The sequence below is a fragment of the Mercenaria mercenaria genome, unplaced genomic scaffold (assembly GCF_021730395.1).
Source record: "Mercenaria mercenaria strain notata unplaced genomic scaffold, MADL_Memer_1 contig_3574, whole genome shotgun sequence".
NCBI classification, from domain to species: domain Eukaryota; kingdom Metazoa; phylum Mollusca; class Bivalvia; order Venerida; family Veneridae; genus Mercenaria; species Mercenaria mercenaria.
In genome coordinates this window covers 8002-71632 of record NW_026461726.1, presented here as the reverse complement: position 1 = coordinate 71632, position 63631 = coordinate 8002, and the positions used below count along the sequence as shown (strand labels likewise).

At 33.3% G+C, this 63631-nt stretch overlaps 2 protein-coding genes and 1 long non-coding RNA gene across 3 annotated transcripts in view; all 3 read left to right on the top strand.

The window, feature by feature from the left end:
- The first annotated feature begins 3027 nt into the window (after positions 1 to 3027).
- LOC123541670 (titin-like) lies at positions 3028 to 8949 on the top strand. Its single transcript, XM_053534307.1, has 4 exons — positions 3028 to 3116; positions 5923 to 6553; positions 8145 to 8420; positions 8761 to 8949. The coding sequence occupies exons 1-4, from the start codon at positions 3108 to 3110 to the stop codon at positions 8763 to 8765; spliced, it is 921 nt and encodes a 306-aa protein (XP_053390282.1). The 5' UTR covers positions 3028 to 3107; the 3' UTR covers positions 8766 to 8949.
- LOC128553188 (uncharacterized) lies at positions 8772 to 26823 on the top strand. The gene is made up of 9 exons (XM_053534306.1): positions 8772 to 9027; positions 9370 to 9911; positions 10218 to 10391; positions 10789 to 10893; positions 11831 to 11870; positions 12356 to 12433; positions 12802 to 13245; positions 13552 to 13681; positions 25905 to 26823. Exons 1-9 carry the CDS (start codon positions 8772 to 8774, stop codon positions 26746 to 26748), a joined length of 2613 nt encoding a protein of 870 aa, XP_053390281.1. The 3' UTR covers positions 26749 to 26823.
- Positions 26824 to 50698: 23875 nt separating this feature from the next.
- Positions 50699 to 63631, top strand: part of LOC123541669 (uncharacterized) — a 20928-nt gene continuing 7995 nt past the window's right edge. The window contains exon 1 of the long non-coding RNA XR_008369289.1: positions 50699 to 50986. This is a non-coding gene — a long non-coding RNA (uncharacterized LOC123541669). The remainder of the gene's footprint in view (positions 50987 to 63631) is intronic.

Genomic DNA, 63631 nt, shown 5'->3' with positions numbered 1-63631 from the left:
GATCTCGAGTTTACATTGAATATATAGAGATTGTTTGCATTAAGGGATATATATATATATATATATATATATATATATATATATATATATATATATATATATATTAGATTTGCATCGAGAAATATGCTCTTGTTCTGATATTGCCGCTGAAGAACTCGTGCATATTAGAAATCTAATAGCCTATAAATATCCAAACAAACATCGGATTGGACAGGTATGACTCTAAACTTGATAGTTTTAATGGAGATGTTAAGTATATTAATCTTTTTACGGATAAAGAAATGTAAAGGTTTTTCTGGGACACTCTATTCGGGCAGTAATTTCTGTACCACTTGCATATGAAAAAAAGGCGTTCAATATTTCAAAGCAAAGTCTAAATCGTAGTATGTTTTTGTGGCAATAAATGTTTATGTACAGAATTAGGATCGAATACTACGTTTCAATTTCATTTTTGAAAAGAGCTCTACACATAATGTTTCAGAATTGTCAAAGATAGTTTGTATAAAAGATCAGCCTGGAAGTGTAAGCTTCGAAAATAAGATAGAGAAATGACACTAACAAAAACGTATCAAACTGTAAGGTCACTTAATTTTGGTGCAGGTTATAATGATTATTTTGAAACCGGCATTAGAAAAAAATACACAGGGCAATTACAGACTGGACGAGCCACAAGATACACTACGACCGTTTACACAATGTTTCATTATAATTATAAAAAATTATAAACTAAAAACAAAAAGTCCGGAAGGATTAAATTCAAAACTGCTATTTACAATAGATTAAATTCATGAATATTATGCATGTGCAGTTGTGCATTTACACATATACTCTGGGTACTATTCCGTTTTTTCCTATCGCCGCTTTTTTATGTAATCTTACTATAGGAAATTTCTGGTATTTTCATATCCGGGATAGTACCTTGTACTAATTATATGTATATGATTATATGTATTTGCATTTTGATATTTTGATTAACGTTTTCCCGCCATTTGACGTTACGTTATCAGTTTTACGTCACGTCCGTTGTTTATATTTGTATGTGTATTATCCTGATGAAGGCGTTAGCCGAAATGTTGATGAGATATAAAAAAAACTATACATAATACGTGTTGTTGTTGAAATACCTATCTCATTATAATTATAAAATATATTCTATAGTGACAATGAAGCATAACTGTCAGAAAGGTCAGTAAACGGGTGAGCTATAAAGCCAGACTAGTTGTGCAATTATATTCAAAATGTACATCCCGTAAATTAACTTTGTATCGTTAATTGATAGTTTGTATGTCATATGTGTCATGGTGAACACTCGATTTTACTATAATAGACGGTATTAAGCTGGTTATAGGGGCGTGAAGGTGTTTCCTCTCATGCAGAGACTCGGCCGAACTGAGTCAGCCATTGTTTTGTTTGGTTGCGTTGTATTCTTCCATTATATCTTCTTACAGATTCGATTGCTATTTTAACCTATGTAAATATTTATTTTTCTATATTCACCTACAGTTATTTTTAATGTGCTATTTTGATTTACGTAAATATTTACTTTCCTATTTGGCCCCTCAGATTTGACCTACATTTTTTACCTATAATAACCTACTGAGATATATTCTTTTCAACTTTATTGTCATATAACATTCCAAACTTTTTGAGCGTTTGAGCAAGTTAATTTCAACGCTATCAATATTTCTACCCAAACACAGAAATTAAAGACACTGATTCTGGTATGCAAGGTATGTGGCCTATGGTCTGCGTATTGGCGGTAAGAGCCAGTATACAATACTAGACGATTGATAGACTTGCTTCTGTTTATCCTATTAAGCTATAAAAAGATCATTTAATTAATAATTGAAAAAAAATGCTTGTTGTTTCTGTTATTGGGTTTAAAAATGATAATTTCATTTTTCATTAAACAAGGGTGAGAGTTTTCTAAAATGGTTAGAATTGTCTTGATGCAAGAATAATAATTTAATTGGTCAGGACATTACTCAACAAGAGTGAGCAATTACAATCAGTATATTATCAATTAAAATAATTTTGGGTATAATCTAAAAAAGCTGAATTTGAAGTGTATAGCACTGGAAATAACCAATTATCTGTACATATTAATGAAATTTATGATCCTCTGACATGGACTACATGTCAAGTCTACAGGGGTTTTATGGACCCTTATCAGACTGAACCAGACAGGATCCTGTTTATTGGGGATTAAAATGTCTGGCTTTTAAGGGGTGGGGGGTGGTTTCACTTATATAGGAGATTTTCTTTGCCTTTAAACAATTAGTTCATATCTTTTTCGGTGTCTTAGCTTACCAAGCCATATAAGAATCAAATTAATTTTACCACGTAATATATTAGACCGAATACTTAATTGATGTTTGCTGACCACCGACCGTTTTAAACAAGTTCATACTATGTAAAGTGTCATTTTAGGGAATTCTACTTTCCATTACTAAAATATTGACCAGTTTTCGCAGGATGTCGCTATATACATTGACTGCAAATACATGTTAGACTGTATTAAAATAATTTCTTTTTCGTTGAATATATGAATAGTTCGTAATATATCCAACTCAAAGTTATTCGAAGGTTATGTTTTGGGTTCTTTCAACTCGTAATGTACCGTTAATCACAATTTTGACAACCAAATGAGCGATAAGAAATACTTCATTGTCCCGTATCAGCTACTTATTCTAATGTCCTCTCTTGATAACGATACATAATCAGATGTACCTTATTAGTTATAAACATTTGTCTTTATTGAGATGGATATTTTTTGTAATCCACAATCTGGAGAAATTAGTAAGTAATAGCATATTTTGTTTAACTCGAATCTATTTCTTTATCAGCAATGATTTATTTCAATTTAGAATTGCATGTATAAAATAAATTTCACTTGTTACTGAATTCAGAAAAAAAATTCTTCATAACAATTGAAGGTTGTCTTAAAATGAGTAAAATTTTTATATATTTTGTTTATATGTTTGAAATTGTTATGTATTTTGTTTACTTTTTAGATTATCTTTTAAGTAACCTAGTGTATCAAGTTGTTGTTATATCTACACAAGAAGAAACAAACAAATGAAAAGTCAAGTAGTCGAATACAACGAATGGCGACGGTAAAGTAGACATTTTGTGTTATATGTATAAAATATATCATTATCTAAAAACTTTAAGTTATAACGTCAATTGGAGAAAAGGATACACATGAGGTTCTACTTAGCCATGAAATGCCTTGTAAACTTACTGTTTCGTCCGCCTCTTTAGTTTAAAAGAGTGGTAGTGGGACATTTTATTAATTTTTAAAATATCTTTAACAATATTTATCTTATGGCAAAAAATATATTTCCCTATAGTATAAATTTGGTAAAACAATTTATTTTAGTTTATAACAATCTATTCACAGATAAAGTCAATATCGAGGTTTATGAAATATCTTTTTTTGTCAAAACTTGGTGAGATTTAATATGAAAAATATTCCATCAACTTCGTTATTGGCAATCAATTTAAAAGTAGTCAAGATTTTTTTGTAAATTTTACAACTTCATATTACCACGGTCGGAATTCTTTAAAATGATATGCATATTCAATGGTATTGTCTAATATTTAAATAGAAGGAATGATCTTGTGAAAGAAAATGTGGTTCAATCATTAGCTAGTGGGTTGGACAAAAAACCCACTACTTTTATGCAAGAGATTTGTTATCAGCATATTTGACAAGAATTGCTTAATGTTTTTGATATGCTCCTGCAGTGACGTAATGTAGATACACTGATTTCGAGGAAACTGAGTATGCGTTGTCTCCATTTTGGGAATAAATCCCTAGAATTGTGAATTGTTTTCATTTATAATGAATTTTATTTGAAAGTGTTAACATTCTAACTAAATCTCAATGAATTTATCAGTCTTCTTTACACATAAAATCACTGTTACTGTATAATATAAAGAGTCTAGCACACAAAATGACGCTTAAAGTGATTTGCAAAAGCAGAAACTGCCTTTTTGTAAAGGATTAAACATAAAATGGCGTTTTCCAACTTTTTACATGTACATCTTGCAAACAGTTCATGATCTTGCGTTTATCACAACCTCAGTCGATAACATATATTGATAAAAGTCAAAGTGTCCTTTTCAATATTTGTTCAAAAATTTAAGGGACATGTTAGGAGCCAGGTAAACAGACTGAGATACCCAGTATCTATTTATGATTAAACTATACTGAACAGCAAAAGAAACTATTCAGATGTATAACTGGTATATTTTGAAATAAAAAATTAATTGTTTCTTCATACCAAAATTACAATTGAATATCTTCACGTGATAAATGTTTAAATCAATCAACCGTGAAGTCAGAAGTCCCACAATAGCCGTTTGAAAGGCTATATCTTCTGCACGTCAGTTGCATTTTACAGTCGTTCATATGACTGAAAAATGTTGAGAAAGACGTTTAACCCGAACACACACACACACACACACACACACACACGCACGCACGCACGCACGCACGCACACCCCCCCCCCACACACACACAGAGTTGTATTTTAACATGCCAATTGCGCGCTCGCGTTAAATTTGATTTAGTCGTGCGGTGCAACCAACAAAATCTTTTAAAACGTTATGCTGTTTTTCGAGTTAACCAATTATCAATATTTCCAACGATAATGAAATTTCACAAAGAGAAGTGCTAATTACAAGTGCACGTGAATTTCGTGTAAAACCGCTATTGTGAGACTACTGACTTCACGGCTGATTGATTTTTTAAAATTTTACAAGTGAAGTTCTTGAATTGCAATGTGATATGAAAAACACAAGTTATTTATCAATTGAAGTTTTTAAATAAAAAATATCCCAGTTATAAAACTGAATACATGTAGTTTCTTTTGCTGTTCAGTAGTTTGTTAGATTTTACGACCAGCTAAAACAGTTATCTGACAGGTGCGGATGGCTGCTCGAATTAGTTCTCGGGTCCCGAGGATATGGACACGATATAAAAAGTAGTCTACGAATTCTGAAATCGGACGAAACCATTGTTGCAAAAACAGTCTTATTTCTAAAAATTTGTTTCAAAATATTTGCACGGAAACGTTGCTTTGGTTCTAGCTATGTTATTCTAATATACATAAACGTTCATTGATAAATTTGTAAAGCTTTTTGGTGTAAAAAATGAATAAAATTTAAAATGGAAAAAAAAAAAATCTATTAAGCTCATTTTTGACGATACATTCTTAAGTAGTCGATACATTTTGGATATTAAACAGACGAAAGTAAAACAAACGTTCATGTGTTATTTTTCTAATTCCGATATTAAATTAAGTTTATTATGATAGTTCCTACAGTAACGTAAATTGACTGTATTTACTTCTATTCCTGAACTCATGTAAAAAAAAAGTCATTTATCACTTTCCGTTTAGCATCAACACTTCTCAATCTTGCTGGCAATGAAAAGCAACGTTTCTGATTAGACGTAGCTGAAGCCAAATACAAACTATGTGTGCTTGTGCGTGTGCGAGCGCATGCGCGTGCATTTATTCAAGTTAAGCGTTTTCTTGAAATTCTTTCAGTTTAATATAAACGACGGTGTTTACTTGTAGCTGAGATTACAATACCAAAAGTTATAATGCTGCCTCAATGGAATGTCACGTCGCAGACACGTGACAATATACTCAACCCAGTAATATCGTACTGACACCTGGCAGACCAAAGAGTGAACCCACGACCTCCCGCACTCGGAGCAGGCACATTACTACTAGGCTACAGAGGTTGTTCCAAATACAAACTTATTTAATATTGAAAATCAATAGCATCAAAGCGATAATATCTATGTTTTTTTAATATTTTGCAGCGACACACTTTAGCAGTTTTCTTTACAGTTTAATTGTTTAACTGCAACTTTGAGTTTAAAGTAAAGTCTGATTTTTTTACAGAAGGACGAGATATTTACACGGGGTCATGAGCTGTATATGAGACATATTTCGCTTTTGGGTAAAGCTGTACCGTTAGCTTTAAAGTCTGTGATAAGAAAGATAGAAGCAAAACACGGAAAGACACTTGATTCTATTCTTAAAGAAAAGAAAGATACTATCAAAATATTTTACTACGACTTGTTTAAAGCATTGTTTAAAGAAGATGAAGACAGTGTTAATACTCAGATAGAGTCATGGGAGTTGTCTACACTTTGCTGTGTGATTTCTTTCGTTTTATCAGAAAACTCAAAACTCGACTGCGTCAACTGCATTTCTGACCAACTAAGAGATGTAGAAAAGTACACTCATTTTGCCTCATTAGAATACAGTACATATAAGCAGAAATGGGAGTCGCTTCGTGAATCTTTGCTTGAGCTTGTCAAGGGAAGTGAAGCCGAATATGAATGCAAACGGTTAATTCATTCGTACGATGAGTCGGAAGCGATCATAGTTAGTAATGAGGTCATCAAAGAGCTTAAACGAACGGAGGATGTCAATAAGCATATACATGTAGCCATAAATAGCGAATTTGCTTTAGATGGTCAGAACGAAACGAAAGATGATCCGACAGGGGGCAAGTTAGAATACAATGGTATGTAGCTATGCTAACCAATTATTTTATATTTTTATGTATCAGTAAGATAATAAATATAAATGTTAATGGATAAATGTATAGAGATAATCTGAATACATAAACAACTAACATACTGTATGTACAGATAAAACTGTTTACTTTGTAGACGGCTTTATCTAAAGCAGCGAATATTTGATATTTACATGTCTTGTACAATTTATTATCTATTGCCATAATAAATAAGAGATGAATGTATTACTGCCCTTTAATGACATTTGTATCATATACATTGTTATATAATTATGATATCGACACGCCGTCGTTCCGTCTGGGACCGAATGTAACAGAAATTTGTTAATTGGCACACTGTGAAATATTGCCTGAGTGCGTAAACTGGTGTAATCTTAACGTAAATACTATTGTTTAATTAACAAATAATCAAGGCCTTCGAGTTGTTTATCGTCTGATTTACCACGGTTCAGAGTTCAGATGCGTAGGAATTGAACCACGAGGGCGTTAGCCCGAGTGGTTAAATACTGAAACATCTGAACGATGAACCGTGGTAAATTAGACGATAAATAACAAGAAGGCCTTGATTGTTTTCATTCTGACATGCTCATTGATATATTTTAATTGATATTATACTGGACTTCGTTTACCTGAGGAGTAATGTATCGAACGTCATGCGGCAATATGACGTCATAATTGACGTCATAATGCTCTCTTACCGGTCCGCGCGTCAACCGTTGTTTATCGCAGAATATATAGAGCTTGATTTTTTTCTTTGTTTAACTGGAAAACAAATCGAACCACGTTAGAATCTATTGTTTACAGTAAATGTGAATAAATGTATATCATTAACGTCCAAATGCAAATTCGTTTTAAAATTTGCTTCCTCAGAACCCAATGTTATTGCGTTATATGTTTATACATGTATATACATACTATGGTTTATGGAAGTTTATAATATCCCTTATGTAATTAAAGTGTCTAAAATGACATAATATCTAAACTTAATGCATCACTTCTGTCAACAGTCCAAAAGAATTCGGAGGTCCTTTTCTTTTCCCTTTTCTTAATGTGGTACTTTTCTCTTCGCTTAATGTATTTTTATAACAAAGAGCAGGTTAATTAGAAGGCAATTGCATTCAAATGATCTAAAAATTTCTAATTTACGAAGTAAGCGTATCACACTTATTGATATTGTTTTCTTTTTTGGTAAACATACTGCATCAGGTATTTATTTATACTTACAGATATGCGTGAGTTCCGCAGTGGAAATGTTGCGCGACTTTAGGAGCTCAGTATATTCCTCAAAAGAACGAGTGCATATTTCTCGATGCAAATCTAATAATCTTTTTAAAACATACACAAAATTTTGCACTTAAAATAATTACATAAATGATACTCTTATCAAGCCTGAATGAAATTGAAAATGTTGCCGTTAAATAACTTTTTAACGCAACAACATATATACAACTGACGTCACAAATTACGTCGCACACTCGATATGAAATTTGAACGTCAATATGGGAAAATATTGACATTTCAGGTTCCATGTTAAAATTTAACTGAGTTTTTAGATGAAAATGTAATAATCTCTTTATAGATATAGCAGAACAGAAAACAAAGTTCATCCAGCCACTATCCGACATATTTGTGCATGAAGAAGAATCATTAGTTCTCTCTTGTGAGTTAAACATAGCTGGAAGTCAAGCTGAGTGGCGGAAAAATGGTGAACCGCTTCTTGAAACGAAAACTGTCAAGGTTCTTGCAGATAAAGGCCATCAATGGTTGGTGTTTGCAAGAGCAATTCCAGAAGATACTGGCAAATACTCATGTATCTGCAATAATGTTTCGACGTCAGCTTTCATTAAAGTCTCAAGTATGCAAGATTATCTTAATACTTTTTAATACTTAATATTATTTCGAATTTTGACACCGATACACACAAAAGCACAGAATGTTAACTATGGCATGTCCTAACAAACCGTCAGAACATGGCTCTATTTGAAATTATTGACCAGAGTATCACTAAATCAAACGTTCATTTTTCTTAATACAAAGATGTGTATACACATCTTTGTATTAATCACTTAAGCATTTGAAGTAAATTTGAAAAAGAAAAACATTCAGGGACATGAAAAGATGAGCTTACAAACTAATTTTCGATTTGTTGTTATGTTCGAAATTATAGAACTAATTGCATATTTATATTAAAACAGAATAAGAGTTTATGGTGGAAAAGGCTTTACATATAGATGTTGACGGACAGATCAAGGAAAATATGGATATATCTCTTGTTTGCACTGTTAACGCACACACTAAGAAGCCACAGTGGTTCCATAACAACAATGAAATCACACAATCGTCTCGAGTAGTTGCCGTTTCACAAGGTCTGGAGCATAAACTTATCATTCAGTTTGAAGATGACGGATTCTACGTAGTAGCATTTGATAGAGTTACATCATGTACAACAATGACAGTAAAGGGTAAGATATTCAAAACCGGTGATAAACCGACTTTGGTTGTGCATTTATTTACAAAATTAATTTGCTCAGAGGTAATATTACACGGGGAAAGTATAACTGTTTCTTTCAAAATTGAACGACATTGTCAAGAGATAATTATACATAAGAAAAAATGGCTACTATTAAGTATTTTCTTTAGACAATATTTTAAATAGTAAACTACATTATATATAATAAAATTATTGGGACAATGAAATGCTCGCAAGTTTTATACCTAAAATGAAAGTAAAAAAAAAATTGCCATGGTGTTCTATATTGCTTATATTGCTAACAAAAGTCTTCTTTACAAATTTAAATTCACAGGCGAAGCTGATCTATCAGTAAAACTTCAACTGTCGGAAAGGCTTTACACTAACTGGGTAAGAAGTGTTCTTGGTCTTAAGTACCTTAAGCTTGGTCTAGAAGGTATAGCAGAGAAAGAAGTTAAATGCCGCCATACTGAGATGTTGAAGATTCTGCCTAATTTAAACCTACCATGTACACAATGTAGTACAGACAGTATTTATCCCTTGCACAATAAGAAACAATGTTACAGAAAACAAAACAAGAATAAGTGTCTATGTTCAGATTATCAACAAAATAGGCGGCCGTGTCCTAATAGGGGATACTGCAGTCTGTTTTATGACCAAATAGTTTCCGATCATCGGTTCGAGCATCCTGAACTGGAGAACACACAGCTTGATCGATGGAGTTACGACCCATGGAGTGTTGCAACTTGCTATATAAATACCAAAGGCTACAAAGAGAAGGGTTCTTCTAAAGAAATTGACTGCGCAGGACTGCTGAGTTTGTTCATAAACAACAAGAGATATCTAACAGATGTCAATTATGGTGTTTTTGATATGGTAATATCTTAATTTTGTTAAGATTAGTTTACTTTTAACATGATGCATCGCATTTGCACATTCGTAAATGTTTTTTCTTACTGCTGCAGGTACACATATAAAATTGTGGATCATTAGACATTCCGTAAGTAACACAAACAATGTATAACATGTGTATCAAATGCGTTATTGTTTACGTAATTTTACATACAAATATAACTTTTACACAGTCAAGCTTTTATTTGTGTTCATGCGGTATCAAATTTCATCCGACAAAATATATATTTATACACCTTATTCTATAGATATAAATAAATATTCTTTTAGGCGAGAACCACTCGCAATGAGATACTGCACAATGCGAATTATGAACTGTCAGACGACCAACTTCATGAATATTTCGATAACTTCAAAGATGTACTTGAAGTCAAGAACAATGCTAATAAGATGGTATTTGCAAAGGATGAAAGCGTAAAAGAAGCATTGAAAAATATTGACAAGGTGTCGTTTAATATATTACCATTTACGCATTTTGTCGTCGTAGTTAATTGTATTCATTAAAAAACCTCTCACGTAGAAATATTATTGTTGAGGTTAATGATTTTATGAGGGTTTTAGCCAAAATAACAAAAGAATATCATGCCCTCTGAAAGCATTCTCATTGATGCCTGTTTGCTACTCCTGCTTTTTATTTCATAATTTATTTCATCCTCAGATACACATTATCGTTTGAACATTGATAATTTAAGGTGTTTAATCGAACCTGTATTCTATAATTATTATAACTCTGATCTAAAACGTTTGTGACAATACAGTTTTATTTGCTATCTTTATTATCAATATTATTTGTCCTTATGTCAGATAAAGTAATATGTACATTATGTATTTTCTTTGATAGTTAAAACAGCATCAAATTAATATTGTTACGTTAGAAGAAATCCAAAACTTGAAAGACCACGCAATGAAGGAAGCTGCTGATATGTTTAAAGAAGCTCAGAAACAAGTACTCATGCTTTTTACTTTTTCGTTTTTTTCCCCTAAAATATACATGTGCACGGTGAATTTGATCTGATAATTTTAAACTTCTTTTAAAATAGTTAATTGTATTCGTTAAAAAACTGGACCTCTTTTTATATCCTGTATCCTGATTTAGTAGTGACTAATTCATTTTGACCTGTAATGTTTCAAATCGGTTTACTTCGATTTAGCATCCAGCTCATCATAAGGTATGAACAAGGTTGATTTCAATAATTAGAAGTGTCCGCAGATTCTTAAAGTTCAATTTATAATTTTAGTTAGAATGGTGACTAAAAATCTGAGAAAGTCACATACATAAAAGAGCTAATTCGAGAAAGTCATATACATATAACAGCTTTTTCGTCACAATGCTGCTTCAGAAGAAAGAGGAAATAATTTGATTAACACCAGTCGAAATGCAACAGATACGTGTGTAGTACATAACGTATCATATTATCATGTCTGAAAGTTAAACAAACATGTTTTATTTGAAGTTTTACTCATTTTTGTTCGAGGAAAATAATGTTGCTTTTAACGAAAGCCTGGCTACCGCATCTCCACTTATTCCTTCAATCTATAGCAGTTCGACTGTGTACTTAGAATGGGCTAACATTGGCCAAAGATTCACCAATAATGACATGAGTTATATAATACTTCATGTAATGGCAGTTGCACGTTAGATTTGATTAAGAGTATATTCCATACAAATGTTCTGCTATTTTTTGACAGCAGGGGTTTTGTAACAGATCGATACTTTACCATTGTTAAATCTATCAAAACAAAGTGCTTCTTTGCACAATGTCAGTCACAGATTCAACTCATTTCAACTACATGTTCAGTTGTTTGTGTGTAATTGTTATTGCTTTATTTAAAGGTCCACATGTTTACGAGCCCCCAGTTGACTCCATGTATTTTATTTTCAGAGAGACCAAGAAGTTCAACACTTGAATGAAAAATTGAAAAGTTTGTATAAAAGCAGATTTACACATCATTTAACACAATGCTTCGTCAATGATCTGATTAATGTAAAATTCTGTCAAAACTAGTTCTCAATTTTTTACCAGGTATTTTTCTCCAGCATTTTGCTTTAATCTTTAATTTTAATGTTCATGAAAATTATAGCTCTGATGTAATTTAGAAGTTCATTAGCGAAAGACAGATAACTGTGGGAGTACTCATGAAACAGAAACCTATAGTTAATCCTTTTCCACAGCCACAAAGACTGGTTTTGTTCCAAACTGTTTGCAGCAGGTGTATGTCCATCTTGAGACACAATATTTAGGAAAATGTCACCGTAAACTTTGCTGTTTAGGTAAGGTTCAGTGCGATTGAAACTCCGCCCCCACCCCATTGCACATGCAAAATTAATCATATATTTTCTTTCATGTAAAAATATACAGATACATTAAACATGTTTATATATTGCTTGAGAAATGTTTTTATTTTAGAGGCGGAAGAGGAACTACAAGTAATACGACAGCTGAGATCAGCTTTTGAGAGGGACAGCCGTTTGGAGGAAAAAGAAGGTTATTATTTCTACCGTGGTACATCTACAATATAATCATGATGGCCGGCTTTGATTACATTTTAGTTTACATTAAGATTGAAAAAATAATCAGCTGTTTTGTTTTGCAAAATAGAAAAGAGAACAGAGTATCATGCACTTCGTATGTTTTAACAGACGCCTGTTTTGATCTGAATTATTTTTGTTCAGCGTCAATTGATAGTGAATACAGTTTACGTTTTGAAAGTTATTACACATATGTCTTATGAACAAAGTTAACATAGTTCCATAAAATCTAAGAATACCATGCTTTATTGTGTGTTTTAAAGTTTACAACTTCATTATGCGTTTTTAAGTTTACAAGACAATATTATCTGATCTCTTTTGTAGAGTTACTTGTACTCGTGTTGCGATTAGGTATTCGTGTTGTGACGCCAGTAGGAGAGTCAGCAAGTGAAATTATTCAGCGTGTACTTTGGTTTATACAATATGCAGCAAAAAACAACAGAATCTTGAGAGAGGATTCTATCCCACCTATTTTTCACACCTTCAAGAAAACTTATAAATCAGTCCAGCAGATACTTGGAAAGATATTCGTCTCTCAGGATACTCCAGTCGAAGTGATGCAAGACCAGTCAGATGTGTCCTTCAAAATAAACTGCATTTCCTCAAAAGACTTGGAAACACGTCTTACCATATACCATGGAGTTGATTTCCAGGAAGCCATAGCAGATTTACAAAAGAGTTTAGAGACTGAAGACGAGCGGAAAAGGAAATATGATGTTGACACATGTTGTTCCTCTCAAAATTTGAAAAATATCACAAAACAGCTATGTAAGTCAGAATGTTCTAAGTTAAAAGTTGTCTTAAAATGAACATCTTATAAATAACTGTAGAAGACTTGTGAAATTAAACCTGTGATCGAAACTGGTTCTTTAAGATAGTGAATATACATGTGGTATAACTTCTGTCAGCAACACTTCATCGGAAGCAAATATCTTCTACAAGGACGGACATATGTTGTATTTCCGAGTACATACTTTTATACGTAAATGCATAGAAACTATTTTCTATCCGTATATTTTGTACTTGTTTTATAAGGTCTTATTATAAAGATCTCTTTTGTTTGATTTTTTAAAGTTGACCATGGTGTAATGAATGGTTCATGTACTGACTTTAGATGTGAGAGGCATGACGGTACACAGTGTTCATGGTATTGCGGAGAACATGAAAAGTTTTTTTGCAAGTCGTGTAAGGAAACCAACCATAGGTAATATAAATATGAATGTTATTACTGATGAGTAGTTGATTAAGTGAATACAATCAAAATATTTCAGGCATTCTGGTTCTGTTAATGCAATGTATTTAAAGTTAATAGAGTTTACTATGTGATACAACACATTTTGAGACTGATACATAAATTAAAGCTAAAAGAACAAGGATTCATAATTAGTAAGTAGTTATGTACGAGTTTAAGTAATTCTGCACGTTCGATCAACATGAAGTGATGGCGCAACGTCATTTATCCGGATAATTTAGAATTAAGCCTGGATTCGGCGTATGGAAATGAAACCCATTTTATGAATTAATGGCAACTCGTGAGTAACTTTATAACAATGGCAAAGTAACTATATTTCTAAAGTTGAAATATGATATTGAAACATCTGACATGTTAAATAATTCAAAACAACTTGAAATATGCGGATCTCGTTAATCATGATCAAATACCTCAATAACATGCAGACGGATCTATACATTTTATTTCACCGTATTATAGGTCTTATTTACAACAGTGAGAAGTTTTATGTAAATCAACAGTGTAGAAAAGTTTCTATTTGCGTCAATGCTATGAAAATTGTGATCTTCCTATAGACTTCCATAATGAAAACAAGGATGAATATCCGACAGGGAAAGTCACGTTCTAAAAACGTAGCCTACCGAAACGTAAACCAAGCACACGGACGCGCACATGACCAACACACACATAAGAAAGTAGGCAAGGACTAAAATAAGTAAATTAAGGAAAACAATGGGGCCCCGCCTTAGGACGGCCAGTTGCAAAACCACCACTGGAATGCTTAAACCGGTTTTAATGCACCTAACCTCACTCTTATCCCACCCACTCCTCCACCATGTTCCAAAGTAACAGGACAGTGTAAACGCGAGGTGAAACCCTAACATAAGCAAAGACAACAGAAGGTTTGTAATGTAAAACACAAACATGCTCTTATATATTTAGATAAATGCGATCCTTAAGCACCTAAACGCATGTACTTAATGCAGAAGACAGAGCAACAAGCGAAACACCCTTAAGGGTTTCGACGAAACAGGCCAGAAGACAAAAATCAAAATAGCTCACTGGCGGTGGGTTTAAGAATTACCTATCATAGACATCTCCGCCTGTACAATCAGACACAATAAAACAGTACAGTGTAGCGTCCAACTGTAAAAGGGCTGTACACAAAACATGCAGTTTGTCTCAAAATGTCAAGTACCCGAAACCATCTTTTTTGTTTGCTAAACTTTCTAAATATAATCTGAAATTTTGAAAAATCAGGGTTTATTCAGTTTCTACATTGTAGTAATATTTTGATCCGAACGTGCAGAACTACCTTAAACGCGAGTTTTGGGTTGAACAAGTGAGTTTCGAGCTTTTAGTGAAAAAATGAGTTACATATTTAAACTAAGTATGATTGTGTTTCATGCGTATCTTTTTGCCACATTTCCTATCCGTCTAAAATACGTGTGCCGGGATTTACCGGACGTATAGTAAGGAAATACTTAACATTAAGCTGTTGTATGTGAAATTTTACTCATAGAAAACAGATATTATTTTGTTATATTTCATTGTTTTATTTTCTACGTATTTTATCAAACGGTTTACTTCATCCACGCGTGTTAGTAGTTATGTAATATATGTTTCTGATTTACTAAATGAACACGAATGTACACAAACAATTTTTGAAAAATTACGAGATTTGGTTTGGGAAAATGCTCAGAACATTTGAAAGAGGAAAAGGGACTGTTAACAGGATGACATGATTAATGTATCTGCATATTTTACTAACTCAGAGTGAATGAACTAAACATAATAGAAGGGGATATCTGCCACTTCAAACGTTATAGAAGTTGATATTTCAATATGCCAATTCATTTCCAATGTTGCTTTTTAGAAGTGCATTATCTCCCTATTTGTATGTAAGTTGTTTGAATTTTAACACCACTTTTTAATGTTGTAACCATTAAAAGATCAAACGGGTCAAATTTTGATGTCTTTTTTTTTCGACTCAGAATGTGAACTCGGTCGGGAAATTTCCGACAGAAATTGCTTCGTCCCGAGGTACGAAACGGTTGGCCTTGACCCAACCCCTAACCCTGACCTACAAAAACAACACAACCGCAAAAAATGAGGAAGCCGAAGTTTCAAGTTCACAGAATAATGCAGTTTTTTAGATTTTAACTTTTCACCATCACATTTTTTTCAGCTCTACCGAATAAAATCATGGATTTTTTGTGAAGGGCTGAAAATGTTGGGCAGTACCCTGACAAAATCGATATGCAAATGATTAAGGTCAGATTCGAATATGTTCCTTTCACCACTTGCGTCTGGGGGTCCGTTTTGTTCCTGACATCAAATTTTCGAGTGTCAAAACCTGTATTTTTCTTGCAGAGTTTGACATTTTAGCTAGATATTGTTAAATGCTACACAATAAAACATATTCGGACCCCGCTGGCCTGGTCAGACCGATCTCTAGAGGGGTTCAAGCCCCGGGCCTGAAATCATTTTCAATCAAATATTACGACAGAAAGTACTAAAGATATCATAATAAAAGTTACATATATTTGTAGAACTTTTCAAGAACTACTTCACAAATGTAAAGCACAATGTTCAAACCCGATCTTAAGGTTCGATCGGGCTCGGACATGGGTGCCAGCTCCAAACGTAAAAAACTACACGAAAATTTATCTTATTTCTCTAAAAAATATATTTAACCACAACTAAGGCTCTAAATTAACATGTTTTGGTACATTTATATTATTTCTATTGAAATAAATAGTTTTAGGTAAGTTTGCCCGTCTGTACGATCTGTAGACTTGCTATAGGGACCGTATAACGGTAATTTTTGTCCCATTTTGTTATTAATTTCATTTTATTATGAAAGCGTTAGAAGTAAGATATCAACCTGCAATTTCTTTTAATAAGTAAATCGAACCATCATTCAAACGAATATGAAAATCAATTTTTCCCCGACGGACACGCCGTCGGGAACATATGCTTTGAATATTAGCCGTAAAATAAGGAAGAAGTGCTTATAAAATATTTATTATGCGTTAATAACAGCAAATAAAAACTTGTTTTGATGCAATATTACAATATCTGAAATTTTGTTAGAAGAAAGAAACCAGCTGTTTGTCCGTCTGAGCGTACATTTTTAGAATAAAAGCTATATTTCCGGACTTTTTCCGTACAAATGTTCGAGTTTTTCATTTACTTGATTCTTCCAAACACAAGATTTATTTATTAAATTTAAAAACTGTCTAGACAGATACATAATTTGCATTAACCATCGACGATTTCGTCGGGGAACCGTCACAAAATGTACCATTTTTCGTGAAAATATGCATACTTCTTTAAATCTTAAATAGAGGGATGGGCATTGTCGGAGGAGTAATATTTTCATAACCTTATGTCCGATTTTAATAAATGATACATTGTTGCAACGGGCAAGCCAATAGCTGGAGGAAGCATGTCAAATCTGGTTCGAATATGGTCGGCTTGGGGCAATTATCATAGGTCAGAATCCGGTTATATTCTCTGGTCGGGCCAGCTTATTTTTTGCCAGCACCTCACCGCATAAAATAAGTTTGGTCACATTCTGAGGCCTGTCCTGAGATCTGATGGTACCAAATTGACTTGTAAGTAGTTTAAATGTAAAGCTTAGACATCTGCCAACATTTCCATATATGGTATAGGTAGGTACCCGGGATTTAGAAACTCGAACAAAGGTCAAAATCTAACATAGTGTCAATATTAACTGAAATTCACTTTAAATTACAACACTGTACCTCCATGCATGACCTCTTCTGACACCCACGGCCAACTCAGGTACTCGAACATGGTCTTACTTTTTAGTCAGAACCCATACCTTGTCGACCATGTATAAAACTGGTACATGTTTTGGTCAAAAGGGGTCCAACTGGGTCGAACACTTTCTAGATATGGTAAAAAGCCGTGTTTTCTATTTTAGAGGCATACCTTTTAGCCATATATGGCCTGCCCTGACCTCAACGGCTACCCAAAGAAATTAAACTTGGTTTCAATCGATAGCCATGACTTACACCTTTTCAACCATGTATAATATGGTCGAAATCCTTTTAGTCATGATCCAATTACGAAGTTAGAAGACCAGATGGTGTCCTTACTCGTCCCTACATACCTACACGACCATGTATGATACATATATGTATCATGGTCATAGGTGTTCGAACAAAGTCTAAAATTGACATATTTCCTAAGTTTGAACACTACCTGGTGACCTTAATTGGTCTGCATTGGCCCTTATCAGGGTGTCAATCCATAAAGGATACCTCGTTGCGCATTTTACCGTGCCCAGTACCTCGAAGCGCAGAGCACAGGAGCCGCACAACTCAAAACAAACTAGGTATAATGGAATCCGTTGAAAAAAATGTAAAATGACGTAAGTATGATTTATTAATTTTCGCCATGTCTCAGGGAACTTTTGATACGTTTCTTTTTTAGTATGATATACATCTAATGCATTGAAGGGCAAGCCACAGTTCTGTATAGAAAATAAATTTCCTAGATCACGGCGTATTGTGTAAAACATGACAAATATTTGGATAAAAGTATGCTACTTGCAGTATAAGTATCTCTTTGTACAAAAATCTAGTTCCACGCACAATCCTAAATTTAGACAAGTGCTCCATAAAACGAGGCAAAAGCGTATTTTACAAGGTATTTTCATGTAAGCACGGGAGTCATATTGTCCGATTATATGGCAGCGGACTCCTTTAAGTTTTATGATACAGGACTCCTTTAATCTGTCAAACACTTAGATAAGTAAAATACCGTGTTTTGTCTGAGTTTAAGACATGAAACACGATATATAGAATCAGACCTAAGCTTTTTCACTACTTCGCTCACAAAGAAAGCTCATGTTATAACCATAGATTGATATATGGAATTTTTCGGCTTTCAAATATTATATTAGTTAAACAAATAACAAAAACGACTGAGTGGAAAAAGGGTCATAATTATTACTGAATACAAATTCAATGTAAATAATTAAACATGTCTGTCCCCCACCCCTCTCCCAACCCAAGTTGGCTGAGAAGTGACCTATACTCATTAAAGTTGCATACAACTCCTTAGAAATGATACCCACTCCCATCATCGAAGTTAGACCAAAAATGCACTAGAGGCCGACATTTCATACCAGTATTTCAAAATTTTACACGGAGTGAGCAACTGACCCACCCCTGACCCACCCCTCCCCCCTAAAAAAGAGGGGAGTACCCGTCCAACTCCTCAAATTTTAGACAAAATATGCACCATATACCTATATACATAAATAGCTTTCAGGGAGAGACCCCACTCTTTTCCCCTATACGGATGGAAACTCCCCCTGCGCGTAAGTATGTATACCGGGAAGAAGGTATTAGCACCAGTGTCATAAACAAAAACGTATCATGTATCGAAATAATGTGGAAAAAATCTGCTTCTTCGCGGCAACTCCAGCTTACACCTGTCAATTGTTTTCACTATTTTAAGTATTGAATTGTTAAAGTTTCATTTTTAGCTACGTATTCACACATATATATAGAAAATATTAAAAGTTACTCCTGGACAAGTATATAATAAATAAAAAAGAAAAACAAATGTTTTATATGTCTCCCTGATTATTATGATATGAAACCGGTAGGTAGACAGAAATACAGAGGAAACCCATTGGATGTTTTTCTTTATATATATATATATATATATATATATATATATATATATATATATATATATATATATATATATATATATATATATATATATATATATATTGGTCTGGTATATTGTGGTGCATTACCAGAAATCTAAGCCAATTTGCTGGCTTATTGGCGAAATTGTCTCCCTTGAAAACAGTTTATCGAGTGTACCGATTAGCCGTTATCGGTAAATTTACGCCTATTGAAATATAGAAGGGGAAAATCTTTAACACGTCAAATGACATCAAAAGCATTAATTGTCAATATTTATTAAGTTATTGGAGTAATCTGCAATATTTACAATTTCTTTCAATATAATTTTTAATAAAATAAATTATGATCTTCTTGCTTCCATAAGCGTTTGAAATAAGTAACTAATTTTGATCCCGAGTCCAACTGATTTCTGTAGGAAATGACAGATTGTAAGCTTTACATGGTCTTTTTAAATGATATATTCTCATATTTATACTCATCTCACAACATTTATTAAGTTATTGAAGTAAACTAGAAACGTTAATCTTTCTTTCAATGAGTTTATTTGTAAGTTATTTTTATGTCTTCTTGCTTCCCTAAACGTTTGAAATTCACTGAAATTACTAATTTGGAAATTTTTGCCCGTCTTAGTACACGTGTACAGGTGACATATCGGATAAACTGGTACAAGTGTCTGAATTAGATAGACATGTGTGTCGATCTAATTCCGTGTTTAATGTCATTACTTTGTCTGATTAAATATTTAAAAAAAAAAAAACTATTTTAAATTACATGTTAAAAAAAAATATATTTCATTTTTTAATTCATTTAATACTAATTTTCTCTACTAGAATTATTTACTGCATTAAAACATAACATAACATAAAGTTGATTAACATATAGAATTACATGTTCATAGTTAAACTTGAATATTGTACATGTAAATACAACATATGGACAGTGAAAGTAATATTCACATTAAAACATACATTAAATTTTGCAGTTTACTCTTTTTTCGAGTTGCCTCTTTTTCTCACATACTTCACTTAAAAATAATGGGCAAATATGAAAACATATTATTCGGCTGCAATTATTGTAATTATTGCATATCTGTACATGATAAACCCCAATCAAGCATCGTCAAATAACGCGTTTGACAATAAGTTAACCGAATGTTGACATATTTCTGTATATTATGGTAACTAATTGGATTAGTGTCTGATTGTCTGACATGCCCCGCGGCTAGGGACATTTATTACGGCTCTGTCTAAATACTTTTAAGTTCAAATCTAAATTATGGATATGAAGTTATTAATTTTGATAATTTATATTACCGTTCAAAATCCAAATTCACATTATTGTAAAGTAAAATGCATTTATACCACGGATGCATAGTATTTAAAACTTACAAAATTGAAAAGACAATTTTTTCAAGGAGACCCGAAAAACAAATAGTTTGCCCTAAAAAAAATTTTTAGAAATTAAATACACATTTAAAAAATATTCTGAGTAATGGGAATAACATGATTTCCGACAATTTTGAAACAAATACCAAATTATCATTCAAAATCACCAATTGGAAGAAAATACAATGTTATGTATATCAGATAATTAATTTCGTCTTTGTCAAATTAAATAAAAAGTGTTATTTTAAATTACATGTTTGAATGAAATTATTTAAATTTGAAAAATTCTTTTTTAATTCATTAACTTTAAATTTATTATTCACATATATTTTTGCCCTTAAAAGATATAATCAAAAGATTAAATACATATGTGAAAGTTACGCGAGTAATGGAAATAACCTTCCCGACTCTCAATTTTGAAACAAAAACCCGATTATCATTCAAAATCACAAATTTGAAGAAATTACAATGTTATGTTATAGCAAGTAGCCTCGGGCAAGGTATAAACTCCGCTCATTCCATGTCGTTACAATACCCATTAACAAAACCAGTGTAAAGTCAAGATTATCAAGATAAGAGAGATACTCGCGTTAAGATGATATAAAGGGAAACAATCAAATTTAAAGAACTTGGCTTAATAATCAAGGGACAATACTCTTCAAAACACGGTCTCATTTCTGGACATGGTGATTTAGTTCGTATAAATTCTCTCTACTATTTAATAATTTTTAATGCGAACTTGTATCCTAGCGGATCTCAAGTATGGGAAAGTCAACTGTTCTGAATATACTTATATCCCTTAATGTAAACTATACATATTCAATGTATCCTAGAGATCCAGTTTGCTTTCAGGGAGAGAAAATATAGCTTCTCTGGTCCCAATCAGTTAAAAAGACTAAAAAGGCACTACTGATTTGTGAGACATGAAAACAGAAATTTGAGTACATATATGCAAATGTTGAACCAGTACGAATGTGTGGTACAATTCGGGCTCGTATATAAAGCAGCATCGAAACTAATCTTATTGGGTTAGTGGACTTGCTGTTGCACATGCGTCTTCGTTTGTACTGCTAGGTGCTTTGCCGTAATTGATCTGGTATATTGTGGTGGTGATTTAGTTCGTATAAATTCTCTCTACTATATATAGAGAGAGAGAGAGAGAGAGAGAGAATGAGCAAGTTCCGTGGAGACACAATTCCGAACATTTATTGTGAAAACAAACGGCAAACATTTACTTATTATGTCTGTGGTTCTTGACAACTTGCTTGATTTCAGTTGCGATGCTCCGGCGCTACGCTTTGAGGTACTGGGCAGGGTAAATTGCGCTGCGAGGTATCCGTTATGGATTTACACCGTGCTTATATTTATGTCAGATACTCAAATTTGGTCTCATTCGATAGCCTGGACTCATACCTATGTGACCATGTATAATATGTGTATATTTCTTTGGCAAAGGGGCTCGAGCCAGGATCCATATCTATACATCAATGTATGATAGGGTAAATGTTTTTGGTGAAACAGGCTCGAACTGTATTGAACATACCTAAAACTTGCCGCTCAGAGATGTTTATATGCTGTTACGAATCTCTGACGCGACTATCAGAAAATAAAGACAGTGTCAATTAAGTTATGGTAGCCAGAACTAGTTTGGACACTGTTTCGTCGCTGTGTTTTTCCCGAGGTGAAAACAGTCCTTGCATCGGAGAGGCAGCAGTCAATTATTATACAGCGACCTTTGTCGTAAAAATGCGGACTGGTTCTCGGCTTCGTTTTATAACGTCAATATTATTATGAGAACAATCGAATTTTGTTGCAAACATTATTATGAGGACGATTATATATTTGATAATCAATATTTTATTGTGCGAATGATCTTTGTTTATATCAGACACATAGATAAGCTCTAATCTCTGTGTTTCACCAAGTACTGTTGATGTATCTAAATATAAAAAATGTCTTTAAAACAAAATGTGACAAGAAATTGAATTTTGCAAGTGTAAAAAACAAAGACAAATATCAAACAGGGAACGCCACGCACCAAAAACGCAGCACCACACACACACACACACACACACACACACACGCGCGCACACACACACACAAAGCCAACATACAAGGACAAAACGAACAAACAAAGGAACACAGTGGGGCACCGCCTTGGAACGGTCAGTGGCAAAAACACCACTGGGGAGCTTAAACCGGTTTATGGTACGCACCCAACCTCACTCTTACCCCCATCATGTTCCAAAGACACGGGACAGTGTAAATAAAAGAAATCCCCTCCAGGTGAATATCTCACACACGTAATGGAAACAAAAAGGCATGGCATATAAAACACAAAAATGCTCGTGTATAAATATATTTAAAGCAAACCTTAAGAACCAAAAACGTATGTACTCAATGCCTTTACAGAAGACAGAGCAACAAGAGAAACACCCTTAAGGGCCCGACGAAACAGGCCAGAAGACAAATATCAAAACAGTTCAGTCCTGGTAGGATTTAAAAACTGCTTATCATAGAGTCCTCCCCCTCTTCCGTCAGACGCAATCAAAGAGGGAAGCGTAGTGTTCAACTGTAAACGGGTTGAACACTAAACATTTATTATTGTTATTATATTATTATTATTATACCAGATTTATATAGCGCCCTTTTCATGATAAACACGTTCAAAGGCGCTTTACAGCAACTGCAGCCACACAGGGCGCGAAATCATCCTCTACTAGTACAGACACAGAGCGATCTGACCAGAGGGACAGAGTGAGACAAAGCCCCCACAGAGATCAGAAATCAGATACAGGCTTGTCCGGCTAACTTAGCCTAGCTCGTTGCGAATAGACAGCCTGGTTCTTTAACGTGCCCAGTGTATAGCACTGATACACGCAAGGATTGCCTGGGTTCCTTACCAGTACACCTCTAGCTGGGTGGGAAACACTGAAAAGCGTTTCTGAAAATTCCCGAGTAGCTGCCGGGGATCGAACCCCCGACCTCAGGATTGGAAGGCCAGTGTGCAAACCACTGAGCTATCCGTCCATCCGTAAACATGCGGAATGTCTCAAAACAGTTGGGTCGTAACCTCTTTTAATAAAACGTTTGATAATTTTTCCAACTACATTTGGAAAATTACCATGACCCAAGATCTTACGAAGTTTGTAAAGCACATCCCCATATACAACAGGTTTAGAAATACCTTCTCGCAGAAGTGTCTTTAAATTACTATTGAATTTTAAAACTAAATCAGAATTATGATAGTAAAATTTAGCAAAATATTTACGCAACTTGTAATAACGGTAGCCTTGCTGAAGAGGTTTACTTGTAATATATTGATTACGTTCATTGAAATGCTTGACATGACTACACGCTCTGGCAAACCGAATTAATTGAGAAATATATACCCCATAAGATGTAGCCTGAGGTACATCTCCATCCAAACGGGGAAAATTTACAATACTAAAATTAAAATCATCCCTCTTGTCATAAATTTTGGTATGTATAGTATTATCATAAATAGAGAGATGTAAATCTAAAATCCTTGCATCAGTATCCGAATTGTTAGGTTTAATTAACTGAAGCTCCTTAGGATAAATAGTACCCACCAATTGACCAAAAAACGGATTATCCATATTAAGAATATCATCCAGATATCGTGATGTATTGTTAAATGCAGTTATAATATCTGCCTGCGTATCTGGAGAAAGGTTCAGCATAAAGTCTCTTTCATAACAATATAAAAACAAATCTGCGACAAGGGGTGCACAAAACTTAGCTCAGTCTTAAAATATTTGCATTTGAAGTTTTTCAAGTAATTTATAACTGAGGCATTTTAATATAAACATTGACTTGTGTCCGTATTAAAATGATATAATGTTTATGTACATACAAATAGAGATTTCTAAAACCCAACATGAGAGATGAATTGGCATATCGCAATATCTACTAATATAATGTGTGTAATGGCGGATATCCCCTTCCATATAAACATCGAAAAGAAGTAAGTGTTTTAACTGAAACAAAACTAACAAGGATCGGAAATAAAAAAAAAGTCTTGAGAGAGAAAAATAAGGAGTAAAATGGAGAGGTACGAGTATGATAAATTCTCTTTATCTGTTTTGTTAACCTCCTGATTATTTGAAGTTGTATTCATAGAAAGAATACATAGGGCTGTTTAAAAAACGTAGACTTTGTCTCTAGCATTTATTTAAATGAAGTAAAACAATAATTCCACTGCAAATTTCACGTGATTATGATCATGAAGTAAGGAAAACGCGAATACAGTTACAAGAATCCAGTGCATTGTAATCATATTTCAACGACGTTGTTGACGACGTGATTACTATATCGAGATGCTTTCATTAAATCTGCATTTATTTGTATTTGCAAATTTCTCATTTTTGCTTGTTGATAATTGGTGAATATTAACGTTTCTATCGCAGATTTGTGACATTACGTCTTTTTGATCACCACAGCTGTTTTACTTAAGAAATGAAATGATTTTTCTCGGTGTTCATGGGAAATGAACGACAGCATAGATCGGCAAATCCATGAATCTCGCTAGTGATTTATGTTTAATTTGCCGATCATATTCTGTCGTTCATTTTGCATGAACACCGAAAAAAAAAGTTTCATTTCTTACATTTACATTTTTCCCTTCCATTTGTTAACAAGATAATATTATGAATTGCTCATATTTTGTGGCATTTAACATAAAAATCAGCTTCCCGGCCATTGTGTTCACCAGACGGAACAACTGCGACGTCATTTAAGGAACGCTCTCCCCGACTATAAGCGGACGTCGCCAAAACAGCAATCGGTAATCATTAAGCAGCAATGACGCAATATTCGCGCCTTTCCTTTGCTGTTAATAAAAAATGAACGTCAAACGTTTCAATGGAAAAGAATAGGACGAATGTAAATATAACGTTATGATGTTTAGTAGAATTAGATAGTTTTATACGTAGTCAAAATACAGAAGCACAATTGACAACCGTTTGACGAATGAATCGACTGCTAAGTTTTACCTTTAAAAAGGAAATAATGGATAACGTATATTTCTTGCAGTGGGAACATCTAAACAAGCAAATAATGTCATAGTATATTAAATAATTTTTATTTTCACAGGTCGTGCTTTGGACTTAATAAACTCGGGGAAGGAGAAGGCCAAGGAAAACTAGAATTGAAACTTAAATCATTTATAACTCCACGTCCAGGATTTCAAATTTCCTGTATCTGCACGCTGCCGAATGATGATGTTCTCATTGGTAGCAGGTATTCCGCAGATCTTATGAAACTTGGCAGTTCGTACGATCTAATTAGTCGCTGTGTTCTTCCCTCCACTCCATCCAGCGTGTGTTATATAGGCAACGGTAGAGCTGCTGCGGTTTGTGGAAACAAACTTGTGTTTCTAGATGTTACATCTAATAATGTATTGTATGAGACGTTACTTCCCATCTTTGAAATGAAGAGCATAGCTTGTCATGGTGATATGATTTATATATGTGATAGAGAGTCTCTGTATACCTGTAACACAAATGGTACAAATCTACGCAATGTCTACTCTGTGAAAGAGAAAACGTCTATCTTAAAGACAAAGAAGCAGATTATTAATCTTGGAAGCCATTTTGAAAGCATTGCAGTAAGTGATAATGGAGAGACTATTTACATAATAGATCAATCCAAACTGCATATAATTCATAGTAATGGTGATCTTCTGTCTAATAAGGAAATCGTACAAGGTCCCGTCGGTATCTGTTGTCTTGGAAATGATTTAATTGTTTGTTGTAACCGGCCTCGTGTTTTGAAACAACTTGATTTCAAAGGCGACGATGTTAAAATGCATAAACTCAACGACATTTTTTCTATAGTGTCCTTGCCGTCATTGTGTTATGATAGAAAACGCTCTAATCTTATTGTTGGTTGCGAAGAGGGGGATATCCTTGTGTTTGACATAAAGTACACATTGTAAGGCTGAATACGATTCAGGAACTTATTAACTATACAGAATAGTTATGTAACCAATCGAATATTGCTCTGCATGGTATATGATAGAAGTACATTTTAACGGACTCCCTTAAATAGAAACCTTAATCAAAAACATTGATAATTCATTGCATCATTAAAAAACGCGATCAACGAAATTTACAAAAGAAGTTTATTCCCCGAACAATATTTTGAATAACTTTTCGATGTGTATGTAAATACAGCTGTAACATTAAATTGGAAGTAAGATATTTTGAAAAAGTATTATGATTTAAGGCTATCATAATACTGTAAATTAAATTCACTTTATAAAATATACTATTTTTGAGGATAAGATGATATAAAAGATGAAGATACACATTATTTCTGAAGCATTAGTAAGTAAATTAATTTCATTGTTACATGATGTTGTTATAACTTATTGTCCAATTCTATTGTATATGTTAAAAATATGTATTTATTTCTACCTGCTATGAATATTTATGCATCGAAAAATAAAATGGTATTAAAATACATACATAGTTGAGAGATAAAATGAATTAATTGTGTACATATTTCATAAAAAGTAGGTTAAAACATACACGTCAAACAAGGACGTTTTTATTTACTTAAAGCGCGATGTACACGTGATCCTGTGGCACAAGCAAAGAAAAGAAATCATTCCACACGATTGCGTTTTTGCTTTTTTGTATCAACAAAAGTCAGCACATTTAGAATTTAAACAGTTTTAAGTTATGAAGAGTATTATTTTCTATCACAATTATTTTAAGTTAAAGTATATTCTTATTTCATGGTAAAGTGCAGAACTTAATTGTTTGTACATTTTTATTTGTTATTAACACACACTAATATACTGCTTTAATATGCCATTGAATGCAACTCACATTTTCAACCTCACATTATCTCTTAGTCAAAAACAGTTTCCAAAAACCAAATCAAACAGATGGAGAGGACAGTTGTATCGTCTTGCTAACTGTTAAAAAACGCTTTTATGTGTCACAGTATTATTCAATTGGTATGAAAATGTTTTGAATGTTTCAGAATGCCAATTTATTTATGCAAGTGCATACAAGTGTTCTGCGTACGAAAAGGGATGATTATATGTTTTGGTTGATGTACAGTGAGCAGCATGTCGCTCGAAGGCCAAATTGTCTTGATATTGTATTGTCTTAAACAACAGTTGAAATAGTTACCTTAAGGAAAACAGATTTAGCTGTTTATATAGTCATTTAGTATAATATTGTTCCCATCAAATATTTGAAACTATTGGGATGTTATATTTAGCTAAATGTGAATGTGTTTACTTATTAAATAAACAGATGAATATTATTTAGACTCTTTATAATTGTTGTACATTAAATACATATATAAGATTATTTGTGTTTTGGTTTGAGATCATAGTAACCACTATAGTGCTCATAGTGCTCATCATGAAAAATAGCCCATCATTACCTGCGGTCTTGGAAAGCAACAACTAGTGTAGCACATGGGTGTTTACACACGATTTTTACCGCATCGCATTTATGGAACGCCGTTGTTTGCAATATAGCTGACAGACCAACATTGATGCCTAATTGTACAAGAGGGAAGAATTTTTGTTGTTTTTCCTCTATATGATATAGACCTGAAATCTTCATTCATTATTTTATATATTTATTCAAACTTTCAGCAATGATTTATATTGATACCTGGATGTGCCTAAGGGCTTTTCTATTGCTTTTATTTTCCTGGATTATGGTCCTGTGCTGTTTTGCTAAAAATGTCGTATTTGTGATAGCTCTATTTAAGTATCCCATTATTCAAGGAATGTGACCAGTTGAGCTAAAAGTTATGTTATACATGAAAGGAAAATATAGTTCCTTTTATTCAGTACAATAACTTTCAACACTCATAAATATATACTTCATAGATATATGTGTACAATAATAAAAAAACATCAGTTATTTTATAGTTTGATCGGTCACATATACTTCCATAACGATTTCTGGTCTGTATACATGTAACTTCTTGCCGCAGGAAATCTTTGACTTGTCTATAGGTATGATTTGACCGTTAGTTTTATCTAGTTTCTTATTAAACTTAGTCATCCATGTCTACATATATTGCGACTTAGCAACATCAGGGTAAAGAACATTTTATTTGTTTATAAATCCTATTTTTGACCTCTATTCTTATTTCTCGCTAAATGAATTTTTGAAAGTCATATTGCAATGATAATATAGAACTGCTTCAAACACAGTCCCTGATGAAATTGTTTTATACAATCTTTGAAAATATGGAAGAATATTAATACTACTACTTTTCTGGAGCATCTTTAAAAATAGGAGGTGCTACAGAGAAGTCTTGCAACACCACCCATGTCCGCATGCATTATTGTATATTCTTGCATAAAAACTACTTTTTTCACTGGATCCGCCCATGTATTAACGGGAGAAAACTCGTGTGCAAACAAGGCAATTCACGTGCTGTTAATACCCGATTTTTATTTTTGAAATGCTTTCCCAGGGACGTATATGTAATTCTGCGCAGATTGACATCTGGTATCTGCGTCTTGTTTCTTTCATAAAAACCTCTTCTAGAAGCATTAAAGATGCAATCTAAACCGTAGAATGTTTTACTGTATCAGTAACTAACGCCAAATGCGCTGCCCCCAACATTGTTCGTACTCGTTTCTTTCCTTGTTTACTCCCCTTTTAGAACTCGGCGTCAATTCAGATTTTGTAGACAACCGTGAATGTTAAAAAATCGCGTGTTTACCTGTGTGATTCTTTGTTTTTAGGTATCATATTTATGATTTTAGTAAGTATCAGTCGGTATGATTTTATCTAATTTCTCCAAGAATTTATATAAACAGCTTGGAAACTTGACACTACGTTCGTACTCATCCGTACTCCAACTGCGTGTGTGTACTCAAAGTAACTCGATTGTAAAGTTATTAATCTAGAAATTGTGATCGAGTCCACCAAATTGTGAAATGATATGAACAATTATTGGTAATTTATGTTTGTAATAATAAGAGATAAAAACAATCGGTTAAAACCTTCAGGATGTGCTTTTGATAGTGTTTTTTTTTTATTTCCGGGCTCTGGATAAGGATAATTAAAACATGTTTCCAAAAACAACAGAAATGGTAAATAAAATTGTACCGGAATTGTCAAGTCATTACATATGAAAACAATACATAAATCGTCGTGATTTTTTTATGCACGAATAGCGACAATACACGTTTGTTTTGTGTATTAACGTCTGCAGAAGCCCTTCGGTCTCGGTCACAAACAATCCCGCGGGCTTCTGCAGACGTAAATACACAAAAAAACGTGTATTATCCCTACAATATGTTTAATATACTGATTAAAGGATAGGATTAGTATTACCATGGTTACAAAATATATACATTTAAACATGAAAGATATTTATCATTTTAATTGATTGAATCCGGTAAATACCGGAGTCTGTAATTTATCACAGACGTCAATAAATATTGTACGCATTATCACGTGATATTTTTATCTTATATTTCTACAAATAACAAATATCAGTTTAATGATCTAGATTTTATTGCAACAGATGTCGTGTAATTTATAGATCAAAAAGAACAAATAGACAAATAATGATAAAACAAACAGAAATTGGAACGGAGAGTGCGGCGGAGGGGGAGCTTGTTTAGTCGGAGCTTGGGGATTAAACTTTATAACAGTCACAGGCAAAATTACCATAGGAGAGTCTTAACCGTGTTCACGGGTTGTTTGAAAAGATGTCTATGCTAGTGGAATTTCTAAACACACGTTTATGTAACAAAAGACACAATATACTTATAAAGTAACGGTAGATTCTTTGGACGAAATGAGCATCGCAAAATACAGATGGAGCAACTAATCACAAAGTCGGCCAACCACAAACAAAATCTTCCCTAACCTATTATTTTACGAGGTAACTTATTGCAGATCTAGTGCAGTCGTTCTGTGCATGTCCAAAAGTGATTTTCAGTTGGAGCGTACGGCAAAGATAAGCACATATTTGCATTTAGTGTATGATATATGTAATATACTGACTACAGGTTAGGTAAGTAACACCATGGTTACATTAAAGATACTTGTCATTCAAATCGTATGAATCCGGTATATACCGGAGTCTGTAATATATCACAGGCGCTCCAGGTCTGTTTCTAGTCACAGCCTTTATTTTAAGTGGGAATATGTATGGTAGAACAGTATGATTATATGAAATATGTTAAAATGTGATAGGATAGAGGTGTGGGAGGGAAAGGTAAACAGAAAGGGGGAAAGACATAGCATAAAGAGGAAAAACACCAAGAACTTGAAAGAAAACAATCATAGCATGTAAAAAGCAAGTGGATAAAATCTAATTGAGAATTCTTTATCTGATGATCTATTTTTCTTATCTAATTGATGCAAATTTTCAAACATCTATAATTTCAAAATACACATGCAAAATTCAAGTAACTTTCTTTCTTAGATTGTGAGTCCGATTTTTATTTGTTTTATTCACAAAAATGTCACATCAGTCTAGGAATAATGCTGTAAATTCTTTACGTTTTCCTCTTTCAAGCTAAAGTCGATAACTCCTTCCTGTCATTTAATTTCAAGCTTTCAGTTTCTTCTTAGACTGGTCCTATTTTGGTTCTGTCTAATTGATAATAACGGCAAATCAGTCTTGGAATAATGCTATAAATTCTTTACAATTTTGGTTTAAAATATCTTTGTCTGTACGGGTTCAAGTCTTATTCTAGAGAACACTCTTGCCACCATGTGTTATTGTTAAAAATGTATAAATCACTAGTTTCTTCGAACATGGCTATTCGTCTCTTTTACAAAAATGTTTCAAGAAAATAGACAGTCAGGAAAAATTTGTTTCAAAGTGCAAATTTAACATTTTGTTTCAAAATACACAATCGACTTCTGTTAGACGAAATGTTTCAAGGGTGTCCAAGTGACATTTCGTTTCCAAATTCACAATCGATTTCTCTTTAGACAAAATATGTTCAGATTGTCCAAAGGACATTTTGTTTCCAAAACACAATTGATTCCTCTTAAGAAAAGTATGTACAGATTGTCCAACTGACATTTTGTTTCAAAATACACAACTGACGTCTCGTATGCAAAATAGTTCAAAAATGCCAATATGTGTATATACCGGTAAGTTGTATCAGATATATAGTTTCAGTACATATATAATTGCTTCACCCTTTCATTTATGTTAAGAACAATTTGAGAACTAAATATAATATGTTAGAAAAGGTTTTCTTGTTTACAGTTTTGTCTAATTCGTGAAACACACCGTTAGCCTTATGTTTTCTAGTAGACAGATTCTGTATACTTCTCTGTTACTCTGTCGCTTTCAATCCTTGCAAGTTAATTCTAAGGTGTTACAAAATATATGTGGTTTGTTCCGAAATTTGTGTCTAACTGTTCCAGTTTTGTTCTAGAACCAATTATCATTATTCACGTTTATTATTTTGAATCGATTTTTAGATGAACTAAATATCTATCGCACAAGTTCCTGTCTACTTTTTCGACAAATTATTATTTTCTTTGAAAATAATTCATGTTTACTGTTTTGAATACATGTGTACGTGTTCCAATTTCAAAAATACGTAATCCATTTCTAGTTCTATTACAATGCCTTTTTTCTCCAATTATGGCGAATTCTTATAAAATACAGAATAGAAAGATACTATTTTGCCATGAATTTAAACAATTTGACTGCATGAAGATGACTGTTTCTCTACGATCCAAATTCCAGAATGTGCTTTAATGCATATATCTGTTTGATGAAATGCAAGAGGGAGTGTTACAAGGGATTTAAAAGAAAAGTGGCATAAATGCAAACCAAATATTCGAAAATGTGTTTTATTCTTACAAAAGACAGAAAACAAAAATTTTAAATTTTATTACGTACAATACAGTAAAGATAATCTGAGATACTTTTTACCTCGGCTATTCAAAGAATATATAGAGCTATTAGACTCACCAGTGTGTCGGCGTCCCGATTTGTTTAAGTGTTTTCATGTAAGAGCTGGTATCTCAGTTACCACTTGTGGGAATGGATTGAAACCTCACACACTTATTCAATGCGATAAACTGGCTAACTGTCACAAATTGACATACGGGCCTTATTTCATCTGTAGTGTGAATGCAGGTATTGCATCATCGTTTTGTAAATTTTTGAGTTATTGAGGTAAATGTTAGATTTCACGCATGAAATACCTCTCATGTTTTTCTGTATTTCATAACTTAAATTTCCATGTAAATTTCATTAAATTCGATTCAGTAATAAGAAAGTTGATATTTTATAAACTTCAGTAATTCATGTTTTTATCCCCAAAACCACTATAATGGGCCTCAAATTGTCAATTTCAATCCGCGCCAAAGTAGTTAGATTTCCCGGCTATATCGTGAATCCCGTGGAAACACAAATAGTCGGAGTCCACGGCTTAGCCGTGAATCCCATGAAATTTAGTATTTGGCGGGACATTATCCTTTAAATAGACTGGACTAGATATGCCTTGCGCACACCACCTTCCGACATTATAGACGAATCTATGTCTGAATTATTTTCTTGCTAGAAATTTATGCTCGATCGAGGTAAGAAATTTATTTGTTAGATTTTTGTATGATTTTTGCATTACGATTTTTATTTGGTAAATTTTTGTTCCTTCTACAGAATTCTGTAACATTTACTTTTCGGCATATGATTTTGGCTAGTTTCGGTATGTCAGGATGATTTATTAAATTTTTCAGACTTTTGTAAATTATTTAGAAAGAGGAATCTAAAATGTTTCATTTATATAAGATGTAAAATTTGTACTGAAATTTGTAACATGATATTATAAAGTACTTTGTTTCAAAAACTTACGTCAAACATTTCGTTGTTATGGAACGCCATTACTGCATTGTATTGTTATGTATAAATCTGTATGGCAAGTTTAGTACCATGTATGTAATATATTATTGTAATTTGTAATTGTGTGCCAGTCTATAGCACATCCGTTTTAGTGTATGGCATTAGATATTATATGGATGCCAACTATGATATAACGTTTGATTTACATTGAATTTTGTTAATTTGTAGTTGTAAATAATAGCTGCAGTTTATCATGTCCGTATCTATAATGTTTCATCATATACTTTTCATATCTTTTTCATACTTTGACTTTAGTCTTTTAAGTAAGTAATTTTTGTAATAATGGAAGTAATTAGTGACGTATTTTAATCACGTGACGTATGAACTTAGTAGCACATATGTTTTGTATAAGTAGCACGTATTATTTATGGGAGCCTACGGAGGTATGGTGTACCCAAAGGAGCAGTTATATGCCCTGACTTATTTGTTTTGCTATGGTGCTTACCATATGTTATATATTTTAGCTTCTTCCGCCAGACGATTTTCCTGGTGATGTCATAACCCGGAAGTACAATGCCCGAGGTTTACTTGTCTTCACTCGCCTGGATGTGATATTCCCAGCGCAGAGCTTTCGTCCCATGGTTGTGCCGTAAACCGCAAAGACGATGATTTTTGTTATCCTCTGAAGTCAGCTCAGGGATGCAATCACCTACCACCATAAGGAGCCAATACGGAATCAACGTATTCACGGTTTAAAGGGACTCTATTTCAAGATACGTTTTGATATTGTTTGTGCTACTTAAAGTTCACAATTAAATTAAAGAACTGTGTCACGTCAGATTAGAATGGAACTATAAGAACTTTTGTATCTAGAGATACTGAACTTTCTTTTCTTTTCTTTCTTATAATCAGTTTTTTTTTCTTTTCATATCTATTCATTGTTAATAATCATCTTTTGTAAATAAATTTGTAAATATTGTAAAGGGTGTTGATTTGTTTTGATGGTTACTGTCGCCGGTACGGCCTTTCCTGTCACACTAACACTGCACAGGTTTTATAACTTTTTATCTTTTTTTTTATTTTACAAAATTACGCCCTTTATCGATTTGAGGTAAAAACTTCACACACTTGTTCATTGTCATGATCTGACACACTGTGAAGAGATTCCATACCTCTAATTGGCATTTTAACAAAATTGTGCCTTTTTCCAACTAAGCCGTTTTTTGGTTAAGTTTTTGTGTTTAAGCTTATGTCTCAGTAGATTGAAATTTCACACTCTGTCTTGTCCACTGGTATGGTCTGATATGCATTATATATAGGTTTCATAACCTTTTGTCTTTGTTTTCAAAATTATATCCCTTTTCTGACTTTTATATTCATTCAACTGGCATGGCTGTTGAATCTGTAATTGGTTAGCACGAACAGGCTCAATCAAACCGAGCCTGCAACATTTTCGTTTTTGTCGTGTTGAGTGACCTGTGAAGTTTCCACTTTTTTATTTTGTATATTTACTCTGAGCATTTGGCATTCAGTTTATTATTTATTTCGCTGGTAATCATATCATAATAAACATTTACTGAATGGCTTGTCGGCAAGCTAACTTAGTAAATGTAGAACCATTCAATGACAGTTTAAATTTACATTGCATTTTTCTTTCACGTTTCGACTTTAGCCCAGCAATTTTTATGTGGACCAATGGACAGGTCAATAGTATAAACTATGGACCGGGATTTATGCAAGGAGACACAGTCATGTAATGATACAACAGAAGAAATAAATAGTGTTTTACGGCCATATACACATGAAATTTCATAATGTGTCTATTATATAAGAATACAATCTACAAGATGAACGATATATAGATAGATATAGAAATGTTACATAAGTAGGTCAGTGACATAAAACAATACTTCGTCACTCTTATTTTAGTTGTTGACAACTATATAAATGGTAACTGGTTTTATTGATCGAAAACCTTCTAGCCATATGTACTTTTTCGTCGTTCTTTTGTTTTGTTTATTTAACATGGTTAACTTGGCGTTAGATACAAGGTACAGTCCCTGGCTCGTGGATTTTTCAAAGTCCGCCCTTCCCCGCGATTGGACCCTAGCGCGGACAATTTCTTGAGCCGCGGGGATGCGCGTTTTTTCATGCATCTCCGCAATACAATTAACAGCGTCCGCCGCGACCAAATGCAGTAAAATCGATTGCGGTGTCCCGCGATGATGGTCGCGGCGCATCGCGATGGAGTGCCGGTGGCTCGCGGTGAATTGCGATGAATCGCCGCGATTTACAGGTAAATGCAGAGGCTTGTTGTTATGTATACAGTTAATTTAAAATTTCAATACTGTGATGGGATAAGAAAATTTAATGAAGAAATTAAACAATGTTTTATATTTTTGAATCATTTATTTCTTCTTACTTTTCTATTTCAGGTGTTATTTCCATTAACTCATATAATTTAATAAATGCAAGGATTATATTTTTAAAACATCAGGGTTATGAAATTTAATATCATTATGTCTTTGAACCTGTATAATACATGTATATATGCATGTACTACTGTATAATTTGTTAATTCATTTAGACAAGATGAAAATAAATAGTATTTTATATTTTGCAAGCATTTATATCTTCTAACTATTCTATTTCAAGTACAGTTTCCATTAAATTCTATAATTTCATAAATACACAAAAGACTGTCATTGCTTTTAAAATTCCGGCGTTATGTAATTTCACTGAACTTGTATACTATAATTAGCTAATTGATTAACCAGATGATTTTGAGTTTGAATAATATTGCAACAATATTTAATAAAACACTATTTATTTTGAAGCAATTGATGTTGATGGCCGAGTTGCGAAAATACATCACACATCGAAAATTCGATTTCATTCATCAACGTATTGTGGTCGATAATTGCCCCAAGTTCAATGATGCCCATTTGTTTTAATTCCGAGATATGAATTTAATTATAGTTGATTACTTACTTGACTGTTTCATGCCATGTTCTAAATTTTCCACTGATCAGTTCGTCAACCAATAAAAATGTTACTAGTCAAGCATTAAGTACACGTGAAAATTAAAGACTTGAAAACAGTCATTGTTCAACATAAATGTGATATTGTGTTTAACTTAGAAGTTATAAAATTACGCTGGAATTAAAAAGTAACCTATAATGGCACTTCGTCAACGGACGAAATAAATTTTGCATTTTCTTGTAAAATACTTGTGTGACGACAAGAAAAGATCAGGAATTAAAGGACCTATTAGAACTGACGATGAGGTAATTGAAGATTTCACTTCCGTTATCTTATATCTTATTATTTTTCGGGAGTTTTGCATAATATGAGCCGCGCCTTGAGAAAACCAACAAAGAAGCTTTGCGACCAGCGTGGCTCCTGACCAGCCTGCGCATCCGCGCGGTCTGATCAGGATATGTGTTGTTCACTAACTGTTTCTCTTACTGCAGTAGGTTATGAAAGCGAACAGCTTGGATCATGTCTAGACTGCGCGGTCACCAAGCCACTATGTTGATTTTCTCATGGCGCGGCTCAGTTATATAGTGAATTTATTTTTTTTTTCAGATATTATCAGATTATGAGTTTAAAAATCATACATTTACAGCTTTCTGTAATATTTAAGTGATCAAGTCTGCTACATGTAAATAAGGCGTTGAAGGTGTTATATAGTGAAATTAAAAAAAAAATGTCGAAAATTATTTTATAATGTATATGAAGTATCTGAATTTAAAAGGGAAAATTGATTTTCCACCCGATAATGTTCGTGAAACATTTGCAATAATAATGATTGATTTAATAAAAACTAGAAATATATATCATGATAACAGATAATTTTTCCATGGATGCAAAAAAAAATATCATAAAAATATTTTTAAGTCAGTGCTTTAAACTCCAACAGAAATACGTATGTTTTCATTTATTTATATAAACTAACTTTTTATGAAATTAGAAAAAAATGCCCGAATTGCCACTAAATAAGATATACAACACTGATAAGCTATAGATGCGCTTTGAATATAATTATAATGCCATTTCACTTTTTCGCATCATTGTTTCGTTATATTTATTTTGGAAACAGTTTGGTGAAATTTGTTACGTTACGCAAGAAAAAGACTGCCACTGCTCATGAACTAAAGTCTATGCACTACTACTTTATTTACTAACTTTAAAACATTTGAAATATATTATAACTTTACGTCCGATACCTTCCATTCACAGGTTTATTTTTGGGGGCAATGCCCCCAGATTTAACAAACCGTCTTTCAATTTTCTTGTCGAGCTTATGACCAACCTGACAACACAGAAAACAAGTTCCAAAGTATTTACCAAACATAACTTTCATATTGCATTTTGTAATTATATTTTTGATCCAGATATGATTAAATAGATCTACACATTTTATATTAACAACAGTATATGAAGAAAACTAAACTGAATTATAAATATAAATTATAATAGATCTTCTTAAGCGTAAGAATAATAAAGACGCTTGATTTGATCACGTGATCGCTTCTGAAACGGACACTTGTTTTGATCATGTGACCTATTCTGAAAAATCCAATAACTAGTTTCAATACGCTAAAAAATGTGTTCATGATTCTGCGTGAAAATAGCAACTACTAAGGAATTGCAACGCCACTGATAAGCCGATAGATTATTGATTTTTTTCATGCTGTGCATTCGCACTGTTGTGGATGTGTATTACCTTATGTAGAAACTTGATCAATTTGCGGCGATCAGTACCGTTTATCAGAAGGCGAATCGATAAATATGCGGCAACATCCTATAGGTCCCGATTCGCAATCTGTTAAAATATCTTTTCTGTGCAGGTGTTATTTCTAAAATATTATTTCAGAAAATACAGTGCTGAAATGAAATACTTTTCGCATGTCTAAGAAAATATTTTCGAGAGATATGTTATTTATTAAAATTAATACTATATAAGAATTAATAATAAATAAATAAATAATAAAAAACAGTGTTTTACTTGAAATAGAATAGGTAGAAAAAATCCATTACTTATTCGTCAGTTTGAATTTATGACTTATTTGGGTCGGGGTGGGGAAGGGAGGAATTAATTTGACAGCTTGATTTTTTGTAATTATTATCTAATCTAATAATCGTCAGTAGATTTTTTCTCTCATTGTTCGAATTCTAAAGTCAACTATGAACAGATTACAGTTGTACTTCTGTTTTACACCAACTATTAAGAACATTTTAAAGCCTAAAGGCATATTTATGTACTTGGTCGGACCGTCCTTATTCGTGATTGTATATTATGTATAATTATATATTTTGATCTCGAAATCAGCTGTAAATCGTTAATCAAAATGTCTTGTCCACAGAAGTTGCATAAAAATGAACTGAATTTCAAATAGTTACTAAATTTAATACGCAATAGCACGATGCATATCCATATCGGCAGACTCTTTGCGAAATATGCTTTATCGGCGGCTTCTTGCGTGGGCACCGGCGATTCTTTGCTATAAACAGGCTGGCTGTTATAAAAAGTCAGATAAACACACCAAATTAATTAAGCTATAATGTTTCCAGATAGTCATGAGCCTAGAGCCTCTCTGTGCGTAATACAGAAGGCCTGTCTGTGCAAAACAAGAAAACAAAAAAGAAAAGAAAAGAAAAAAGAAAAAAACTTGTATGCAGAGAGACGGCCGGTGCCACGACAAAACCGAAAGTAAATGGTTTTGAAAAATTCTATTTACATTTCGGCCTATCTGTCTTTATTATTTTGAAGAATATTGATAAATGAATACAAATAGTGCCCTTGATATGTATGATATCAAAGCAAAAACTGGTTAAAGACTGTGGAAAAAGTCGGGCTAGTGTTCCATGTCAGTACACCATCAACAAATTCCATCGAGTTGCGAGCAAAATCGCTGGTTAACTATACAACACTATAAAACATAGAAGAGACAATCTTATGTTCCGTGCTCTATTTATTTTTGAGCAGCATGCCTATGATCGTGGATGGCAGCTCTACTTTTCGCCTCCCATACATCCCATAGATGTTCAAATCCTAGAAAATAAAAATTCTGTTCTGTTCTGTTCATACCAACCTGGGCACTGTTTATAGCAAAACATAGCCGGTGCCGACGCAAAGAAACCGCCGATATAGCAGATTTCGCAAAGAGTGGATATGTACTGTGAATTGGAGAGAGTATCCTGAATATACATGTCATCTAGGGAAGGTTTGAATCCATGGAGTTGGTGTCAAAAGTTATGGCATCAGAATCTTGCGGGCATGCAGTAATTTCAATAGCAACCACCACGACACGGCAAATCAGGGGAGATCTTTTTTTTTTAATTTTTCCTGAAATCCGACCTCACTGTAGGGCCAACAGAAACGCACTTATTCTGGATTTCCCAAACTGAACATGTACCCGATTCTTTAGTCTAAAAGATCAGAACATTATGTATATGACGTGTTTAACATATAATGTTCGAGAAATCCTTGAAAAAGGACCGAAGAAAAAATTCATTCCCAGATTTTTATATTAAAAAATAAAAAGGGCATAATTTTTATACGCTGATCAAACTGGTATTTATCTGCAGAAAAATTATCGTTTAACGTAAAAAGTGCGCTAAATACTGTTATAACTGCACGTACATATACGTGTTTCATCATTTTTCAGACCGAGTAATTTTTGCTATGGGAGGTAATCCGCCATTCCGCGATGATAACTTGCCGCAGATGCCCGTTATATTTTGGCCTCATTTTCTTGGTAATTATCCCTGCAGATGTACATTTATGTTACCAGTTTAATGTATTTCATCTATCTGAGGGTGCAAATGGTTTCTGATGGTGATATTCGAAGCCAGAACCACCAGAAATTTTGTTCTTTTTACACGGGCGTTTCGTATCCTCATTTTTCTGAACCTAACTGTATACGCCAGTTCGGTAGGTTCATTGATATGACGAATCACGGTTTTCATAGTGTTTAATGTATTTCTTATATTATGATATTGGGTTTTCATAGTGTTTAATGTATTTCTTATATTATGATATTGATAGTTTGAAATACAGGTGTATATTAAATAACCTAAAATTGAAACAGACAATGTTATTTTGATCAACAAACAACAAACAATATGAATATTAATATCACCATATATCATCTATGTTTTTAAGAAAACCGTTACTGAATTTTAGCAATAGTTGGAATGGAAAAAAGGTAGATCTGTAAAGTTTTTTTTACAGGTGTTTTTGTGTTAACTAATGAGGGCTCCTTATTAAAATAATGCTTATTTGTAACAAAAAACATTCCTGACTTTTTTAATTGATAAGTATTGTACACAATAGAAAACAATGCCTAGATTTTTTCAATGTCAGTTCAAGGAAATCCTGTTCCTTTAAACTTTTACATATTGGAATATTTTGACTTTCTTTCCAAATTTTCATAAAGTGTTACAAAGTTTGCCTGTTTCTGTTAGACTGTCAAGAACACATGATATTAGGACATAGAGTGCTGCAAACAGAAGTATCGAAGAAATTGAAATACATTGTATAGTTTTATCTTTTTCATTTTATCAAATCTGGCAATGAAGGTTTTTTGTTTGTCGATGAACAACTGCTATTGAACAAGGCTAGATTTTTTATCTTTACCTTTTGAACAAAATATAGAAGTGTATTGAACACAAAGTTAATAAATTTTATTGTTGTGCACTGTTAAAGTTGTGACCACTCCATTTCTTGCCACACACAAGTGCATTACATAATGCCTGCTTGTACTTCCCTGGTATGAATGGGTTACATCAAGTCTTGAAACTGCAAAGCATTGCCCCCATCAGTCCTCTCAGTACTTTGATTAGATTACACGCCACGTCTATGTCATTTTGATAAATATGTTACTCCATGTACTTTACTATTCGCATTATGGTTAACAATTTCGCTTTACTGTATGTTTTTAAATTGACGGCATTATTTTATTATTAAAGATTTTTTAATTCTGTTTTTTGCCTTTTCTAGTCGAAAGTCCAAATTTAATATCCGCATTGATTTCAATTTATTTACTTTTTAGACATAATGGCTATTTACGACCGCGCTGTATGAAATTTTACCGGTAATTTTACAGAAAATCGACCGTTTTTATGTAATTTTGTTTAGTTTAATATTTATATCTTAATGAAAATGCCGTTACAATCTAGCTGTATCTATCTTTTAACGATGTGGAAAGTTTGAAGCAAATCTATTGGATAATAAAAGCTCTACACGCATTTTCTGTGTACGGGACACCTAAACTTCGCGGTATAATTCTTAGCTAAAAATTACCTGTTTACCTGTTGCCTGCTTTCGGTTGCCTGTCGTCGTCTGCTTGTTTACTGTACTTCCTCACTACTGGATTTTCCTATGGTGACTTCTTTCTTATACCTATTACCCAGCTCTGTATGTTGTTTATGCCACCATAGGTCCCTAACATCTATCAACAAATGCTGGCCTAACTTTACTTTAAATAATATTTACTGCCTGTGATTCCTACTGAATTTCTTCAAGTTATTTCTTATTAAAGTTTTGTTACCTTTGTTTCTATTCTATGTAAAACATGTAAAAATTGTGTAAAATTTGGTTAAAACTATTAAAACTAGCTATAATTGGATAAAATAAGAGTCGGCCTTTGCCGAAAACGAAAACACAAAGACTCTTATTTCTGATTTTTATTGTGCCTAAAGATTTAATAAAATTTAAAACTAATTTGGTAAAAACAGGTGACCATCCTTGCCGAAATGTAAAGTGGTTTACTTAGAAAGTACTTAAACAAAGATTTCTTTATATATTTTATATAATATTCTATAAAAAATGCCTGATATAATGTCTGTTGATAATACATATCACATTGTGCAACTGTTTCTTTACAAAAACAGAAAAGTGTCAAGTGTCAAGTACATGTATCATACAGTATTTGACTATGCTTAAAATATTGATGACAATAAACAGTATGAAAAGTGACAGTTCCTGCAAGTGTGAAACGGGTCAAATTTTGTTTCTCCAACCTCGGTACTCCACAATGACATGAGACAGTTTTTGTGAAAAGCTATATATTACTTATATTTTTGTTTTATTTTGCGAATGAATATAAACATTTATCCTCTACAGAAAACCATTAAATTTCAACTTAAAACTACAAAATTGCGACGCCAAGCCCTACGTGTAAATTTTGAAATTTATCCAAAAGGTAAGATAGGAATAAATTTTAATTTGTTAAATACTATAGATAAATTATTAAACTAATGGAATGATTACATATCAACATTAATTTTCTTTATTTGTTCTTAAACCCTATTATTTGTCCATTTTAACAGAAAAAACTAATGCAATTATACATGTAACTACAGTAGAGAGTTTATATGTATTTAACCTACAAAATTTACCTGGATTTCGCGGTGATTGCCGGTGGTTCATCGCGATCCATCGCGATTCACCGCGTCCCGCTGAGATTATTCCTCGTGACTCGCCGCGGGCATTTAATGATACTTTTATTGCGGTGTATTATATAACCATCGCGATTTTTCGCTCTTGTCAACAGCCGTTCAATGTGAAAAAATCATCGCAATTTTCCACTCAAGGCAAATATTTGTGCCGGGGGTAACGCGGAAAAAGCAAAATCCGCGAGCCAGGGACTGTAGCACACTGCTGTGGTTGTAGTTGACACATATACTTCTAAAGTGCCTAATAAAAAAAATAGAAATTGTATTTAAAGATGAGCTCATTGCAGCGATTTAGATAAGAAAACATTTGGTACAGATGACGTTAAGGTAATGTATACAATCACCGAAGTTTGCAAACCAAAACAAGTCAAGTTAAGCATTTGCTAAAATGTTGACATTTGTGACACCAAAATTGTGTAAATTGTGTAACAAATGTATCTTTCTTTGACCCTATAGTACATTTATCACTTCATTTGGGGCCTAATTTGGTCGAAAGAAAAATGAACCGCTTTTCTCGCTGTAATAATAGAATAAATTTCTTTGGACACTGTTAGTGTACAGATGAATTTAAAGTTGTTATTTTTGCTTTTATATATTTATAGTAGGGAATTTTCGGAACATTTAAAATTACTTATTGCACCGCTAAGAAATAAAAAAAAAACACTACCTTATTGGTAACATTTAATATGTTTTAAGTCTATCTCAAAAGTTGCGGTGCATTATCTTAATTTCAATGAAAATTTAGCATTTCCATAATGAAGTAACAACGGACAGAAAAAAACATTGGGTTCACATTTTAGCTGATTATGCAGTTTGTATGTTAGAATAAAATAGTCTTCTTGCATCAAACATGACTCCTGCCTTTCTTTTAATTTTTATTCAGCACTGACAATACTCTTCAAGAAAATGTAAGTTACAGACATTCAAAATGGGTCCTTATATATGCTGCGGCCATTCAAACTATGTTAGTTTTATATAGAATAAAGAAGAACAGCTATTAAGTGTTTGGTAACCTAGATATTGCACCAAAGGCGACATACTCAGCGAAAACGACAACAAATCAATGACAAAACTGAAATGCATATCGCTTATCTCACACTTGCAATATTTTAACATAGCACCGTGCAGTGAAAACGGGAACTTTTTGCAACTATATCGGCCTTCATTTTCTTGGTGGGTTTGCTGAAGAAATGTGATTTTTTTTTTGATTTTTTACCAATACAACCATTTTATTTATACTAAAGACGGGTTGCATAACATTAACAGAAGTTTCTGTATCGGCAGATTCCGAAAGGTAAATGCGATTCCCGCACGCCTCGGTAAATATGCAAATTAGGTACATTTGTAGATAACTTATATCGGCTCAGTATGGTGTGAGCATCTGATAGAATACACCTTTTTATATTGCTCGGTTTATAACGTATACATTTTTAGGCCTTGACTATTCTTGACGAACCAATATTGTAAAATGTTGAGGGAATCGATGTCGTAAAAATCATATTAGTCTTATTGTTTTATTTTTCCCCATGACATATGCTTTCTTTCCTGTGATCGTACCATACTTTTAAATTATTTGCAATAATAATTAAGATGTCTTTGAATTAGTTCTTTTGTCAATTAAAGATAATGCTCAACTTTTTTCTTTGAACGATTATTCGTAGCTCTTGAAGTAAACTATATACTTTTAGATACACGTCCGAATCTATGCAAGCTTTATTCAAATAACTAAATAGTCCTATAATAGTCTCTGGCTTTTTCTAAGCTGGACCAATTGTTTCGGATTAAATATTGCCTTTCAACATGAATAATCAAGTGTGAAAGTTAAATCATTATGTAGCTGAGGTACTGCGATATTAAGTTTTCAGGAGAAATATATACCAGATGCAATTTGAACTTTTAGGTACCATCATTATATATCACCATCATATATACTCCTTCAGATCACCAATGCTAAAACTGAGACCAAATTTTATATATATTAACTACTGAAATGTAGTCTGAAATGCCCTCCTCTTTTTATTTTCTGCTTTTTATATCGTCTAAAATTTAGCGTCAACTAAAATGTTTACGAGGACAAATTCATGCTTTATCCCTTCTTTAAACTCTTATTGTACTTTGAAAAATGCCGTGTGCCTTTAATTACTAGCATTATTATCTAAGTCGAATTATAATATGGGTCATATGGGGTCAGAAAGTAAGTCACCAGGTCAAATACAAGAAAAACCTTGTGTATGCGATTGAAATCTGGTCAGAATGATTTCCTTGATGATGGCTAGATCGAGTTCGAATATAGGTCATCTGGAGTTAAAAAAGGTCACTTTGTCAAATCAAAGAAAATCCTTGTGTATGCGATAGAGGCAGTATTTTCAATTTATCTTCATGAAATTTGGTTAGAATAATAATCTTGATGAATATTGGTCATCTGGGATCAAAAGCTAAGCCACTACGTCAAACCAGAGAAAAACATTATGAATGCGATAGAAACTCTATTTTAGTTGATCTTCATAAAGTTTGATCAGAATGATTGCATTGATAAAATCTGGATCGAGTTCGAATATGAGTTATCAGGGATTAAAACTATGTCACTAGGTCAAATCAAATAAAAATCTTGTGCATGCGAGTGAAGCTGTATTTTTCAATGCCGCTCTAAAATACTGTGAAATTATTAATATTCGTGGGGGACTAATTTTCGTGGATTTCGTGGTTGAGTCAATCTACGAAATTTAATCCCAAAGAACAAGTAAAATTTCCCTTCATTTTATGTTCAAAAGTTGAAATCTACGAATTCAGATGCCCACGAGATTGACTTTTTGACCCAAACCACGAAATTCCATGCCCACGAAATTTAATGATTTTACAGTAAATAAGATTCATGTTTGCATATATTGAAAGCTAGAGATATTGCCTATTAAAACCTATGTATTTTCAGCGATTACATTTGTAGCCGAAACTGAAAGAATACCAGATAAATATATTTCGCAGCTTGAAAAAAATCATTTCAGAATTTGCATGGGATGGGAGAGAAGCCCTAAAAATGACAAATGTAGCGGTGGCTAAAACCTTTATTCAATAAAAGAGTTCTAAAATGGAATGCAAATAAATATGGTGTATAAAATCATGCATTCCGAAAATCAAATTTGGAACGCAATATCGAAACATTATTTGAAAGTATTTCGTTTTATGTACGTGCTCTAATTATTTCTGTAACAAGCAAAAACCTGCCCTGAGAATCACAATTGGAAAGCAAAATAACTATTGCAAAAGAAATTTGAATAAAGTATGGGGAAATATATACTCTTTCGTATCATCATTAAAAAGCAAACATTCCAATTTAAGTTTTTACACAATGTTATTTTCACACCGGTTTATGTCGAATATGCAGAAATAAAAGAGAACGCTAGCTCAGCTAGCTCATCTATTTAATGTATTTAATGTCAAAACAATATGAAATGAAATTAAAAGTATATTTGAAAAAGTGTCAAAAACAGACAGGGAACTGCATACACTGTTACTCATACAAATAAAATCACGTGTACAGAATCGACAATAATTAATGCATTAATCTTTGAAAACAAATATGGAAATTTAGAAATAGTCATAAATTTAATCCGGATCTAAAAGCATACAATACAAACACGTGTCTCAAAAATATGCTATAATATATGCGAAAACATTAAGTACGGTAAAAATAACTACAACGACAGAAATATTCTTGACGGTGTCTATTTCTAGGGAGATAACAGCAGACGTACTTATGATAGCGCGAACATGTCGCTCTCCCCTTGTTCAGGCGTGCCTCACACATTCCTTAATATTTCGTTTCGATCAGGTATTGTGACAACGGGCATACAAGATGCTTGTAATCATCGAATCATAATGATTTTACCAGATATTAGTTTTGCTGAAGTATATAGAGTTATTTTTGGCAGATTACAGAAAAAAGAAAATAGTTTCATATTGTTTATTGTGTTTATAAAATTAGATATAGTGTTTGAACATTGTCACTGAATGGCAGGTAGGAGTTGCGCCTCGATTCAAACATTGCTTATGACGGGGTAAATAAACAGGGTCACCATTTTATGGGGGCATCAAAAGGATAAAAAGTACATGCGATCAATGTGATGAACATTTTTATAGAAACGATCAAATTTATCGCTATGAAATGAAGGTCTATTTCGAAAGACGGAATTAAAGAAAAACATCGATATTATTTGCATATTGAGTGCCATAATGGCTACAAGCCACACCTCAGTCGTTCGTGAAACTGAACTTTTCATTATATAAAATACATAAAAATACAGTTGATATGAAAATGCATGAAAGTCATTATATGGCTATAACAGTCTAGGTGTGCAATTACATGTATGACTAAAAGTAAACTACAGTCGTATCTTCACCTCTAAATGAGCACATATGAATTTCTGTTTTGTTATGTAAATGGCTACTTGCTATTTTGACCTCCATAAGTACAATTAAACTCCCAATTTTGACCTATATTACCTAATCAGGATGCATTTCATCTAAGCATATTGTCACATAACATTACATCTTTTTTACCTTTGGAGCAAGTCACGAAGGTAGCAAGAAATTTACCAAAACGTATCAAAAAATAAGATATTTGATATATTTGTTCGTGTATTTTGCCAGACTACCTGAGTATTTATTAACGAATAGATATTTTCCAGTGGGACCAACGAAATTTGATTATATTATGTGGGTAGGCAAAACATGCCCATCTATAGAATCTATGCATCTGAGGCAAAGTGGTCAAGGTGAGCTAGTTTGACCGCCCGGTATCCCTCTTGCCTTGTACACAGTTTCGCTCTGAACACTCCAAAAGTGCCAACTAAGGCCAAGTCGCATTGCAAGCTTGGTTGGAATGTCTGTTTTAATGAAATATTGGACTAGTATGAAATTGGTCAAAAGGTAGAGGATTAAAATGTGTTTCTTAATCCCAGACAACGCAAAAGCAAAATTTATATCGACTTTATGAAAACAAATATTCTGACTACATTTCGTACAGATCAAATAGAGAATATTGCGACTATAGTGGCAACTATAAATCCAGCAACCTAGTTATTGATCACATATAATTAAGTTTTACACTGGACCCAGATTTTTTTAACAGATTTAGTTTCTGTCAAAATTTTATGAAGATCAGTAACCTAGCTTCATATCCCAGATAATCCTATCATTAATATGTTTTACAATAAGAAATGTTCTGAATGAATTTCATGTAGAAAATACGACATCTAGTGTGTTAAGAAACTGTTTACTGACCTACCTTTCAACGTTAGATGACCAAGTTTAAACTTTACCGCGAATTGATTAATACAAACATTATAGACTATGTTTCAATCAAATCAGGTAAACTGTGTAGTCTCGGAAGTGTTACAAATGCTTTTCTATTAGATGTATTCAGCTAAATTACCTTGTTTATCAACCAGCTTCAAAGTTAACCTACATTTGATAGAGGCAAATATTATGTTCCGATGTCATTAGATTCAGTAGAAAATAGTTCCTTTAGAGTGTAAATAATATTTTTTTTTATGATAAAGTCCATTTTAATCGACCTGGCGGGGCGGGGCGTGGTTTCCTGGCGCTCCAGTGCATTATTGTACAGGATATGTAGTATATTCGGCAACCTGATTACTTATTCACTGGTCATCTACTTTTCACTGTAACCACTGTAGCTCTACCTTTTTTGCTCATGTACATGTTTCAATAATTTAAAAATGCTTTTCATTGTGTTTTATTATGATTGATTATGAATACCTTATAGAAACACCAGTGGTAAATAAACGGATTTTCAAGAAAACGTGCATAATTTTATTAACATTTCCTGTTCTTAAATGCACCTTACGTGAATGCATGATTAAAATTAGAAAAAAAATCCAAAATTCCACATAAAGCCTTAAAAGGTGAATAATAAGTGAAAATAAAGTAACCGATCTACCACTGAGGCAGACAAAAACGTTTTACAATTCACCATTTTCCAGCACATTCCACTCATAACAATTTTCCAGTTGAATAAATTTGAAAAATTAAACATCAAACAGCTCAGATTTTAATAAAAGAGCTTAAGGATGTTGCGGTTTGTGCCTTTTCACTTCGGTCATCAACGTGTTTTATTATAATGTGCATCACTGATATTGAATAATATAGGGATATATATTATTTAAAAAATAATGTCAGCTGCATTTATGATACATTTTCTGTGCACACCCTCTCATTCACTTCTTTAAGTGTGTGAAGTGTCAAGTCAACGATTTCTATTAAAGTTTTCTAGTTATACTCGGGACGATCTTTTATACTAAGGGGATATATTTCAAAACGTGAGTCAGGTTCTTTTAAACTTCACTCCTTTCAAAGTAGGGAGACAATCTCTTCCACAATTTTCTAATCGGTACCGGACAAGCTTTGTACACATTTCTTGCCCGGGCATGTATACGCGCTTTTACGAAGAGCATACAAACGCTGATCTTTCAATTAGACCATCAAAAGACTATGTGCATTTATTTTCAGTACTTATTAACTTTGACTTATACTTGTGATATTGATCTTTGAATTACGGGCCTGGGTTTTACGCTCGACACGTCAGATCAATGTGATGAACACTTAGACAAGTAATTCCAAAATCCAAACAAAAATGACAAACTTCTGGCAAGGACACGAAAATGCGAAGAAGTTTTCTAAAACCTGAACATTAATTCCCTACCTGTAAGCATTCTTTGTCAGGAAACTATTTCTGTTTCCAAGTTCATTATATAGATCTAATGCCTGCGATAATATGTCGTCACAATCGTAACCGCTTGACATTTTGAGAAAGAATAACGGTATGTAAGTCGGATATCGACCTCGTACATCGGCCTTTAAGATATGATATCTCGGTCGATATCTTAAACTTAAATCCCAGATATCCAAGTCCAAGACTGAATCTAAATTGTAAAAAGTAATAGTAAAGTAACTAGGATTTTTAAGATAGAAAATAAATCTTGGTCTCTAGTGCGTTTATCTATAATTGACATTAAATTTTGACCAGAAATAATCCACTTTCAGACATAGATATCATAAGGACAAACGTTTTAACCAGGCAGAAAAAGTGAAGTCTAGAGTGTTAAAAAGATCTTTCTATGATTTGATTTAGTCTTCTAATATTTGAGCCAAAAATGGCCATGTTTCAAAATCTAACGTCATTTTCTTAACACAACATCACAGAGTTGGGTTAAATTGTATGCTGTAGTGTTTTGTCAGTGAGCATTTAAATAATGGACGAAGACGGACGACGGAGTCAGTGCCACCATAATAGCTTAACTTGAACACATTGTGCTCAAAAATGTGAAATCCTGATGTTGAATAACATTTCAATACAATTTGTGGCGGTCGTTGATACATTTTTTTGCGATTTTTTTTCTGACAGAGAAAGTCTGATCCTTCACCGCAAAGTAGTGGCATTTTAAACCAGACCTTATTACCTATTATGTCCTATCGCATATAAAATAAACCTATTATGTTGAGATGGTCCATGGGAAAAATCGATCGTCCTAGGTGTCGTCTTACTTAGCAAATATCTATAAATAACATTGTTGTCACTGTACTACATCCTACCTGTTATTATTGCACCTGTAAGAAACCAGTTTAAAGGACATTCGGAATTCGGAGATAAGTCATTTTGTTTTAATGTCAATCAGTATTTTATATCTGATTAATGATGTGTTATGTATTAGCTGTATCTAATTTGAGAATAAATAATACATCTAAATTCACGTTATTAGACTGAGCAACTGCTCCGGTATCATACGATATGCAAGTATTTGACAACTAATTTACAGTCAGTCAAATTCTCGAAGTAATGCTGTTCTAATTGGATGTTTCATATTTTAATGGCTATGCAGGTAAGACTACATTTTTAATTAGCTTTTAATTTTGAAATAAATAATTGTTCCTCTGTACTTTCGTGTTAATATGTTGTATGTCTACAGATTGTCTCATTTGATAATGTTTACTATGATAAATGTCTTATTATTCTTTTCTTTTCCATATACTTACAGCTTTGTATGACTATCGAATAAGATAATTGTTTTATGTTGTTTACAATAAAGACAGAAATAATTATTTGAAAATTGTATGAGAAATTTAATGAATGCTTGCAATGTATCAAATCAGTGTTATACTCGATCTTTAACCTTATGAGTTAACACTCAATAGTTTTAATCACAGGACTGATTATGATTTTTAGCGCATTTATACGAATATTTGCTGATCGTATCATTAAGGCTCATGTCATGGAAAGTGTCACTTTATAGTAAATTCATATAGTCGAAACTAAAATATTTACGGATATATACCCTGTAATACGGCCCTTACCTGGATTTCTCTGGATACCCGTATTGTTCTCCATGTGTTGATATTTTATCAGAACTATCGGGAAGTTTAAGAACATTTATTGATTGTGCAGACGCTTTCTACGGACAGACACTATTTTGGAAAAAGAATGTGCATTTTCAAACATTTTCGGCTTAAAATGTCATGGCAATAATATGAAAATGTGAATGAGTATACCATACAGTTAGAACAATTATTAATGTAGGAGTACTACACGTTTTTTGTTGTTGTTTTTTTTTTGGTCTGCAGAAGCCCGCGGGATTGTTTGTGACCGACACCGAAGGTCGCTATTCTTGCATAAAACATAACATGACGACCTAATGTTTTGTTTTTATATGTGATGACTTGACGATTCTGGTACATTTTTATTTACCATTCTGTTGTTGTTGGAAACGGTAAACATGTTTTTAATAACCGTATCCAGGGCTCACAAATAAACAACACTATAAAAAATACATCTTGATGTTTTTTAAACGATTATTTTTTATCTCTTGTTATTACAAACGTGAAATTACCAATAATTGTTCATATAACTTCACAATTTCGTGAAATGGGGCGCAATTGCAAGAATAATAAAATTACATTCGAGTTATATTGAGTACGAACACAGTTGGAATGCTGATGAGTACGAACGTAGTGTCAAGCTTTCAAGCTGTTTATATCAATTTTTCCAGAAATTAGTTAAAACCATACCGACTGATACTTACCAAAATCATAGATATGATTCCTAAAAACAAACAATCGCACAAGCTACACGCGATTCTTAAACATTCATAGTTATCTACAAAAACTGAAAGGACGCTGAGTTCTATGGGGAATAAACAAGGGAAGAAGCGAGTACGAACATTGTTGGGCGCAGTGGTAATTGATACATCAATCGTTGAGATACCTAAAAACCTGATGTAACGCGATGTTTTTTAGTGTTTCCTTCATTTTATGCATTTATTTGAATTTGATACCTAGAAATATGATGCGACTTGCATCCTAGTTTTCCTTATATAACGAAAGATGAAACACACTTGAAGATATTGGCTTACTTACGTTTAAGTATAAATGATATGTTTTTGTGATTTAACCATATACATGTACGACTAAAATGTTATATAACCAAGGGAGACTTTACATACGAGATCAAATTAATTCGTTGATTTTTTATTGAGTGTCAGCAACAAAAAATTAGTATTTTCGGTTTCTTACTTCATTATTCTGTAGCAATCGACGATCCTTTTCGACGATTCTTTTTCACGAATCTATATTTGATTGACAAAAATAAATGTTGTAATACTGTAACTACATTTCGAACCCGCGAATCCTCGATTCATGATCTTTAATCTAACTATGAACTAAATATATATTTTGTATGGAGGCAACTTGATAACTTGGAATGTTATTGTGATTGAATATGAATGGCATTTACCCCATACTAAAGACTTTCGATAAGGTTGGAGATTCAAACCGTACCTGAAGCGTACTTTTACCTGCTTTTCTCAAAAACAGTATTCCTATATTCTTTTAAGCTTAGTGATAAAAGCTCTCCATAATTATAATTAAGTACGGAAAAGTCGGGTTAGTACCAAGAGTCACAGGTTTGAAGTGTTTAATGAAACTCATGTATGACGACATTCCAGCTTTATATTATAAGAAGTCACGAAAATCTCACCTGTGCATTAATTTACGCATGTGCGGGCCAGGTTAAATTCATTTATGATATCCTGAATTTATTTTATATCATTAATTCATTTATGTATATCACAAATTCATTCAATATTATCATTACATTTTCCAATTTTGTTTTTGTGACACCATCCGTTCCTTTGTTTGTGAAATAAAAACCGAAATTCTATTTCGTCCTCAATGCAATATTGGCTTACGGAATGAGGGTATTCCTAAACTCACATCTTTGTTCAACCGGTAGGGGACTTATATATAGCAGCGTAAATTTGAAAATGTGCACCAATTTAGCGCGTAGCGTCCATACTAATGGTTTATATTGCTGACCCACATATATTTCGTAAGGATATGGCAAAAATACCGCTTTATTAATTATCAGCATTGTAAACACTTGTAAACGATGGACACTGTTATGCAAAAATATTGCAAAACATGCATTTAATATTTGCAATTCATATGTTCCTTGATTTGTTTCAAGATTCGTTAAGCCATTGTGAATGATTACCGATATTGAATAAGTATTTAACTGAACTATAGATAAGCATAAACATACCATATATTCATCTTAATTGGTTGGCATTTAAGACAAACACCGAAAATAATCATGTTAAATTGAAAATGGTGGCCAGTCAGCTCTTGGCAGCTGTATTGGTATAATAGTTTTAATATTCAGTACTACTTTGGCGCGAATTTGAATGGGACAATTTAAGGACCGTTATAGTGGTTATGGGGATAAAAACATACATTGCGGCCCGTATGTCAGTTTATGACACCCCTCAACGTCTCTCCTATTTATTTGCGTGTATTTTATTTATAGCAGACGTTGCAACTAAAGTTTTCCACTTAATATCAGATAAGCCTAAGTCTTCTCTTTATTACTATGTGAAATAAAAAGCTTTGTTTCAGGATTTCTGCTTATTAAGTTTTTCGATTATCCATATGTATGATTAGACTAAAATAAGTATTAGAATAGTGTTTTGTATGGCTAACAATTTTAACTAAATACATTGAATTGAACTTGGAATTATGAAGTTATCAATTGATTTTGAGAAGCATTCAGCTTTTGTTCAAACTTTAATTTCTACGGCATAGTTGTGTCCCCAGGCGGTATCGATTATACTAGATGGACATTTCTGCCGTATAAAGTGAAGTTTTGAACGTCCGAAGATGTGGCATCACGAAATTCAGACCTTCAGTCTTTTCAATATACTTTGTCTACATACTCGGCAACAAAGACTGAAACCTGGATGGAGGCACATGGTAGGACAGTCATTTTACTTGAAAAGTAAATAATTACGCGCGATTATCAATTGGTGATTTTATTTATATATTACTTTTATTTTCAAATAAAAAACAACCCGTTTCTGTCTGACAATTTATACGACAGCTGTGTTCTTAATTATAATCATAAAATGGTACTAGGCAGACGGAAAATTCTTCTGAAGTATCAGACAATTTCAGATCTATGATATCATGATACGAAAAGTTTCCTGTTAGCCGTATTGGTTAACTCCATTCTTAACATGCACGGACCCAGAGTCTGACAGAGGAGCATTGTGGGTCAATCCCCCCTTTGATTCTTACATTCTACAAAGAAAATCGGTCTTGAAACTCGGTGTGACCCCTCTCCCACCCCTCCTCCCTGAAATTGGTGACCCCCTCTTTAAAGTTGGTGTCCCCCTAATCGAAAGTCCTGGATCTTACTTATGAAATAGTATATTCAAACAAAGACATGTAAATGCCCACTTGTTATTTTGTGCGACAATTTCCGTCTTCACCTAACATTTCTTGACTGTTTCGCTAGACACATGGTGACTTGGCACGATTATATTGTGATGTCTGAGAGTTTGCCATTATACAGAATCATGCAGAGTGTCACAATGCCAAAACGTATGATATCACGAGAATATCTTACATTTGTTTCAATTCGCTTGTTAAATGTATTCATAACTTGTGTATATTGGCTCATGTTATTAACATATCTTCTAAAAGGTAAAATTTTCATCAGGTACATTGTTTATGAGTGTTTACAAGTAAAACGCGTCTTTTTTATAAAAAGGAATTCGATGTAGCAAGTACAATTCAAAGTGAAAAAAAAACTTTAAGAAAAACTATGAAATACTGGTCAACAGCATGGCAGGGCAGTCATTTTACAACACCGTTTTATACCGTTGATATCAAAATGCACGGAAAAAATCATCATAATTACGGATAAATTGAAAGGGCGGATTAAATGAAGTAAGGTTTTATTCTTAAGTTTGAAATCGACAACGTCCTGTTAATCTGAAGTCGTCTGCGTGTACCTACTTCATAGAAGCTAGATGTCTGATGAGTAAAGCCGGTATGAATCTAAGGACATGGACATCGAACAGTGAAAAATTGCGATTCTTAGCAACAGCAGGAGTACTTGACAATGACGTCTTCATCAAGGTACTTGAAATGCAATAGAACCCAAATACAGATAAACTGTCATATATCAATAGAAGGATTCCGAGCTATGATGCCAAGAGGACAATTCTCAAATTCTCGTCACAGACATACGACCCTCTCGGTTTACTTAGCCCAGTTACGGTTCGAGCTAAGATCGTACTTTAAGAGCTCTGGAAAAGTGAATACGACTAGGACATATTCTTACCGGAAATTATAAGAGACACCTGAAACCAGCTTGCAGAAGGCCTGAATAGAGTTACAGACGTCAAAGTTTTCAAGACAGCTATTACCTACACAGAACCCATATAGTGCCAAATGCCTTCATATATTTGTCGACGCTAGTATTAAGTCATACTGAGCGGCGGCATATTTCAGTATCGAAGAACAAACAATTATACTTATGGCTAAGAACAGAGTCGCTCCACTAAAGACTTTGACCTTACCTCAGTTAGAGCTCATGGCTGCTTTGATTGGTGCTCGTTTAGCCTCACATCTACAGAAGAGATTACACACACCAAATGTAACGTTTTGGTCAGATGGTCAGATAGTGTTACATTGGCTTACATCATCAAAACCTCTCAAACGATTTGTGAGAAATCGTGTCGATGAAATTAACCAACTTACAGGAAAAATACTATAGAGATATTGCCCTACGAACGACAATCCAGCCGACTTACTTACACGTTGTATTTCCGCAGACATTTTCCTCGATAACCAGTAATGGAACACCGGTCCATCGTGGTTGACAAACAGAGTACAGCGGCCTACTTGGGAATACGAACACGTGACAACGCAGACAACTGAACAGAACGCTGGTAACTCAAAAGAGATTGTCAACGTCGCAAGTTTACAGTGGAATCCATAATGTGATACCGGAAGTGAGTCCAAATGTTACATTTGCTTATTCACATGCGCAACTACAAGGGCCGTTCACTTGGAAGTAGTTCCAGATTTGTCGACGGACTCATTCTTACAAGCATTCAGGAGGTTTAGCAGCAAAAAATCCTTGCCAAAACTAACGATATCGGACAACGCCACAACTTACCTGTCAGCAGCCAGTCAACTTAAGAAACTTCTCCCGTCAACTTCTCTCCAAGAAGCGCTCAGCACGATACGGGCCGGGGATGTGGTACTAGTTCACACTGGAGGACCACGGTTGCACTGGAATCTTGCAGTAGTCCAGGAACTGATTACTAGAATGATGGTTTAGAGACCAGTGGTGAAACTGTATCCATTAGAGACTGTTACCAGAGAATAGTGAATTTCAGTACCTTTTAAGATTAGTTTATTTGAAGTTCGGACTTTTAACAAGTGATTGCACGTGATACTTGATATAATAGAGACTGTCAGAATTGTGTTCCTTGAGAGACTATTATTTATATCATTAGTATATCGTTTGATACAATGACTGGTCAGATTATATTTTTGTGCGGATATAATGACTGTATAAATATAAATAATTAGTTGTTCAAACAGAAAAAGTAATGATTGATCAGAAAATCAGAGACTATCAAACGAATGCTTAGTCTACGCCTATAACGTTTTGAGAAAGAATCTTTCTTATTTAAAATGAATAATCTTCATTTTACTAAGTGTATTTTTACGGACAAAGTACTATTTGTACGGACAAAATGTCATATTGAGTTAATTTCTAATAAGTGTGATTCAGATATTTAAGTATTCATGTTTCATCTTTTTAAGTACTTTGTTATAGATAATACAGATCAGTCTTTACAGATTGTAGAAAATGTTATAACGTTATTTACCGCGCTTTAACATACGACGTCGCGCTAGTGACGTCTGTCATATCCGTTGTTGTTTACTTGCTTCTAAAATACGTTGCAATGATTATAGGTAGAAACTGGGCACAGCGTTGTAGTTCTTTACATCTACTCCTCGATAATCATGTCTAATTTTATTGTCTGGTTTTTAAAGTTTCAACCCCATCGGAAAAATCATACACCAGTACACTGGTAAAAGATGGAATGCCGGTGTTGTAAAACAAGGGTATTTACTATAAAGGTAGTGACCTTGATAGGAAAGATACAAATTTCGTTCATTCACTTTAATGATGAGAGAGGAAAGAACATGAAACGAATCAAGAACATGTATGGATGAAGATTCGCTCTCAAGAAAAGCACTGGAAACGAATTATAAAGTTAAAACAAAAACACATTGCTAAAGAGAAAAAAGAACTTTTCAGCAAATAGAATAGATATTCTCTCAGCACTGGATATAACTGGATTTATTATACTTGCATATGTCGAAAGTTTCAATGATTTTGGCTCGTCAAGTTCATTTTATTTTTACAAGTGAACGATACGAAATTATGTTTTCTATTGGACTTGCATCGCAAGTGACAAGTGGTGATAAACACTTCGAAACGAACATCATCAAATAATCAACATAGATGTTTTTGTATAATATATCAGACAGTACTGCATTTCTCAAAAGCTTAAAGCTTGAAGAGTAATGACTATTCCACATATACACAGTACTGAAGAAGGAGAATGCACTATGATTAATGGGTCAGATTTACAAACGAAAGAGACCAAAACAATGCACAAACCATCCAACCCATATATGGTTCCAGGTTATATAGTTCCAGGTTATTTTTGCAAAAAGTTTGTGATGTCTGACTTGTTGATATTTTTGCAGAACAGCCACATTTCGCAACAGAGATTATGATGTTAAGTTCAAAATGTTTGTAAACGTGTAAGCTGCCATTGAAAATGCGATTTACGTGTCTGCCGCCATCTTATTAAATTCAGTAATATTAGTCTAGTCACTTATTAATTTCAGTCATTTCCGTCTAGTCTCATCATGGAACAGTTTTATGCGCAACATATAAACAAATGTTCTTAATGTTGTGTATATTCATGTTTTTGCACTTCCATTTATTGTCATAAATGTTTCAAAATATAAATGTTCTGCAATAAATAATAAAGGTCCGTGAAAACAAAACAACGAAAAATATCAAACAGGGAATGCCACGCACCAAAGACGCAGCCTCCTCAGAACTAAACCCCTTTCCCAAAATGACAAACGCATTAAAATTCCTCGAGTGATCTCAGGACGAATCAATATATAGGGGACAAAACGGTTATCAGAGAAAATCGCATGATAACGATATTTGATGGACTATGTAACAATATCTTAAACAAGATTTATACAACATAAACCACTTTGATTGTCCTGCCGAAGCGAAAGAAATGCGGCCATTTTTCGTGCAAACCGTCATTTAAAGTTACGCGATTCCCTGCACTGAAGACACAGTATTTAAAGGAACTGTTAAATATTATACTTTATCAAATGGCAAAACCGTACTTTTTCAGGATGGAGTCCAATCTTACGGCTATCCGTTTCCAGACTGGCTTATTATTATGAATTGGAATTGCAGGCTCTTATAAGATGGTTGTTCCGAAACTAACGCATCTCCTTGCTTATCTCACATCCCCGTAAATCTTGCGTGTTATATTTGGCATGTATACGAAGTCATTAATGTACCTTCATGACATATTCGGTTTGATTTCAACGATCCGTTTAGTTGTCAAGCATGTTCACAATATCAATAGTCATTATACATTATTTAATTATGGCGGGGAAGCGTTCTATATGACAATTAGACTTAAACTGCCATATACGATCATTTCTCAATCTAAGGCGTCGCGTCGCTAATTTTTGTACAGAAAAGTAAACAAGTAAAAGGAAAGTTCTATAGACATGTTGTACTGTAAAACCAATGAAACATTTTATTAACGCCGGCCTTCAAGTTGTATAAAATACAACTGCCTTTTTTATGAAACATTTTTGTTGTTTTTGTTGTTTTGTTATTTTGTTGTGAAATAATATACAAACTCCTGTGACCGCTTGATCACGCCCTCTCTAACTACGTATAAGACTCACGCATGCGTTCTCGATGCTTTTACGTTCAAGGGGAATATGAAGCAGGTCGTCAGGTTCTTTAGCTTTCTTGCAAACAATACATAGTTACTTACTGTCTTTATTCTGATAAGGAATAATATCAGACCGTAATTTATTTGAGATTTGCATACTGCTGAGCAAACTTCCAATACATTCACTATCGCATAATTTAGGCATGTGATTAGAAGTTTTTATTCATTATTTCTGCGTGTCATCTACGATTAATTTTAAAGCGGCATGAAAGACCAAGATCTTCATTCAATAGTAGGTGGCTCTACCGCTCCTGCTTTTACTGGTTAATTTTATTCATTCAAACTTGACATCAACACTGAGGGTGTTTTACTTAATTCGTCATTTGCCCCGCAGTAACAAAATTATCTACACACAGTATTATTTATTGCCCCTACATTCAAATGTTTTGGGCTTTCCGCGATTACAGTCAGCTTATTGCAGAAGGAAGGGCATCAGGGGCTGATAGTACTGATGAAGAAATCTTTTAATCATCTTTTTTTCATTAAAACTTAAAATTATTACCCTACAGCTTTAGAACATGATAAATACGTGATCAAAGTAAATCATATAGACAGCAAGCTCAAAAGGTAAAAATAAAGAAACGTAGTGCGGCCAGGCCTGCAAAACAATGCTGGTATGTTTAAAATGGTAGGCTGGCAAAAATACACTTATATCCCAACCATATTCCGATGTTATAGAACAGTATACATAAAATTAAGCCCTGACATCTGAATGTCTTTTTCGCGAAAGGATATCTAAAGGCATGTTATATGAAACACAAAAATAATGTGGTAAACAATTATATAAAAAAAACTCTGTTCCTTTAACATTCTGGAGTTCATTTCCGCTTATGCAGATGATAGGATGCAAGGGGTATTTCATCTTCCTTTCTAAACCTGTCGTGAACAAACTCTGTCAAACCAAGTCTTCTATTACTTTGATTAGTTGATTTCAATACTTTCAAGGGATCTTAGAGCTTTTAACAAACCATTTACGCATGTTATCCATGCTGTTACAGAAAGCAGAACAGTATTAAAGATACGACAAATCAGGAAAGCAGAAATATTTCAAAGCAGCTTAATACCAGTTTATGAATGACCTATCATGGCGTTGTCCGCCTTTTATTGTTAGACACGATAAAAGAGGAAAGTGTAGCATCCAGCTGACAAAAGGCTGAAACCAAATATGCACAGCATCTCCAAATAAGCGGGTCAGATAAAATATTTTATTATTTTATCAAATACATTTGGGAAATTTTACATTGAATTTTGATATAAATAACTACTGTTTTAATACACCTTGCAACGTAAATGTTTTCAGTTGCTAATTAACTTAAAACACAAACAAATTTAAATTACGATAGTGACATATCGTAGAATATTCTCGCAGTTCATAATAGCTGCCGATAGTTATGCAAAATAACATATTGATAGTGTTCATTTAATTCTTGAAAGTCGCTCTTGCAAAAATGTATTGACAATTATATAAAAATACAGGAAAAGGTAGTTATTTAACGTCGCATATAACCAACAGACAACATAACCTATAAAGCTATTGCGCGACAAACCAGGTATCTAATACTAGATACTTACTTGGGCTGATATATTTCAAAATTTTGTATGGGCAACAACCCCATTTAAATAGAGAAAAAATCGAGTAACTATGTGAACTGAAATGATTTTTGATATAGAGATATATCAGTCACATGCAATGCGGTACAGTAGTCTTTGCATTGTTAGTTTCGTTTAATAACTGCACCTCCCCGGCATAAAAATATTAATTATTTGGGCAACAACGGATTGTCTGTATTTAAAAACATCATGAAGAATGCATTATTGTTAATAAAGTAACCGCACCTGATCCTGTATATTGTTTTCTAATTCATTTGAAAAAGTCTGTGACAAGCTAGGTAGAGATAGTTCTCGCACAATATTAATTACCTCTCCAAGAACTGCATTCCCTAACCGGACATAAAGGTTGTTCAAAAAAGGAGAGGAATTTACAAACTGCCTTACAGGAGGTTCACATGGAAAAAGGCTTAACTTAAATTAAATGTACAAGAAGTGTGTTTAGTTTTTAAAAACAGTTCCTTTCTCATTCATTAGATTATTTGGTAAGTAGGTATAAAGAGCAAAGAAATCATATGAAACTACAGAATTGGATTGGATTTTAATTTTTCTAGATTTTGCAAGACGTTATACTGATTAAGAATGTTTTTAGCAGAATTATCCTAAATTTAATCGCAATACCTGTTCATGTGGTGTAAAATAGCAGTTCGACGTGAAATTATATGATTAGATAAATTAGAAGTGGGACATGTATAAGAGGTTAAATTATCTATATAAGCTTAATGTGATTGTATACGCAATTAAGAATCAAAGATCATCTTGCTGATCATCTCTGCGAACTTTAAAAATACATACTTTAGGGATGTGATGAGTGACCAAATCCTGTTCATTGGAAAGACTTAAGTTGTAGACTTTAGTACTATAAATTTCCTGATGTAAAACGTAAGAGTTTTTTTTTTATATTTTAATCGAACATACTGCATCATTAAACAAATATTTGCTTACTTAATATCGTTATTTAGTCATTTTCGTACTTTCCTGGATTTTTTTTTTTAATTTTAAGCATAATAAATTCCATCTTCTATGTCATAAAAGTGAATTATCTGCTAGAATGAATAGAATGAACATTACCTTCAGTAAATATATAGTTTTCAAGGGCGTTGTCACCTGTAATTATTCACAGTCATACATTTTCTGCCTTTCTTATTTTCTCTTTAGCCGCCATATTAATGATGTCGTAACTTTTTCTAGTCGCATGTCCAGAAAGAGATACATGGGAAATAACAATAACTTACTTCAATCTACGAAGTGGCATAGGTCTCTACATTTTGAAATATTTTTCTCAAGGCGGCACATATCCTCACAAATCGCCATGTACTATAATAATATGGTAAGTCATGTTATTGTAATAATTTGGTAACATATTATTTTCACGGACATTACATGATGCAGTAGTATGTACATTAAAACTGTCCTAGAAAATATGCTTTCAAACAAAGGTAATGAATCCTGCATAGAAAAGCAGTTATGACGCTAGTTGTAAATTTTTATTTTAAAACAAAAACTCATATTTGTGTAACATAGATTTTTGTAGCGTAAATAACAGCAGTAACATAGTGATGTAAAACTATTGTCACACAGTTTTAAAACTCTTGAATATACCACATATCATAAATTAGCAATTATATCAAGCCAAAGCTAATATTTTGTTTATTCAGGATGCATTGTTTGAAAAATAATGGAAAAAAACAGGGTCCTTTGAAGCAAATGGCGGCCATTTTGAAATAAAAAATGGCTGAAATGATCTATATTGTTGATAAAAAATATTGACATTGTATCTGAGCTTAGACGAATCATTAAAACAAGAGCATTATGCGCATACATGTATCTAAACCCTTCTTCTCCAACATTTAGAAGGTATTTAAAGCAAAAAATGCCGGCCATTTCGTTTTTCAAGATGGCCGCCATAAAAGTGACATGAAAATTTGAGGACGATATTTTTCTTTTTTATGAGAGGTTATCCTTTCATAAAAACCCAGTTTCAGAAAATCCAGGAGGATTTAAAACTAATTCACCATTCACAACCCACTATAAAATAAAGAACTATTAAATGTCTTTTGAACATACACTGATGACCGGGCCCATTTATGTTAAGGTACCTAAAAATTATGATGTAACGCGGAATTTTTCGCGAAAAGGCAAAATGCTGCCACTGTTTCATACATTTACAGGAAACATAATGGTTGAAAACTTTAAAGTTTCCAGAATTACGGGAACATTCGAATTTGCAGTTTTTCTCGTGTACTTTTATCAACCGTTACATCACGTGGGCATCAAACCAAAAGTGCGCATGTAGCTTGATGGTTCAATTTATATACTCGTCTACCGATTAGGGAAGTCAGTATGATTTATTTTGCCTTATTTAGGTAAGAACCACTATATCGTACCGAATAACACTTCTTAAATCACGGACCGTTCCATTTTTAAAAGTACACAAACATCGCTCCCCATAAATCCGAACTATAGGTAGCGCACAGTTTTATGGCGTTT

Coding starts and splice junctions, on each gene's coding strand:
- LOC123541670 (XM_053534307.1), top strand. Junction 6,554..8,144: donor GGGCAAGTTAGAATACAATG/GTATGTAGCTAT, acceptor ATCTCTTTATAG/ATATAGCAGAACAGAAAACA.
- LOC128553188 (XM_053534306.1), top strand. CDS start 8,772: ATGGTGGAAAAGGCTTTACATATAGATGTTGACGGACAGATCAAGGAA. Junction 9,028..9,369: donor TACAACAATGACAGTAAAGG/GTAAGATATTCA, acceptor TTAAATTCACAG/GCGAAGCTGATCTATCAGTA. Junction 10,894..11,830: donor TTAAAGAAGCTCAGAAACAA/GTACTCATGCTT, acceptor TTTTATTTTCAG/AGAGACCAAGAAGTTCAACA.